The sequence below is a fragment of the Typha angustifolia genome, chromosome 4 (genome assembly GCF_048772165.1).
Source record: "Typha angustifolia cultivar Huaian chromosome 4, ASM4877216v1, whole genome shotgun sequence".
Classification (NCBI taxonomy): Eukaryota; Viridiplantae; Streptophyta; class Magnoliopsida; order Poales; family Typhaceae; genus Typha; species Typha angustifolia.
The window spans coordinates 8,147,808-8,219,896 of record NC_133242.1 but is presented as its reverse complement, the minus strand read 5'-3'; the positions used below and the strand labels follow the sequence as shown (position 1 = coordinate 8,219,896).

At 39.7% G+C, this 72,089-nt stretch overlaps 1 protein-coding gene across 2 annotated transcripts; it reads right to left on the bottom strand.

The window, feature by feature from the left end:
* Positions 1 to 22,265: 22,265 nt before the first annotated feature.
* On the bottom strand, positions 22,266 to 58,284 carry LOC140759417 (protein CHROMATIN REMODELING 4). Of its 2 annotated transcripts, XM_073095974.1 has the most exons (11): positions 57,774 to 58,284; positions 56,930 to 57,165; positions 55,832 to 55,933; positions 54,991 to 55,743; positions 51,754 to 51,861; positions 48,767 to 51,589; positions 38,047 to 38,204; positions 33,562 to 33,676; positions 25,368 to 25,435; positions 24,638 to 25,298; positions 22,266 to 24,521 (listed from the first exon to the last, which is right to left on the bottom strand). In XM_073095974.1, the coding sequence occupies exons 2-11, from the start codon at positions 57,146 to 57,148 to the stop codon at positions 22,485 to 22,487; spliced, it is 7,044 nt and encodes a 2,347-aa protein (XP_072952075.1). In that variant the 5' UTR covers positions 57,149 to 57,165; positions 57,774 to 58,284; the 3' UTR covers positions 22,266 to 22,484. The 2 variants fall into 2 exon arrangements, with proteins under 2 accessions (XP_072952075.1, XP_072952076.1); XM_073095975.1 differs by lacking the exon at positions 55,832 to 55,933 and having other exon boundaries at positions 54,991 to 55,788.
* Positions 58,285 to 72,089: the final 13,805 nt, after the last annotated feature.

Here is a 72,089-nt window from a genome sequence, read left to right as displayed (position 1 = left end):
ATGTCATGAACAAATCGGCTTCGTCATCTCCTCGACGACGATCGGTGCCTCAAGAAGTTTCAGCTGTGGGACTTCACCGAACTGATACCCCACAGGTCCAGGTGTGACATGTTAGTGTCAACGATCCTCTATTACTTATGCCTATACATCATCCCCCACCTCCGATATAAAATCCAAGACTGAGTGTAGTGGAACTCGAGAGGCATGGGGCACCGGTGCGCTTCGTCGATGAGGAGAATTGGCACTTTGAGGATGAGATTGATCCCTTCAAAGATGGTGATGGACATGCTTAAATATTTAGAGAAGGAGATCAACATGCACAAAAGTTCAAACTTGAACTAACGATCTTTCGCAAACCCAACAATGCCGCACGCTTGGACTTTCCAAAATTCTAAGATGGTGATCCAACGGATTGGGTGTTTCAATTTGAATAATACTTTGATTGTCAAGGGACAGCGGAGGACGCAAATGTCCAGACCAGTATGGGACATGGTGATTTTGTGTTGACTATCGGGCACTAAATACTATTACCGTCAAGGACCAGTATCCCATTTCGGTTATAGAGGAGCTGCTGGATGAGCTTGAAGGGGCGACAATATTTAGTAAGCTTGACTTGAGGGCCAGGTATCATCAAATTAGAGTTCACCCGGCGAATGTATACAAAACTGAATTTTGGACTTTGAACAAGCATTACGAGTTCCGGGTGATGCCTTTTGGTCTCACCAATGCTCAAGCTACTTTTTAAGGCCTCATGAATGATATATTTCGGCCTCTATTGAGAAGATATGTCTTGATATTTTTTTACGACATTTTGATGTATAGCAGGACTGAATTGGAGCATTGGTGACATTTGAAGAATGTGCTATATTTGTTGAAGCAAAACCAATTAAAGATCAAGAAGTCCAAGTGCCTATGGGGAGTACCACAAGTGGAGTATTTAGGCCACATTATCTCAGCGGAAGGTGTAGCGATAGATCCTCAAAAGGTTGCATGCATGACCACTTGGCCTATTCCTACTACCACCACAGGATTGCAAGGATTTTTGGGGCTGATTAGATATTATTGCCGCTTTATCGCTGGGTACGACAAGATTGTTGCCCCTCTCAGTTTTTTGTTGAAGAAGTACTCTTTTAGATGAACAGATGAAGCCACTACAACCTTTGAAAAACTGAAAACAGCAATATTGATGGCACCTGTTTTAGCGCTACCAGACTTCACTAAAGAGTTCATTATGGAATATGATGTGTCCGGTGTTGGCATAGGAATTGTACTAATGCAAGTAGGACGTCCTATAGCCTTTCTTAGTAAGGCTTTATCATAAAAATCTTAGCAATTATCGACTTATGATAGAGAGATGTTGGCAATTCTATATGTGGTGATAAAGTGGAGGCCTTATTTGATCAGTAGGTGATTCATTATCCGAATCGATCAAAAGAGCCTTCCATACTTTATGGGACAACGCATACACACTCCGGCACAGCAGAGATAGGTCACAAAATTGTTGGGGGTATGATTATGAAATCCAATACAAGAAGGGAATGGAAAACAGAGCGACGGATGCGCTATCGTGCCAACCCGATACTACTAAGCTGGCAGCTTATTCTTCTCCTACTTTTCCCTTCCTTGACAAACTGAGGTATGCATGTACATCTGGCCCAGATCTTTTGAGATTGTTGTAGGAGGTGTTGGATGATTCGGAGCGCCATCTAGAGTTGGAGAACCGAGGAGGTTTGCTGCTGGACCGCGGATGCAATCGGGTGCCCAAAAATGATGGATTGCGATAGAAATTGTTGGAGAACTTCCACCAAACTCTGGAGGCTAGCCATGAGGGTGTCTTGAGGATTTATAGGAGGATATCTCAGAGTTGCACATGGCCAGAATTGAGGCAAAATGTGAAGAGTTTTTCTGTGCTTGCGAAGTCTGTCAAAGGGCTAAGGCAACCACATTGAAACCGGCAAGATTGCTATAGCCTTTACCTATACCGGACTGTGTTTAGGAAGACATTTCTATAGATTTCATAGAGGGACTTCTATTGATACGTGGTTATTCTGTTATTTTTGTGGTGGTTGATAGATTGAGCAAGTATGCGCATTTTTCAGAATTATCACATCCATTTTCAGCTAAGTCAGTGGCTGAAATTTTTGTGAAAGATATTGCTCAGTTACATGGCATGCTACACACGATTGTCTCGGATCGTGATCGTGTATTTATGAGCCACTTTTCGATAGAGTTTTTCAGACTGCAGAGGACTCGAATGAACTTCAGTTCGGCCTACCATCCATAGACGGATGGCCAAACCAAAGTGGCCAATCGAGGTATTGAGCAGTACTTGAGGTGTTTTGTTAGAGAGATGCCGAGATGCCAAAACGATGGTTGGAGTTTTTACTGTGGGCGGAGTGGTCTTACAACACCGCCTACCATAGCAGTATTGGCATGACTCCATTTAAGGTGATGTATGGGCGCACGGCTCTGACATTACGTATTTTTGATCCAGTTGCATATGTAGATCGGACAGAGGTGGACTTAGCTTTGATGGATAGAGACACCACATTGAGGAGGTTGCATGCCCATCTTAAACTTGCTCAAAACCACATGAGTAAGTTTATGATCGCAGCCATAGGGAGCAAGAGTTCGACATCGAAAGTTGGGTGTTTGTGAGGGTGCAACCGTATTGACAGGTGACCTTGCGTCCGATGCGAAACCAAAAGTTGGCACATCGCTACTTCGGTCTGTTTCGAGAGCGATGATCCAATAGATTGGGTGTTTCAAGTTGAACAATATTTTAATTCTCAAGGTACAACGGAGGACTCAAAAGTCCAGATGGCAAGCTTTCACCTCCAAGGAACGGCATTGCATTGGTATAGATCGGTTATTCGTGGTGATGGGTTTACCAGATGGGCTGACTTTTGTAAGAGAATTACACACAGATTTAGGACAGCGGCATATAAAGATTTTGCTGCCAAATTAAGCAAGATGGTTCAGAGGACGACTGTATTGGAGTACCAAGCTGAGTTTGAAAGAGTTAGTAGTCGTTGTGGGCCACCTTGACCCGAACCGACATTGATGAGCATATTTATTTTAGGGCTGTGAGAGGAGATACAAGCGGATGTTCATGCTCTATGTCCTACCACTCTTGAGAAGGCCTTTGAGAAGGCCGTGAGGATGGAGCAAAAGCATAAGGCTCTCAAGATGGCAGCAAAAACAAGTTGGAGCAACCGAGCACCTTAAACGTCAACTGGAAATTCTACAGATTAAGAAATAGTAGCTACGAGCACTAGACCATGACCACCTTCGAGACCTTCTTCTGATGTTAGAGGAGGCACAAGACTCCCCGTTCGAACTCTTACACCTGTTCAGGTGGAGGAGCGAAGAGAGAAGGGCCTTTGCTTTTGAAGCGATGAACATTTCAACCCCGATCATCGGTGTTCTAAATTGATCGGGAGTGTGATGCTCATCGACGGTTTTGAGGAGGATGATGAGGTTGTTGATGATGGGGAGTGTCCCAAGGAGGTCCATAAGGAGGCCGTTGTGGAGGGTGCGAAGGAAGATATCCAAAATGAAATATCAATGCATGCATATTCAGGTACTTCCACGCCAAGGACATTACAGATAGACGAACTCGTTAGAAAGCATTGTGTGCACATCCTCATCGATTCAGGGAGTACACATAACTTTTTAGACGAGAGGCTAGTGAGAAGATTGGGTTTGGATGCCAAACTGACGACGGGATTTGACATTGCTATTGGAGACGGCACGAAGCTTAAAGCGGAGAGCTTGTGTCACCGGGTCGGTATACGGGTGCATGGACACAACATCATTGTGGACTTGTATCCATTGGCACTGCGAGGAGCGAACATTATCCTTAGCACTTAATGGTTACAAAGCTTGAGACCCGTTACTTTTGATTTCCGGAGAATGTGAATGAAATTTAAATAAGAAAACAATGATGTGCGACTTGATGGTGTTCGGTCTTCGCCGATTCCTATGATGCAGCCTATTATGGGGCTGCCTTGTGCATATGATTTGGCCTACCTTCTTCAATTAGGACCAGCAGGAGATGAGCCTCAGGAGTTGCCACCGAGGAAAGCGATGGATCATTGCATAGAGATTGTACCCGGGGCTACATCAGCGAACATGAGGCCATATCAATATCCACATGTGCAAATAGAAGTTATCTCCAAGATGGTGGCTGAGATGTTAGAGCTAGGCCTTATACAACCAAGTCATAGCCCATACTCATTCCTCGTGCTATTTGTGAGAAAGAAGGATGGAACATGGTGTTTTTGTGTCGACTATCAGGCACTAAATACTATTATTGTCAAGGACCGGTATCCCATTCCAGTTATAGAGGAGCTGCTGGATGAGTTAGCAAGGGCGACCATATTTAGCAAGCTTGACTTGAGGATCGGGTATCATCAAATTAGATTTCACCCAGCGGATGTGCACAAAATTGCATTTCGGACTCCGGACAGGCATTGCGAGTTCCGAGTGATGCCTTTTAGTCTCACCAATGCTTCAGCTACCTTTTAAGGTCACAAGAATGATATATTTCCACCTCTCTTGCGAAGGCATATCTTGATATTTTTTTATGACATTTTAGTGTATAGTAAGACTGAATTGGAACATTGGCGGCATTTGGAGGATGTGCTGAATTTGTTGAAGCAAAACCAATTGAAGATCAAGAAGTCCAAGTGCCTATAGAGAAACCACATGTAGAGTATTTAGGTTATATCATTTCAGCAGATGGTGTAGCAGTGGATCTCCAAAAGGTTGCATGCATGACCGCTTGGTCTATTCCTAATACTATCACCAGATTGAGAGGATTTTTGGGGCCGATCGGATATTATCGTCGATTCATCATCAAATATGGCAAAATCGCTACTCCTCTCACTTTTTTGTTGAAGGACTCTTTTAGATGGACAGATGAAGCCACTACAACCTTCGAAAAACTGAAAACAGCAATGACGACGGCACTCATTTTAGCGCTACCAGACTTCACCAAAGAGTTTATTATGAAATGTGATACATCAGGTGTTGGCATAGGAGCTGTACTAATACAAGGAGAACATCCCATTGCCTATCTTAGCAAGGCTTTATCACAAAAATCTCAGCAATTATCGACTTATGAGAGAGAGATGTTGGCAATTCAGTATGCGGTGACAAAGTGGAGGCCGTATTTGATCGGTAGGCGATTCATTATCCGAACAAATCAAAAGAGCATTCCATATTTTATGGGATAGCGCATACACACTCCGCCATAGCAGAGATGGATCACAAAATTGCTGGGATATGATTATGAAATCCAATACAAGAAGTCAGTCGAGTTCGAACACCGCGTTCGAACACAGTCGGGCGAGTTTGAACGCCTGCATAACGTTCGCACATACATAGAACGTCTTTTGTGCGTTCAAACGTGATTACGCGCGTTCAAACGCGATCGACGGGAATCCTCTAGAATTAGGGTTACTTATTATTTTAGGACTTGTTGGCTAGCCTCTATAAATATGTGGATGGCAGTCAAATTCATTATGTTATTGGATTATTGATTTCTTGCCTCATATCTTCTCTCTAGACTCTCTTCCTCTTCCCTCTTCACCATCCTTCCACCTCTACCATTGGCAAGGTTTCTCCTAACTTCTAATCTCCCTCGTCTGTCGAGTCACCCCTCTTCTTTGGGATCTTGACCACTTCTTCCCCTTCGTCTACATCCCTTAACCACATCCACTATCCACCTTCATTTCCATACCCATCCATAACCCTTACATCCACTCCACTCGTCATCGCCACCAGCATCCACGTTATTCCATATTTTTGTCCTAGTTGTAGTTCGAATATGCAAAGGGCGTAAATACAAAAATTGTAGATTTGGAAGTTACGAATCTAATCCACTTAGTTTCATAATTTTTTGACTACTAAAGAATATTTGAAGAATAGTTTATCATGGTTGCGTGGACTGATTCCGATAATACATCCAGATCTTGAAGGAGTCATTGCATAGCCTATCTTTGGTACGAGAACCCATCATCGTGATCCTGTATTTGTGAGTCAATTTTGGCAGAAATTCTTTGCACTCCAAGGGACTACTTTCTGTATGAGTTCAGCCTATCACTCTTAAACAGACGGCCAATCCGAGGTGCTGAACCATTGCTTAGAGTAGTACTTGAAGTGTTTTGTTGGCGAGCAACCACGGTAGTGGATATCTTATTTGTCATGGGCTGAGCAGTCATACAATATGGCTTTTCATTCGGCCATTAGCATGACCAATTCGAAGCCATCTATGGGCAACCACCTCCGACCTTGCTTACATACTTGCCATCAACTTGAGCCAACCAAACTAAGGTGGATACAGTTTGGTGAGATCATGATGAGGTGTTGAGGAGACTTAACATGCACTTAGCGGCGACCCATTCCCAATCAAAAGTTGGCTCCAAAGTTATCTCTTTCATAGGTTGATAGCAGCTATGAATGCTTAGAAAGAGCCTTGCTCATGTAGGCCACAAGCCTTCCTTCTTGCATTAAAATCGCCTCTACACTGACTCCGAATGCATCGCACTCAATGGTGAACGGTTTGGTAAAATCTGCTAAGGCAAGGACCGGGGTTGAGACCATTGTCTTCTTCAAGGCTTCAAATGCTTCCTTGGCTTTGTCCATCCATGAGAATGCCCCTTTTTATAGCAAGGCCATGAGGGGAGCTGCCACCTTGCCGTAGTTCGCTATAAATCGACGATAGTAGCCAGTTAAACCAAGGAGACCACGCAGTTCCTTGGTAGTCTTTGGCAACGGCCAATCCACCATGCTTTGGATCCTTTTAGGCTCTACTTCCGCTCCATCTTTTGATATGATGTGACCTAGGTAGTTGACTCTTTGCTGCCCCCATAAACACTTGGAGTCTTTTGCTTTTAGCTCATGCTGTCAAAGTAAGAACTGTCATAAGATGTCCCAAATGTTCCTCCCATGTGCGGTTGTATACTAATATATCATCAAAGAATATCAACACATATTGCTTTAGGTGAGGCCTAAAGATATCATTCATCAAGCTTTGGAAAGTGGCTAGGTTGTTGGTAAGACCGAAAGGCATGACCAAGAACTCATATTGTCCATCATGAGTTCTAAACGCCGTCTTGTGCACGTCGGATGGTTTGACTGTGATTTGATGGTATCCAGCCCTCAAATTCAACTTCGAAAAATAATATGCACTACCTAGTTCATCCAACAACTCTTCAATCACTGGAATAGGGTACCGATCCTTGACGGTGATAAAATTGAGAGCTCGATAGTCCACACAAAACCGCCATAACCCGTCCTTCTTCCGCACAAGTAAGACCGGTGAAGAATAAGAGCTTCTATTTGGCCTTATCACCTCGTTGGACAACATCTCCTGGACCATCTTTGATATAGCCTCTTTTTGGATGAATGGGTATCAGTATGGCCTCACATTGGCTAGACCCGCCTCTGGCAAGATCTCGATGCTATGGTCTTGTGCTCTAGTTGGTGGCAGTCCATGGGGTTGCTGGAACACATCTTCGAATTTCTGCAAAACAGCCTTTAAGTCAGCGGGTAAGGGTGTTGAATCCTCCATGTTTTGGGTCCCCCGATGAGTCGCAGGAGGAATCCGCGTCACCTGGGTTTTGGCAATCCTTCTAGGGATTGTAGTGCTCCAAAAGGTTCCTTGTTTGATGTTGCCGTTAATTGGATTGGGGTGCCTTCGTATCTAAACTCCATTGCCATGGTGGTGAAATTGAAGGTGACCGGTCCAAGATTTCGTAGCCATTGCACCCCAAGCACCATGTCGGCCCCTCGAAGAGCCAACGGGTAGAAGTCAATTCGGAAGGTGTGGCCTTGAATTTGCAACTATACCTTACAACATATTCCCTCAGTCCTTAACACTGTGCCGTCCCTAATCACATCAAAGCCATTAGAAGGCTCCGATTCTAAACCCAACCGCCTAACCATCCGTAGATCCACAAAGTTGTGGTGTTTCCTGAGTCAATAAGAATTAGCACCTTTTTCTTCTTAATCATACCTTCGACCCGAAGGGTTTTCAGAGTCGACTCGTCGGCAAGCGAATGAAGGGAGAGTTCAGCTTGAACTTCTAGCGAGTTGTCTTCCTCGATGTGATTCATTTCTTTGACTTGCTGCCCTTCAAGATCTTCAATAGGATCTTCCTCAATCATCTTTCCATGAGCATGATGGCTGTAGGCTGTTTGGTACATTTGTGGCCTGGTGTGAAGCGCTTGTCGCAATAGAAGCATAAGCCCTTTGAACACCAATCTTTGACCTCTGCTGGTGTGAGGCATCGCCTTGTCACCTTTGGCTGTCCCCGAGAGTCAGGGCTTGTACGTGGAGGGTTTGGCCAATTAAGGTTTGCTCGAGCCCACCTCGAACGAGTCACTCCCGAAACCGACGATTGGGGCGGTGAGTAGCCTTCAATTCCCTTATCTTTTCTTCCATCATTTGAGCAGCTGAGAAGGCCTCTAGTAAGGATGTAGGACGAGTAGCCTTGACTTCCGCTTGGATATCACGATGAAGCCCAGAGATGAAGGTACTTTAAGGGCCGAGTTCGACTACCCATGGACTCTATTTCTTATCCTTTCGAACTCCTCTTTATAGGCTTTTACCAAAGTATTTTGGGTTAGCTTTATCAAGGTGGCTTGGAAGTCTTCATAGTCCGATGGTCTAAAACACACACAAAGCACATCGACGAACTCCTCCCAAGTGGTGAAGGGACGAGCTCAATGTGTTTCTTGATACCACCTCACCGCTACATCTTCAAGGTGGAATGAGGCCAATAACACCTTTTGATGATTAGGTGTCCCTTGATATGTGAAGAATTATTCCACTCAATAAATCCAATCCAACAGGTCCCCACCACTGAACTTAGCAAAATCAATTTGAACGGTGTGGGGTTGTAGCATTTCGTCGCGCCCGTTCTCACATCCTCGATGAAGCGGCCCTTGATGTTGGGCCCTTGGCTAATGAGGGAGTTCCTCCCACTCATCCCAAGGCTCAACCTCTAGGTGTGGGGCCATAGGTTCCCTTGGGTGAAAGGGAGGTAAGTCGGCGCGGTGCCTATGCGGCTTGTCGCGTTGTCTCCAAGGTGCCTCCAGGATCGGTCCTCGTCGATTCCCCTCTTTAGGTAAGGGGGATTCTTCATGTCTTTGATGATGCTCAGGTGTATGCCTTGGAGGGGTACTCATTTCTATCTGCAAGGGTGGCTTTGATCTCCAACAAAGTTTGTGCCATAAGCGCTAGGGTTTGCGCGAGATCAGGTGGGCTTTCTGTCCGTCCTCAAGAACTCTAAGGGGATAGGGATCTTGACACAGCCACACGGTCAGTCTCCATGCCTTGATCACTGACTTGCTTAGCCGCCTTGGATCTTATGGTAGCCATAGTGGTCCGAGGAAGGTTGGCTCTGATACCAGTTGTTACGAACCGGCCTAATCCGATCCGCAACGACTGTGAAACTTAGATCCTAGCTTGATAGCCCTCCTATAGCCCTCCAATGGCTATATGGGCGGTGGAAGAAGAGAGGTGGGAGAGAGCGTCAATGGCTAGAATTAAAAGAGAAGGAGATTAGACTAAAGCCAATTCCAATCTAGATAAAAAAAAATCTCAATTAGGGTTTCCTCCACATATATATAGAGGCTCACCCTAAGGACTCCATAATTACTAGAAAAATCTCAATTAGGGTTTCCATTCTTTATCGATGCAAACGTGATGCAGGCGTTCGAACGCGCCGATTCCATTCTTTGTCAATACGAACATAATGTAGGCGTTCGAACCACCCCGTTCGAACGCGGTCCTTGCATTCGAACGCACCCTGGCAAAAATAGATTTTATTGATTCTACTTACTCAACTAGATAAATAGGCTCATTTCCATGAACCCAATGTCACGCGTGGAGTCAATATGGATCGAATCATATCAGTTTCCAAACCTTAGTGACCCTCGGGATTGATCCTTTTGTCTCAGTGACCCTCTAGATATAGGTTTTCAAGATCTGATGTAGATGCACATAATTGAGAACTATTCAACACGTTCTGTCTAGAGTAGAGAATGGATCTCCAATGGTCTCTAAAAGATGATCCCTAAATAGTGATTGACAACCTTTTCTAGGGTTAGATTAAGCTCCTTTGTACCTCTTAGAGATAAGATAGAATATTCATTCTACATCGATTCTCTTAGAAATAAAATAGATACCTTTTAAATATAAAATAAAAATATCTTAGAGATAAGATAAATATCTCTTAAAGATAAGATAAATATATTTTAGATTTTAAGGATAATGTAAACCTTTCTTAGAGATAAGATAAATACCACTTAGAGATAAAGTAAATATTTAGCAAAAATATCTCAGATTTCACAAAATAATAGATTTTACGAATATTTTTTGATCTCGTTCGAATGCAAGTTCACCCTATTTGAACGGTTTGATGTAAATTTGCAGAACTATCTTTATAACTTTGAACGCATGTCAGGGTGCATTTGAACAACAAAAAAATGCTTCTTTGTATCTTCAAATATTTTCTAAGATGTGTTTAAATGATAGAGTGGATAGTTGAATATAGAGTAATCGTTCTTGTGCTCTTGGGTATTTTTTCCATACTACTCCAATGTTATGACGTCATTTAAACACTTCGATAATGATTATAAAATCATTTTACACACTTTGACTTCAAAGTTAATCTTCCACTTAGATATTATTTACGAAATATTTCATAACTTATTGTAACTTGTGTATATGCTTATAAATAAAAATCTAGATACATTACATGAATAAAAATTATGTTTTAAAACACAATTCATTGTAAGTATAAATAAAACCTGATGGTTAACTTTCTTATTGATTGATTTGTATAGCTTCCACTTTTTCTTATTTTCACTAGGTTTTTGTTATGAACCGGCTTGATCCGATCTGCAATAGTTCTAGACTCGATGAAGTTTGTAACTTCCGAAGGGATCTACGAATAATCTAACTGATGGATCATCCTAAATTTTAGATATGTTGTTGCTCTTGGAGAGAGCTTCACAACAACGGTTAGATCTCAAGATAATGACTAAACAGTGGGCGAAGGTCAATTAGATCCTAGCTTGATAACCCTCCAATGGCTAGATAGATGCTAGGTCTACTCTTTGGTGTGAAGGGGGAGAAGTTGTTATAGAAGAGGGGGGTTAGAAGCTGGAAGAGGTTGACAAAAGACTTAGGTGGTAAAAGAAGGGAGGTGGGAGAGGGCGCCAATGACTAGAGACAAGCAGAGAAGGAGATAAAGGCCAAAGCCAATTCAATTATCTAAGATAAACTTCAATTAGGGTTTCCTCTACATATTTATAGAGGTTCACCTTAAGGACTCATTTATTGAGTTAAACAATTCTAGCAAACCTTAACAAACCCTAACAAACTCTAACAAAACCCATACTTTCACCGTGGTGCGTTCAAACACGCTCGATTGCATTTGAATGTAGAATTTCCGTTCTCTATCAATGCGAACGTATGCAGCTGTTCGAACAATCGCGTTCGAACAGCCCGATTTCATTCGCGTCCCTGTTCAAACACGGTCCCTACGTTTGAATACTCCTTGGCAAAAATGTTTTCATTGCTTCTAACAAACTCAACTAGATAAATAGGCTCAACCTAATGAACCCAATGCCGCGAGTGGAGCCAATATGGATCGAATCATATCACTCCACCATGCTTCTGCTCACCTTGCCCTCAAGGTGTCAACTCGGGATATCGGTCCATGAAGTCGGCTTCAGGCATCCAAGTTGCCTCGTCCACTATGCGTCCTTGCCACTTTACCAAAATCTCAGTCACCCACTCATCTTGGACTCGAGTGCGTCGGTGAGCTAGGACCAGAATTGGAATAGGAGTACTTGGTTCGGATTCGAACTTATCAGCTTCAGTCATTGTTGGCATGGGTGGAACAACTCCAATGGGCTCGGTAGGGGGAACTCGAGCCTTGAGGCTTGAGACGTGAAATACTAGGTGTATCTATGCCTCCACAGGTAAGTCTAGGCAGTATGCCACAGACCTAATCCTCTCGATCACTTGGTACGGTCCATATCGCCATCTTCCATGGGCCTTATCTCATCGAGCGGCGCTTCACGATCCGCATGGATCAAAGGAGTTTACCATACTTTCTTGGGCAGTGCATTCACACACTAGCCTAATAAAGATGGATGTCTAAGCTACTCGGATATAACTATGAGATCATGTACAAAAGGGGGACTGAAAACAACGCTGTCGACGCCTTATCTAGATGCCCGAACCCAGTCGAGTTAGTAGCCATTTCAACACTGGTTTTTCCCTTTTTCCAGCAACTGTGGGAGGCCTACAAGAATGATCTGGAAGCCAAGAAGATGATGGACGACCTTACTGCAGATCCTAATTGTAAACAAAGGGTGTTGATGAGGGATGGACTCTTGTTAAACAAAGGGAAGATCATTGTTCCAGCTGACCATCAATTGCGCTTGGAGTTGATGCGCCACTTCCATGGCTCTCCTATGGCTGGACATAAAAGGGTGTTACGCACCTACAAAAGGTGATGCAGTGTTGCATATGGGTTGGAATGAAGGATGTGCAGGTTTATGTCAAGGCTTGTGAAGTGTGCCAAAGGACAAAGACGGAGTCAACCAAACCTGCTGGATTGCTTCAACCACTTCCCATTCCGACTAAGGTTTGGGAGGATGTCGCCATGGATTTCATTGATGGCCTACCCAAGGCCAAGGGACATTCTGTTATATTGGTGGTGGTTGATCACCTCAGCAAGTATGCACATTTTTCAGCGTTAGCACATCCTTACACAGCGAAAATGGTGGTTGAGGTCTATGTGCACGACATGGCCAAGATGCATGGTATGGCAAAATCAATTGTTTCAGATCTTGATCCTATATTTGTGAGTCAATTTTAGCAGGAATTATTTGCACTCCAAGGGATTACCTTTCAGATGAGTTCAGCCTATCATCTTCAAACAGACGGGTAATTCGAAGTGCTTAATTGTTGCTTAGAGCAGTATTTAAGGTGTTTTGTGGGCGAGCAACCATGACGGTGGATATCTTATTTCCCATGGGCGGAATGGTCGTACAATATAGATTTTCATTCGGCCATTGGCATGACTCCGTTTGAGGCCGTTTATGGACAACCCCCTCCTACCTTGCAGATATACTTGCCATCAGCCCGAACGGAGCAAACCGAGTTAGATGCTATTTTGAGAGACCATGATGACGTGTTGACGAGACTCAAAATATACTTAGCGGCTGCCCAAAATAGAATGAAGCAACTTTACGACCAGAGGCACCAAGAAAGGTCCTTCTCGATTGGGGATTGGGTCTTCATCAAGCTCCAACCATATCAGCAAAGCTCGGTTAGACAAATCCCTAATCAGAAGTTAGCTCCAAAATTTTATGGACCATACTAGGTGATTGAGAGGATTAGACCAGTAGCTTATTGCCTTGACTTACCAGAGGAGGCACAGATACACCCAGTATTTTATGTTTTGAATCTCAAGGCTCGAGTTCCCCCTACCGAGCCCATCGGAGGTGTTCCACCCGAACCAACGATGACGGAGGCCGAAGAGTCTGAATTTGAACCAAGTACCCCTACTCCAATTCGGATCCTAGCTCGTCGACGCACTCGAGTTTAGGACGAGTGGATGACTGAGATTTTGGTGGAGTGGCAAGGACGCCTAGTGGAGAAGGCAACATGGTGCCAATTCCATTCTATGTCGATGCGAATTCCATTCTATGTCGATGCCAATTCGCATCGACATAGAATGGAATTGGCACGTTCAAACATGGCCGTTTTAACGCCTGCATCACGTTCGCATCGATAGAGAACGGAAATTATGGGTTAAGTTAGGGATTGTTAAGGTTGTTTAGGGTCTTTTTATCTTAATTATGGAGTCCTTAGGGTGAGCCTCTATATATACGTGGAGGAAATTCTAATTGAGATTTTTTTTATCTGGATTGAAATTGGCTTTAGCCTCATCTTCTTCTCTCTTAATTCTAGCCATTGGCGCTCTCTCCCACCTCCCTTCTTCCACCACCCAAGTCTTTGGTCAGCTTCTTCCAGCCTCTAACCTCCCTCTTCTACAACAGCTTCTCCCCCTTCATACCACAAACTAACCCTAGCATCCATATAGCCATTGGAGAGCTATTAAGCTAGGATCTAAGTTTTACAACCGTTGTAGATCGGATTAGGCCAGTTTGTAACAGAAACATATTATAGGAAGCAATGTATTGTGAGGTTTAGCAAGCAAAGTTGGTATAGATTAAGTCACGAAGATCGACGGGTGATTTATAAGCTTCTTGTTAATTACTACAGGTTTTAGTAATTAGTTTCGATCCGAGTTTGGATCCATAATTTTTTATCCAATTTGAGATTTTTCCACATAAAAAATTTTGTGTTTAACAGTTGTCTTTTTAATGCTTTATTTTTTGCATTTTATTATTAATAGTATGTGATAGATCCTATCTCACTAGGATGTTTATTAAGCTTTCATTTTTGTCAGTATCATAGCATACCAAGTTAGCACATTTTTTTTCTTTTCAGCTTTTTCTCTCTTAGGCTTTAAATATAATAGATATGATTACACCTTAATTATAAGAATCTTAATAATAAAAGATATCATGTAAGACTCGAAGATAGAATTTAATTTAAATTCGAATCTTTATCTCTATCAAAGATAGACTTCAATTTCAATTTTATTCTATATCTCTGTTATCAAATTTTACTTTAAATCAATCTTAAACTAATAAGAAATATATGTGAGTAATTAAAAAGCAATTAGATGATAAAATTTAATTAAACTTTCATCCGATTAATAGTAGAAAGACATAAATACCCTTAGTCTAATATAAATCTGTATTTGTCTAATAAATTACTAAAAGATAATATAATTGTCAAAATGTGATATGATTCGGACTTCACCGACGTCGTCTCGAGCATGGATTCACTTTAGGAGTGTTTTTGTTTCATGTTTTAGTGTTTAATTTCCATTAAAATAAGTTTTCTGTAAGTCGCGTTCGAACGCGGGTGGAGTGAGTTCGAACGCGGTTTGTGAACGGGGTTGTGAACGTGGGTGAAGAGAGTGCAATGTGCGTTCGAACGCACTGTGAACGCCTGCATCGCGGTCGCAAATACTGACAGGCGCGTTCGATCGCGCGTTTGAACGCCTGCATCGCGTTCACAAATCCAGAGGAGCGAACTCGGTGCGTTCAAACGCGGTCGGGCGAGTTCGAACGTGGTCGGTGAAAATTGTATTGTTAGGGTTAATTTGAGTTGTTGGTTAGCCTCTAAAATGATGTGGATGGCAACCAAAGTGATTATTGATTATTGAGAATTGAGTGTGTCTTGCCTCCTTCGTCTTCTTCGCTCCCGTTTTCTCAATACCCGGCGACGCCGCTTCTAACCTCCCTCGACCGGCCAATCACTCTAGTCCCTTAGGGGTGGCCCTCTCCTCCCCCTTCTTCCAATCTATCCAACACTTACCCTAACCCTTCCATCAACCGTAACCCTTCCACCACCACTTTTCACCGGTGCCACCCCATTAACGCCGATCCACTTTCAACCACCATTACCTAGGATCACATGCCTCCATCCACGGATCCAAAACATACCACCCTGACCTTCGTCCATTAATCGGATAATATCTTGAGATCCTCACAACCGATTCGCCTGAAACTAGATTTGTTGGAAAGCTCTATTTTGGGGCTACAACATATCAAAATTTCACATCGATCCGACGGCAGCATATTTCGGGATCTTATTTCAAAGTTCCATGCCAGATCTAGTCCAGATCAAGAAATTGGAAGAGATCGAACCTTAGCCTAAAGGGGAGATCGTATCAATCTGGTATCAGAGCTCCATAGCCAGAGGCGAGATCGTATCAAGCTAGTATCAAAGCCACCGTTCCTCGGACAAGCGCTTCCTATGACGACCACCAGATCCATGGCTGCACGATGAGATGATGAAGAAGAGATTCTCCCAACAGAGGAAGGGGAAATGGTTGCGGGGACTTCCACCCGTGGAACCGCCCGATCTAATCGGAATACGGAAGAACCTAGCATTCAAGCCATGTTGGGGTCTCTTTCCGAGCAAATGGCCATCAATAATCAAATGATGATGGAGATGATGCGAGAACTACGGGCGACAAGGGAAGCGATGGTGAACGGGAACGCACCCTCGACCCCACGACGCAAGTCCACCCCTGGCACCACCAGTTCAGCCTTTGCAACTACAAGAGCCGCTACTACCACCACCCTTTGGGCAGAGGCAAGCAAGGATGGTTACACTAGGTCCAGTTGCAGGTGAACCCATCTGACGAGCGAACCACTATGGAGACCACTTCGGAGATTAAGATCTGTGGGCGGGTCAATACGAACCGGAACCACCGCGAGTTAATCAAAACCGAAGGAGGGATCATCAAACCTTCATGGTGCATCCTCCCCCGGTTAGACAAGGACTTGGATATGATCCAGAATGAGACAACGACATCCATGGACAAGTCGTGCATCTCGAATTCTCCAAGTTCAAAGGTGGCGATCTGATTGATTGGTTGTATAGGGCGAAACAATTCTTTGCATACCAAGGTACGACAGAAGAATACAAGGTGACACTTGCGAGCTTCCACCTTGAGGATGCTGCGCTTCATTGGTTTCGAGCAGCTAATACCATTGAGGCTATCGAAACTTGGGCTGAATTTTGTGCTGACATCACGCGGTGATTTGGAGCGTCGGGATATGAAGACTTTGATGCTCTCCTCTCCAAGACAGTGCAAAAAACTACGGTTGGGGCATACCAAGAAGAATTTGAGAGGATTTGTAGCCGATGTCACCCACCATGGACGGATCAGTAACTTCGTAGGACCTTCATCTCCGGGCTGCGGGGTGACATACAAGCCGATATGAGGGCTTTAAGGCCTAGAACCTTAAAGGAGGCCTTCGAAGATGCGATGCTTATGGAAGACAAACATAGGGCCATGAAGTTACACCTGATACAGAGTTGGACGAGCCAAGGAAGCCGCAATCAATCTCAACCAACAGGAAACATCACCAGAGCACCAAGAGTTGCTGCTGTAGTGGTTCCTCCTCGAGCACCCTTGAAGCCATCCCAAGATGTGAAGTACGCACCTAGAGGTCCAAAACAAGCACTCACACCTGCCCAAGTGGAGGAACGAAGGGCCAAGGGCCTATGCTTCCGATGATGAGAAGTTTGTACCCGGGCATCGCTGTGCTAAATCGATGGGATCGGTGATGCTAATCGATGGATTGGTGGAAGCTGAGAGTGAGTTTGTAGTTGAAAATGAACGTGTGGCTGGACATCAAGGAGAAAAAGATGAGGAGCAAACCGTGGAGGACATAATAGCCGAAATCTCCCTCCACGCGTACTCGGGGACAGCTGCGCCTAAGACATTACGGGTGAATGGTGTAGTCAAGAAGACCACAGTGAGAATCTTGATTGACACCGGATCCACCCATAACTTCATTGATAAGAGGCTCCTTAAGAAAATTGAGCTAGAATCGGAACCCACGGAAGGGTTCGATGTGACGATCGGAGATGGCACCACATTGCGAGCAGATTTTATATGTGGAGGTGTGGAATTGAAGGTGCAAGGCCAAACTTTCACATTGGATATTTATCCGTTGGCCTTGCGAGGTGCCGACATTGTTTTGGGGACTCAATGGCTTCCAAGCTTGGGGCCCTTGACATTTGATTTTACAAGCCTCACATTGACATTTTGGAGAAATGACTAGAGAGTGCTGCTGGATGGAAGTAAACCGCTGCTTGGACTTCCAAACAAAAGGGACGCAAGGGAGCTCGCTTCTTTCTCGGCACCCACCTTTCCTTTCTTCTCAGATCTGCGAAGAGCCAGTGCAGAGGATAGTGAGCTGGTCCGACTCATGGAGGAGTTGAGAGAGAACCTCTCAAGCCACCCTAAGCACGAGGAGCGCGATAGGTTAGTACTAGAGCGCGGGCGAATTAAGGTACCCCGGAACGAAGAGCTACGGAGATTATTGATAGCACACTTCCATGATACTCCTATAGCGGGTCATGAAGGAGTATTACGTACCTACAAGCGGCTGGCCTAAAACTGTACATGGATAGCGATGAAGACGGACGTGAAGAAGCATGTGCATGAATGTTAAATCTGCCAACGAGTCAAATCGGAGGCACTTAAGCCCAACAGGCTGCTGCAACCACTGCCTATACCGGAGCGTATTTGGGAGGATATCTCCATGGACCTTCATCAAGGGGCTGCCGGAGGTTCGAGGACAATCGGCGGTGTTTATTGTGGTGGATAGATTGAGCAAATATGCTCATTTCATAGCATTGTCTCACCCATTTTCAGTGAAAAGGGTTGCTGAAATTTTTGTTCGGGAAGTGGCACGCTTGCATGGGATGCCTAGGACGATCGTGTTAGACCGGGATCGCAAATCAACCTTAGTTCAGCTTATCACCCCGAAACGGATGGCCAAACCGAGGTGGTGAATCACGGACTAGAGCAATACTTGCGATGCTTTGTGGCGGACCGACCAAAGAATTGGGTCAAATTCCTTCCATGGGCTGAGTGGTGATACAATATCGCTCATCACTCTAGCATCGGCATGACCCCCTTTGAGGCGGTTTATGGGTGCACTCCTCTTGTCTTGCGTGCCTACGATAGACTCGCGGCGGCGGATAGGACCGAGCTTCACTTGGAGCTTGCTGATCGAGATGAAACATTGAGGCGGCTCAAGACTCACCTAGCCACAGCCCAAAACCGCATGAAGCAAACTCATGACAAAGGCCGACGTAAGCGAGAATTTGAGGTGGATCAATTGGTGTTCGTTCGAGCTCAACCGTATCGACAATCCACATTGAGGACAGTTTTGAACCAAAAGTTGGGTTACAAGTACTATGGTCCGTACCAAGTACTACAACGAATTGGTCTAGTAGCTTACCGGTTGGACCTACCTGAAGGAAGGATACATTCGGTCTTCCATGTATCGGCATTAAAGGCCCAGATCAGGCCTAACCATGTTGGTGGGTTCGGCCTTACTCGAACCAATGGAGGAAGATGGCTCCAATGAACTGGTCCGAGTCTTAGGCTATAGGAGAAGACGCCATGGGTCCAGATTAGAGATTGAAGTGCTGATTGAGTGGCTGGGCAAACCTATTGACGAGTCTACATGGGAGCTAGAGTCAGATATCATGGATCGCTTCCCAAATTTCAAACCTTGAGGACAAGGTTGCAGAAGCGTGGTGGATTGATACGATTCGGACTTCACCGACGTCGTCTCGAGCATGGATTCACTTTAGGAGTGTTTTTGTTTCATGTTTTAGTGTTTAATTTCTATTAAAATAAGTTTTCTGTAAGTCGCGTTCGAACGTGGGTGGAGTGAGTTCGAACGCGGTTTGTGAACGGGGTTGTGAACGTGGGTGAAGAGAGTGCAATGTGTGTTCGAACGCGGTGCGTTCGAACGCACTGTGAATGCCTGCATCGCGTTCGCAAATACCGACAGGTGCATTCGATCGCGCGTTCGAATGCCTGCATCGCGTTCGGAAATCCAGAGGAGCGAACTCGATGCGTTCGAACGCGGTCGGGCGAGTTTGAATGCGATCGGCGAAAATTGTATTGTTAGGGTTAATTTGAGTTGTTGGCTAGTCTATAAAAGGATGTGGATGGCAACCAAAGTAATTATTGATTATTGAAAATTAAGTTTGCCTTGCCTCCTTCGTCTTCTTCGCTCCCGTTCTCTCAATCCCCGGCAATGCCACTTCTAACCTTTCTCGACCGGCCAATCACCCTAGTCCCTTAGGGGTGGCCCTCTCCTCCCCCTTCTTCTAATCTATCCAACACTTACCCTAACCCTTCCATCAACCGTAACCCTTCCACCACCACTTTTCACCGATGCCACCCCATTAACACCGATCCACCTTCAACCACCATTACCTAAGATTACATGCCTCCATCCACGATCCAAAACATACCACCCTGACCTTCATCCATTAATCGGATGATATCTTGAGATCCCCAAATCCGATTCACCTGAAACTAAATTTGTTGGAAAGCTCTTTTTTGGGGCTACAACATATTAAAATATCACGTCGATCCGACGACAGCATATTTTGGGATCTTATTTCAAAATTCCGTGCCAGATTTAGTCTAGATCAAGAAATTAGAAGAGATCGAACCTTAGCCTAAAGGGGAGATCGTATCAATCTGATATCAAAGCTCCATAGCCAGAGGCGAGATCGTATCAAAATGTTACTTAAAAGGTATACATATGAATATAAAATTTAAAAGGATATATAAGTAAATAAATTTCTCGAGAGTCTATAACTCATCAAAGAATTTTAAAGGAGTACACATACAAATATCAACTTTAAAAGAGTATATGCAAATAAGTTATTGTAGAAGGGTATAAATGTCAATATAAACTTTAGAAGGGTATATGCACAAAATAAGATATTTTTAAATGATATACATGCAAATGAATACTTACTTTTTAAACTGAAAATATAATTTAGAAATAAATAATCATTTATTGAATCAATTATAGCACTTAAGTTTTCAGTGTTCCTGTCATACCCTTAAGTTTTCAGTGTTCCTGTCATACCCTTAAACATATCAACTATTACATATCTATTGTAGAAAGAGAGATAGATACGTAGAGTAGGGAATAAGAGCTCTAATAATGAACATGTAAGGTTTGTAAAGGTTCGTACTATGCCGAATAGTCAGCCATCAGTCCCTCTTTCATTGGACCTCCTAAGCTAGCTTACGCTTTTCTCTCCCAACAAGACGGAAATACCCCCGGTTTTCCTCGTAGAGTCATCACAAATGACAGCTTTGGTAGACCAATCCTTCCTATCGAAATGATCAAAAAGGAAGGCGAGCTTGCTTCTTATTCCCGTGTTTGATCTCTGCCCCGATTCGGAACAATGCAATGTTAGGCCTAACGTCAATCCAACGTTTTCTCTATCTGAATAAGGGAATTCCTCATCCAACAATCAGTCATGGATCAATTTGCCGAGAGGAAGGGCTGAGCGGTATAAACAACCTATTCTTCTGCTGTAGAATCATCATCCTCTGCCAACATTCCCATGCAGCTGTGGGTTGCCCCCCCCCCCCCCCCCCCCCCCCCCCGCATATGATTGCTTCCGGTTCTGAGGAGGGATTGAGGATGAATCTGGTTAGGTGTCATGCCAACACTCCTGTGTGGTCATTTCTGCCACAAAGAGAGCACTTCTTTAGTGATCCCATCTTGTTGCTAGGCCATGAGTAAGGTTGGGGGACCGAAGGCAGTTTTCCGTGCACCAGACACATAGCTTACTGAATCAGTTGCGACACAGATGGGAATGCATGCTAAGAAAGACAGGGTCGAGTCTGATACTCTGTAACTTTAAGTATGCACATACAGAACTAGAACTATGGTAATAAATCAACATGCTCATTATCAGAGAAAACAAACCTATAAGAATAGATGATTAACGTCACAAATTTTCTTTCATTTTTACTGCAAGCAACATTGATATATGCCGCACCATGTGCATCACCTACAGATCATAGAAAGGCCGGAAAGATTATATTCTAATATAATGTAGTTGGACAGAAAATCTATTTCAAGTTAAGATCAGCAAAGAACTAAATAAGAGTCATAAGACCAACAGCTCCCACTTGAGAGAAATTGTAACTGAAAGCAACACTCAGGTATCCAGCAGTGCGTATTATAATTCAGCCACCATGATTTATATAATCAACTCTATGCTAGCTTAAGCACCAGAACTACATATAGCTTCAATGGACTGAAGAGAAGCAGAGAAAGTAAAAAGCCAAATAGCATGGGAAAATGAAGATAACAAGTTCATGAATGGTAACAGACAGCGTTTTCCTTCTACTGATATAGAAAGAGAAGACAAAAGAAGAAAAGGGGGAAAAAATACCAAATTCTTCAATAGCCTTGGCAGCTAGTTTGTCTAGTTGGAGTCTACTGCTAACGTAAGATGAACCTGTGACATAATTAGAAGGTTAAATTAGAAACAAAGAATACAAATAAGACAGGAGGTAGAGAAGAGTAATACTTCAATCACTTGTAATCCTTCTTGACTCTTAGAAGAGTCACTCTTCGAATCGTCATATATTTTGGAAGAACTGCAGAAGGTGCTTAAAAAGGCATATTAAAATAAAAGGATATAAATAGTAAAACCAAGAAAAGGATGGCATAAATATAAACCAGTGATAATTTATTTTCTATGGTTAAAGGGAAAGGAGTAACTAATAGATATACACAATACAGATGGCCTTTCTCACTATATATTGGAATTATAGAAATAAAGAATATTGGAAAAGAGTACCAAATTGGAGACTGTATTTCTCAATAGAAGCTCTAAGGAGAGATACTCATGGCACTTGCTCCTAGATAACACTCTCTATGAACTATGCATACAAAAGTGGAAGATTAGAAGGGGAAAATGCTACACAAAAGGAAAAACTAGAAGGCCTGTCATTCATGTCTGCTATGATGGTCATCTGAGACTGTTTCTTCTGATGAAATTTCCTCAACACCAAGATGGTTAGCTGGATTTGCATCCGACTGTGTTTTACTCAAATCTCCACTCTCTACCTGATCAACCTGCTCTTTTAAATGTTTGCAACAGCCCAAAATTGAATCTAAACTTTCGTTTTGCTTTCCATTAATGCCATTCATATCTCTGATCTGGTTCCCCTCATCTTGTTGAGAGCCTTCATGATCATTTGATGCAGGCAATTCTGCCGTTTTGCAGCTAGGGCCAGGCATATCAGTTACTGGTGATGAGCAAGGTCTAGAAGATAGAGAAGCTACAATAGATTGTTGAACTTGTGGTGATGGTGATGGTGATGGCAATGACCCTGATTCTTTCCCTTGTGTGACAAATGAAGGTGATGATGGAGAATTTAAGTTCAAATTCAAAGATAGGAAGCTATCAGTAAGGTCCACTTTAGGGAGACCAGGTGGGCATCCCATCACGGGTAGTTCTGGAGGAATGGTGCTTTCAGTAACATGACCAGAGGATTTTGTAGAATATTGTAAATCAGGGTTCACTGTTTGGAGCTTATGCAACTTCTTCCTCTTCTTCAGATTTTTCCTTGGATCCTTTGGCCTGTAAATGGGAGGACCTGGGATTGAGAATGGAGGTATTGTTGGCTTCTCTTCTCCATAAAGCAAGCGAACAGATTGAACAATTGCTGAAATAGTTGGGGGCAGATCAGGTTCTGGTGGCATAGACGGTAGAACGCTAACAGCTTCTCGAAGCCAATGAGGTAGCCTGTTTGATTTTGAACTACCAATGCTATTGTCATGGCTGATAGGAGAATTTGTAGAAAGCTTTCTAACCTTGTCATTTACCACAACGCAGGACTCACCAGGCTGTATATTATTATGCGAATCATGAAACAGATTCAGTGGTTTCTCGGGAACACTTGGATTGGGGAGGTTCTGACCAACACCTAAATCAATCACATTCTGCTGCACAGCAATGTTACTCAAGTAACTTATGCCTGGTGTTCTAAATTTTGCTCCCATAAAAGAAACATGTGGAAATAATGGTTCCAAATTGATATCGTGTTTATCCAGTCTATCAAATGGTACGGTAGAAAATTCACCTGATTTATGTTGGTCATGTTGCCATGCTGTGAGAGATGAGCAATTCCCATCAACTATATTGGCATTATTGTTAACTGTATTGATGTTATCTGCTTGCTCAATGCATGGAAATCCAGATGTAAAATCACCAAAACCTAACTGGATATCTGTTAGATGGGACCGAAACTTAGGTGACTCTGTTCTCAGTCTGGAAAATTTACTTCCTAGTAAGGCACGAGTCATCATTCCATCAGAAATTCCAGGAAATGATGAAGACTTTGAAGATCTAGGGACAGTGGAAACTGGTTCATCCAAAATTTTGTGCTGCTCCTCAGTCCATCTCAAGGATAGATCTTCAATAGTTCTATGATTTGAGAACTTCAACTTTGGATCTCGAAGCATAGCATCCCAGTTACCCCTTCCATGCCTACGAACACCAATCCAGAGAGCATCAAGTTCATCTTCTGACCAAGCATCTGTCTTCAATCTCTTCTTCAAGAACTTACTTGTTGCAGACTGAGTTCTCATCATTATGTTTTCAAGAACCTTCCTGTGATTTTCGGGCAATGATGGATGCGATGCTGGCATTTGCCCCAACCCCAGCATTGGATGAAGATCAACCAATAGCTGTTTCTGCTTCAAATTGTTGCCTGTTTGCTGAGCAACATTTGACAGTCGTGTAACATCTGGGATACCTTGACAAGGATCACTCAAAATTTCCTTATCTAATCCTAATGACAAGCTTGGAAAGAGATCAGCTGGTGGCTTCATAATGTTTGATGGAACTTGAAACTTTGTCAATGAATTGTCATCCAGCACTAAGTTAGGAAGACCCAACTTCTCTTGAAATGAGGCAAAGGAAGAAATAGAACATTCAAGAGGGTCAGGAAGGCTCCTTCCAGATGATGTGGGAGGAAGCTGCATATAAAGCATCAGTCTGTTACATGCTAAATGACAGAGGTTTCTATTGCAAACTTGAGAAAATAGAAAGTAAAAGGAAGAAAATCTTTAGAAAACAAAAACAATAGACATACTGAATGAAAGGGAAAATAGCTATTTGGAATGCTATTCTTTAGCCGAAGATTCATATGCTCCCCTGATATATCAGGCAATAGAGATTTATGCGCTATTGTCTTTCCTTCAATGTTTGGATTGTTTGAATGTGCAGCACTTGGAGCTGAAGGAAACGGAATTTCAGGCATCTCACTGCTTGTTCTTTTTTGTTCATCTACACTCAACACAGATCGAGAATTTCTATACGAGTTCAGTTGACTAGCATTAGGAGCACATAATCCCAGAACAGGTAAAAGATTGGAAGCAATCATTGAATTTGGAACATCCATGCTCTGATACTGATGCTTCGTTATATTCATATCAGGAGAGTTATTTACGGGGGGTCTAACAGAAAGATCCAGATGAGTGCCATGATATCTCTTGTAACCATTTTTAGAGAACTTTCCCAGTCTTGGAGTAGACTCACTCCAGCATTTAGCTTCAAGTGTCTGAGTTAATTTGTTATCCTCCTGATTGATAGAAGAAGCCTGTACTCTTGCTTCTTCCAAAAGTTTCTTAGCATCTGGACATTCCTCTTCTTTAATGGGGGGTGATATTGAGTGCACCAAATATTCAGGCTTCTCAGTGCAAGAAGTGTGCCTTTGGGCAATCCGCTCCTTTTGTCTTGCACGGAGCTTAGCACTGTTTCAGAACAAGTTTAGCAAGTCAAATAACCAAAATGGGAGAAAATTCACAAAAGAGCATACTTACAATTTTTCCTTCAATGCTCGGCCAGCAGGAGTATATTCCCTCTCTGGTTCCTCATCCTCGTCACCACTCTGACATAATCAATAATAGCAATACAGAAAGTTCATTTAAAGCATTAAATGCAGCTTATAAAAGCGTTAGAAAGTAATTTAAAATGAAACATAAAAATAATAAAACCCATAAACTTATAGCAGCACAAGTTGATTACACAAAAGAACATACTGCAATTACTGGATGAGGTGAAGTTACACTCTAATAAGGGTCTGGACCTAACATGACAGTAGCTTATAGTCAATCAGCTCTGCTACGTCGCTATGGACTTATGTCTCTTCAAACAGTAACAAACAATCTGGCTTGACACATTTAAGACAACTGATCCTGCTAATCACCCATATTAATGCACAGCGGGGAAGCACGGATACTCCATTTTGGTTGGTATCGTAAATTTAAATAATTAATTTTTATTTTCGGATACGAGGTGGATACGGCTGGCTACGTTGGGGATACGTTTCAGATACGTTTTTGGTTTAATTGGATAATCGGGAGAGTTTAATTTTATAAACCCGTTAAGAAACCCTTTAAGAAAATTTAACTTACCCACCCATTCGCACCCCCCAATTCGTTCCACCCCCCAATTTGTTCTCCCCTTTCCGTGCCCTCGCTCTCCTCCCCCCCGCCCCCCCCCCCCCCTCCTCTCTCTCTCTCTCTCTCCAATGTCGTTCCCCTTCCTCTCTCGACGACGCTGCTCCCTCTCTCTCTCGACCACAACGGCGCCACCGCTCTCTGTTCTCCCCTTCTCTCTCGACGAACCAGCTAACAACGCCGCCACTCTCCGATCTCCCCTTCTCTCTCGACAAGCCAACCGCCACCGCTCTCCCTTCTCCCCCCTCTCTCTCGATGAACCAGCCAACAAAGGTATATTCTGTTCATTTCTTCTCTCAACGAACTAGCTCTTTTTTCCTTCAATTTCTTCTCTGAATTTTCCATTTGATTTCTTCCACTTTCCCCTTCTTAAATTCTGTTTTAAGTTACTTTCCTCAGTTTTTTTTCTTTTTTTTTTCCTTTTCTTTCCTCAGTTTTTTTTTCTCCCTTCTCTGAATTTCTTTTCTTCGAAATTGTGCAGATTTCTTCTCTGATTTTTTTTTTCCTTTTCTTCTTTGCCTGATTTACAGTTTAATTAATTCTGTATGATCATTTAAGTATTGCATGTCTGAATTTTCAAAGATTTATTGCTTTAAACCTTCTCTAGGCTTAAGTATTACAATTCTGAATTTTCAGATTTATTGCTTTATTAGATTCCTAGATTAGCCGGTTATATTTAATTTGAATGACATGAATTCATCTTCTTAAATATTAGTATGGCAGTTAGAACTAATACTAATAGTTAGATTAGTACAGTGTTGGGAAGCACGGATACTCCATTTTGGGTGGATGTATTAAAATATTGATTGCAATATTATGTATATGTTGTCATTAGAATATAAATTTCTTTTTGTACATACACATGTATAGGTTGTCATTAGAATATTTTATTTTTATATAATTTTTTAATTGCCGTATCCTAGACATATCGTATCCTGTTTTTTGAGAATTTGCCGTATTCCCGTATCCGTATTGTATCCGTATCCCGTATCTCCGTGCTTCATAGATGCACAGTGTAACAAGAAAAGAAATTTGTGAGTATACAACGATATATGGTCACAACCACACAAATCAAACTGATATTTAAAACATATTTAAAAGAAAACGATTATATATTTGCCACTTAGAAGTTTAAAATATCATAATATATCCTCCAATCGACAAAGTATTATATTTGCCACTTTTCAAGTAAATTTACTAGAGCTTTGTAGGAGTTGCTTGGACATAAATCAAAATAAGGATCATCGTGTGTGGCTCATGGACATGCCTGATTATAATGCATTTAATACCCCTTCAATATAAACTAAGATTAAAGCTAGTTGATGCAACATAAAAGTATATGAAAGCTAATATTACACTTAGCTTTCCTAAATAGTTCTATGATACAATCTACCCCTCAAATTGTCTCGTCCTGATCCACAACCGGTTTTGGACATAAGATAGGGCAAAACTTTCGAGAGATATTCCAAACGATCTAGCCATTGGATCAACGTAAAATTTGGATATATTGTAGTCCTAAAAGAGAGCTTTTCAACCGAATTCAATATCGCACGATTTGAATAGCTAGATCAAGAGATATCATCAAATCACTGGACAAAGGTCGGAGGGACAGACCTATGGGTTAGAGATCCAAACTGGTTTAGATCCATGGATGCAGGCACAAACTCCTAGGTGAGAGTTAGAGGTGGTAGGCCGACGATGATTGGGTGGCACCGGTAAGGTCGGTAGTGGAGGAATGATGGGCTTGGTGGTGGTATAGAGGGATTAGGGTAGATAAGTAGTAGAGTGAAGGAGGGAGCAGGTGGGCCGTCAACTAAGGCAGTTGGCGTCAGCCAGATGAAAGGGAAGGAACCTAGGTCGGCCAACATGGGAGGAAAGAAGCTTACTTAACATATGTTATGATCTGACCACGGGATTCGAGTCAACTAGGTTGACTTGGGTCAAGTCTAGTTAGTTGTATTTACTTATTGTATTTAATTTTGAATTAAATCGAATAATCCGCTGAGACTCTATTGAGATTATTGAATGCTGAGAGAAAAATTAAATTAGCCATTTCCTTTATCATTATTTACTTTTTAATCTTAGCCGTCTGTTTCTTTAGGAGTAGATCTAATTAGAAAATTCTACTTCATCCCTCAAACCCTAGCCACTATCACCATCCACAAGCCATCCGACCTTAAAGCCGACCTCCACCACTTTACGACAGTAGGCACAACATTGGTATTTCCATTTATGCCTACTTTGACCTTCTTTTGTTTCATTTTTATCTTTTCACTCCCCCCCCCCCCCCCCCCCCCCCCAACTACCCCACACACACACATCGATCCATCGAGTTTAATGTCCACATAAAGTGATCCAATCTAACTCGGTTCATATCAATTCACCACGGTTCCAATCACCTTTGTCCTCAAGATGTCCATGATGGTTTCCAAACCTACTGCATAGATATGCTATGGATACACCAATAAATAATGTATTTTTAATCTGTTGTGAACCACTATAAACATATGGTAAAAAATGATTATCCCAGAAATGATAAGATAAAGGGAAGATGAATGATGATGATGGAAGCGTAAAGATGAGGGGTAGAGAAGTGAGGGTATTTTAGTAATTTGGTTAATGTCAGTTAGTCAAAATAACGTTAGAGTATTAAATAAAAATTATAAAGAAAAATAAGGAATCAAGTTATAAAATCATCAAAGATGAAATGTGAATCACAAAATAGGTAAAATATAGGGTATGATTATAAAATTCTCTAAGATAAAATGAAAGAAAGTTACAGATTTAATATCTACATGTCTAAAACTTTAGAATAATATTGTAATAGAAACTAGGAAAATTTGCATATAACACCTAGTTTTTAAATGAAATTGTGATTTACACCCTATATTTTCACTATTTGCAAATCAAACCTATAATTCAGCAAATGTGCAGAAAAACACCCTGTCATTAAATCAGTTAGTTAAATTTAACTAAATCTGGGTTAACTATACTAAAACATTATGAACATACCCTCAACCAAGTCATAGTAAGGGTATTGTAGTCATTTTAAAAATAATATTTTAGTTATTTTAGAAATAAAATTTACGTACCTAACAGAATATTCTCACGGTTTAGCTTTAAATCTAACGTAAAATGTTTTCTGCACATATTTATTAAATCATAAAGTTCAATTTATAAATAGTACAATATTACGTTATAAAGTAGAATGTTATATACAATTTCCCTAGAAACTAATATGAAACCCAAAATGTCAGTGAAATATTAAAACCTAATTCAGCTATTAATCTACAATTAATTTAGATCTATAAATGGCTTTCAAGTAATATGTTTAATTCATTATCAAATAAACAAAATCTTTCAATATCACAAATATTAGATAATCGTATATATATAAAGTATATGTTTTATCATCTTTTAGAAAAGAAAAAAGAAAAAAAATGATTGGATTATCAAGAAATGCATCAACCATATCAAAAAATGAAAAAAAAAAATTTATTCGGATACTCCTTCAGCCGTATCTGATACGTATTGGGCCATATTAGTATCAAATACCGGTATGGAGGGGCAAACAAAGTATTTGTGCTTCATAGGTGACATGCACCACTATTACATCACAAGTCTATGTCTGTCGCATGCATAGTTATTCAGTTGGACTGAATTGTTGATCTTTATGTTTCTAGTACAATATTGCAAGTAGCATCAAAATATTATGTGGCCATATACAATTTAAAACACTTTCTACATACATATTGACATGTTCAAGCAAGCTTTTCATTATGATAATATGAAGGTAGGAGAGCAGGTCAATTTCTCCTTGTAATGAGCTTCTCAATGAATTACAAGAAGGCCAACATAGAGCCCCCAATGTCACCTTATATTACTAGAGATGCATTAACTCATTCATATATGTTAGTTAAATAGATTGTATCTGTAAGTGGATAGTAATCTCCTTGATATTCACCGAAGTACCTAGAAATTTCTGTCTGGACTTATATATTCAAAATGGTGATGATTCATAACATAAAGATGTCCAATGCTTTGGACAAATGTGACAGATAAATTGGAGCAAACCTGCTACATATTCCAAATAAAAGTCACAAAGAAAATAAATGTGCATAGTGTAAACACATCTGTAAAAATCGATAGGACATATTTAAAGATGGAGTACCAGCAAATTTCATGCTGTTATGCATCATTGTCAATCTTCTAATATGATAATGCTGCAGAGTACAAAAAACTATATTTGTGGAAAATAGAGATTGAATCCCTTGATTGGTGGTCATTTAAAAATAAGGGATTGTGTAAATATCTTTTCCCGTAATCTTAGGAAACTGATTACAGAAAATAGGGATTCCCAAATATAGGGCTTCCTTTTCTTGTTAGCTGCTATTTTCTCCTTCTCTGTAAATTATTACATGTAGCCCAATAGAAGCACTTGTAAAACAGAAGTAATACAATATTTCCCTCATATTTTCCACATGGTATCAGAGCTGTAAGGCATGTTTTTTTTTTTTCTCTGGGATTAATTCTGTTTTCTCCCGGCCTTCATAGCCGTATTTCTTAAGACTTGCCTTCATTGCAATCTTCTTTCTTTGCAATCTACTTAGCCTATTCTCGTCATCAAACTTCTTTTCTGTGAGCCTTCATAGCCAAGTGTTTCAAAATGTCAAAACTAATCTCTTCAACCCCTCCATCCCGACAACACAGAGGAACAGGCTCAGTGCTCCATAGGTGAATTGCATAATATTCAACCAGCTTACCGGCCTAATGGACGGAACTACTTGAAGTGCTCTCAGTTGGTTAGAACTTTTCTGAAAGGAAATGGGAAATTGAGCCATCTATTAGGGACAGGACCAAAGAAGGGAGGTGGGATTTGATGCATTGGATGAGGAGGATTCTATGGTGATGTCATGGCGGTGGAATTCCATGACACCCGAGATCAGTGATACATGCATGTTCTTGCCATCTGCGAAGGCCATTTGGGATGCCCTCGACCAGACATATTTAAAAGTTCGAGATGAAGTGCAGGTTTATGAGATCAAGACAAAGACAGCTTCCACAAAACAGGGGAACAAGTCTGTGACTGACTATGCTAATTTCTTGCAAAATCAGTGGCAAGAATTAGATTATTATAGGGTAATTGATTTGAAATGCAGCAAGTGCGCTGTAATTATAGAAAACTTCATTGAAAAAGATACGGTTTATGATTTCCTTGCTGGATTAAACTCTGAATTTGATCAATTTAGAGTTCAAATTCTCTGCAAAGAAGAGGTCCCATCACTTAATGAAGTGATTTCGCTGATTCCGGCAGAGGAGAGTCGAAGAGGAATTATGCTTGAGTCACAACCAAGTGATGGTTCAGCACTTGCAGCCTCAGGAGATAACAAGAGGAGTCTTACCATGGAACAATCATCACATGTTGATCCTGGAAAGAGAGATTTCTCAAAAGGGTCAAGCCAAGACAATCTTTGCCTTTGGTGTACCTACTGTAAGCAATGACACACGTACTGTAAATCAGATGTGAGTACTATCTTTCCCAATTTTCATGTGATAATTCAAAATCAGTTTGGTACTAAAATAAAAAGGTTTAGGTCTGACAATGCAAGAGACTATTTCAATCAAGTCCTGCCTCCTTTCTTCCAAAAGGAGGGAATTATCCATGAGTCATCCTGTGTTGATACTCCCCAACAAAATGGAGTTGCTGAAAGGAAAAATGGTTCATCTCCTAAACACTACTCGAGCACTATTGTTTCACCAAAATGTACCAAAACACTATTGGGGGGAAACAGTTCTTTTGTCTGCCTACATCATAAATAGACTTCCTTCACGGGTTTTGGGGTCCAAGAGTCCAATGGAAGTTCTTTCTACATTCTACACCGACATTAGCACTACAATCAACCTTACTCCGAGGATATTTTGGTGCACTTCATTTGTTCATATCCATAGGAACAACCGGGGAAAATTAGACCCTAGAGCTATCAATTGTCTTTGTACGATACTCATCCACACAAAAGGCTTACAAGTGTTTTCATCCACCGACCAAGAAACTCTATATCTCAGCTGATCTCACTTTTGTAGAAGGGAACCCTTATTTCACCAAACCTTATCTTCAGGGAGAGTTATCTATTATGGAAGATAAGGATTTTTTCCTACTCGATCTTCCGTCATTTTCATCTCCTGTGTCTCATTCACAATCTCTCACTCCTATGTCAAACTCTCAAATCCAATCTGTACCTGAGTCCAACCAAAGTGAACATTGTGTCTCCTATTCTGACTCCTATGTAGGGTAATAGAACTTTTGATCATATACAGTTCGAGAAAGGGAAGATGTACTCGAAAAGGCAAGGTCCAGCTCCTGATACAATGCAAGTCCAAGTCTCCAATCCATCTTCTAAGAATGAGGCAACGATATCTGATCTTCCATTTATAGAACACCAGCTCCCTGAACTTGAAACAAATGACAAAGATTTGCCTATAGCCATTAGGAAAGGAACCCGAGAATGTACTAAACAATATTTATATCCACACACCCATTTTGTGTCTTTCAAAAAATTCTCACCAACCCGTAGGAGCTTCCTTACGAGTCTGAATGAAATTTCTATTCCAAACAACTTATGCAGGATTTCTAGTAGATAGGAGGTCGACTTCGGTTTACTATACATTCCTTGGAATAAATCTAGTAACATGGCAAAGCAAAAAAACAAAATGTTGTAGCACGATCTAGTGCAGAAGAAGAATTTAGAGCAATGGCACAAGGTGTATGTGAGATGGAGTGGACCAATGAGGCTCTACAGTGACTATAAATCTACAATCAGTATTGCACACAATCCAGTGCAGCATGACGGGACTAAGCACATTAAAATAGACAGGCATTTCATCAAGGAAAAGTAGAAAGCAAATTAATTTGCACACCTTATATTCCCATGGGAGGTCAAAAGATGTCCTTACAAAAGGACTCAACAATGTTACATTCCAAGATTTAATTTCCAAGCTGGGAATGAAGGATATCAATTCACCAGCTTGAGGGGGAGTGTGAAAAATAGAGATTGAATCCCTTGATTGGTGGTCGTTTAAAAATAAGGGATTGTGTAAATATCTTTCCCTTAAGCTTAGGAAATTGGTTACAAAAAATTAGGGATTCCCAAATATAGGGTTTCCTTTTCTTGTTAGCTGCTATTTTCTCCTTCTCTGTAAATTATTACTTATAGCCCGATAGAGGCTGTTGTAAAACATAAGTAACACAATTTTTCCCTCATATTTTCCACAATATTGGCTAAGCAATGTAATGCAGCACGGTAGCGCATTTATTTTAGATACTAGGTGTCAATGGGTGCTGTCCTGTGGACTATATATTCTCCCAGAACCATTCAAACATTAGCTTCCCATCCTTGCTCAAAAGTTGCAAGGAGGTAAACATTTTTTTCTTGATAATAGAACTAAGATCAGAAATTAAATTTTCATTATAAGCAATCAATCAGAAAAAAATTGAGTAAATACCAAGCAAGGCTTGATACAATCAATGAAAATTTTCACTTTTAGATGAGGTCATTACCTCACTTAAAGCTTCACTGGGTATTGATGCAAATGCTTCTTTATAAGATATTGCTTTCCTCAAGCGCTTCCCACGACCAAGAGCTGCCTCCTCCTCAACTTGATACTTCTCCCACCTGAACCCAACATCAAAGATTCAACATTTGTTACCCCATGTCCCGCAAAATTTCTACCATTCACAAATTGTGATAACAGGTTATGCATCCCAAGCAGAAATGTAAATCCTTTAAAGCTTCGCAAATAAAAATATGTTTATGTTCTTGCATAATTTCATTAAAAGGCCAAATAAATAAAGTATATGCTTTTGATGAGGCAAATTGCATGACAATAGAACTATACTATCCTTTATATTGCTACAATTTAATACAACTAGCCACAAATTTTATAGGACCAAGGTTAGTAGAAAGAGGAAAATATGTTTTACCTCTTGTGGCTAAGCCAAAATTCAAAGTGCCTCTTTGAATATTTATTTGTCACTTGACTCATTTATAGTTCTAATCTGTGTGTAACAGTTAGTTTTTCTGTCAAAAAATAACAGAAAAGATAACTTTTCATTAAAACATTCAACTTTTGACCAAATTTGCCCTTTATATTCTCTTTCTAGAAGATTTGCAATTTTTAAATTTAACGTGAAAAGGATTGAAATCAGAAAGGCATGACTCAAGGACTTTCACCAAAAAATCATTTTTTTACCATTTATTGTAAAAAGAAAAGGTATTTTGGTCTTTTATATTAAAAAGAATGTCTATTAAGCAGCTGCACTCTGAATTTTGGCCTAACTATTGGGGTTTCTTTTCCTTAGTAGATTCATCTTCAATGGCAACCAAGCCAATAACATCAATAGTTTCTCAAACTCCCAGTTATGACTTAATAATGCCTATATATTGTTTCATCTAAGGATTATCATGCCGACCGGCACTTGCCGTGATAGTAGTGGCACGGGTCACGTGGTGTACCACCATGTCAATGGCACACCCGCATTCAGATCGGCACATGTTGTGCCGGTCTAGCACCGTCGCGTGCCGGTCATTAAACCGATGTGGAGCTCTTTTTGTAAATTTTTTCGATTTTCATTAATCATCATCAAATCAATTTTAGTTATTTTCTAACAAACATGAAATGACATGGAGCCCATATTTTTAACTTTTTCTTATTTCCATCAATCATCATCAATTAATTATTAGTCTAGTTGGATTTTCACAACCGATTACTAGTTGAGTTAAATCATCTTCACGATCATTTGATCCCTTAAAAGGCTTAGATAAATTGATGATGATGATGAGACTAGAGATGATAATGATGATAATAGTGATATTAATTGTGATAGTGATAATGACGAGACTCGGTCTTGTGACGATGATAATAAAGATGAGACATTTATTCCTGCCACAACCTTCTCAAAGAAGTATTATTTTTACAAAGAAGAAAAACTTTACAGATGCCATCCAAAATAAAAACCATGGGACAGACCTAGACAACCATGAAGAATAATTTATTAGAGACAAAAGAAAGAAAAGGGATCACCTCAAGCTCAACATGATTACAGCTAGATGAGGAAGGACTTGAATATATAAGTAGCAAAACATTAGAAGTGCACCCACAGGATAATGAGTTCTTCATCATTATCATCATATGAATCACCCCAACTAAAATTATGACACCCTTATTATACTTCATATCCACAATCTGCATATACTTATAGTGTGCCTGTGCCAATACTGGTCTCAATCGTTCTCGTGAATGTTCACTATCCATATCATATTATAGAAGAATTGTAAAATTCCTATTTATATGAAGACTATAAAATGTTACAATAAGCAATACTATTAGTGAATGAGTTTTGAAGATTATAAGTAACATTTAATGCAACATTCTCGCGTTATTCTTGTGCTGGCAAATGAAGTCTTTGATCCTCCCATTCTACGTTTAACTAGATATTAGTTTTAATTCTTGAACTATTATCAATTAATATTATGTGTTGAATATTATTATATGTTTAATTATATTATGGAGTATTCAATCATTAATATTAGTTTTAATAAATTTATTTAATTATATTATGTGTTGAATAATATTTATACTAAATTGTTGTTTTATCTTTAATAAAATAAGTCATTTATAAAAATAATCTAAAAGATAAAACACTATAATGTGGGTTTCAATACATATATTTAAACCAAAAATTAAAAAATTGATATGCCGAAGACCCAAAAATATCTCCAAATATCCTAAAAATTGTAGTAGAAATATTATTAATGCGTGCCAATGGCACGTAAAGGTGGCGCGGTCTACACGCCCCGTGCAGACTGCACTACTTGGCCATCGTTGGTTTCATCAAGCAACTACTACGATGTAGGAGCATAAAGGCAAACTACAGTCTTTGGGTATCTTTATTGAGTTAAGTCTGCTTAGGATTAAGTTTATTTGGACTATTCCTAATATGTCTTTTATTTGACCTATTTTCATGTATTTTTGTAACTTTTGTACTTAGGGTCTGTTTTAGGCTCAATTTATGGCCTTTGGATCAATAAGTTAGTATTTGGTTAGGTTTTATTGGTAACTAAATAAGTAAAATCTCTTTTGACCTGATCAAAATAGGATTTAAAGATGGATTGAAGTTTCAACTGGTCGAGATTTCTAACCAAAATGGATTGGCCGATACAACTGATTTGGCTGATATCCAATCTGAATAGTACGAAATGGATCCGATTTAGCCGATACAACAAATATCTAACGTTATTTCAAGCGGCCGATTCCAATCCTGAAACTGATACTTATAACCTTGATTTTGAGTATGTTTATGGTTTCTTATTCAACTGTTTTCAAAAAAAAATAGGATAGAGGTCTCTTGTAAGTTGTAACAATTGCTATTGTTTTGTTTCAAAGAAATACGGAAAGGAGACCTTCTACTCCTTCCTTCATGTGAAGTGTCAGTGAGGCCATCTCTTTGGTGTGATTTCGATGAGACAGAATGGTCTTGTAGTTATCACTTATCTATAATCTAATCCTCTTATTGTTTTCTTCTCTTTTTCTAATTCTCCTTCACAGCCCTTGTTTCCTGCAAAACAGCCAATGTTATCTTGTTTTCAGCATCTAAATCTAGATTTCAAAGCTTATAAACCCTACTTCCTAATACTTGTCCTTAAACCCAGCATCTAGACCCTAAAGCTAATATTTCTTATCCATAAATCGTTCTAGAACTCTTTTAGATTCGTACCTGAACTCAAGCTCATCAACAGCCTCTAAAATAGCCATATTCAGTATCAAATTGTTGCTAGAGAACCCTTTTCTTTCCTATACCAGTTTGGGTTCAAAATTTCATGATGCTGAATCAAGCTACTTATAGATATGTTGAGCTATCTTTCATAAAACTAGTTTGCATGGGATTAAGCTTGGTTTCTACTTTCCATGCAGTAACTTCCTCTCTTCTTGGCCTGTACTTGCCTTATTCAAACAAGTATCGATAATACTTGAAAAAGAAATGCACTACTATACTTTTGAAGTTCAGAATCATGAGTATCATGACCATGCTAGCCAACTTTGTAAAATAATAAGGTAAAACAAGTTCACAATTTAATTCTTCCAATGAACATAATAAGAAAGTCTAATAGATAACTCCACAAGTATTAATTTGTTTTAATTCATATAATATTGACTATGCAAAATAAAGAAAGAAACTGGAACTCACTGGCTATAATTGTCTATAGACGACGAACCCTTGGTGTTTCTATGTTTGTCCTAATTCAAGTTTAATTTAGTATACAACTTTACTTTAATGCTTTCACATCTCCAAAGAGTGTGATAAGTTTGACTGTGATGTCAACTGAAAATTATACTGAAGCAAGGAAATATACATAAAGAAGATTAAAGAACAATCCCTGAGGTAAATCATAGATGATGGGTTTACATGCATATATAACAAATAGCACAATATCATAATAAGGAAAATTCAAAATCAGAACTACGACCAACCATCTAGAACTCCAACTTAAGAGGCATTTGGTTTCTCATCTAGATTGAAAACATTATAATCTTCCTATTAACCAAAAAATTTCAGTTATAACTAAGAGAAACTAAAAAAAAAAAAAAAAGAGTGCATTAACCTAGAAACTCTTCTGTAAGAAAATTTCTAATGTTATACATGTTACATTGTATAGAATTTACATTTGTCCGATGAGTTTTAATTGCTGCAAGGTTGGCTGATAGTGTACAATCTAAAAGAACTATCTATACCTCCAAAATTAACCAGATAAACATTTAATCCATAGTTCTGAGATATCTATATGTTAGAAACTAAGGCAACCTGAAGTTTCCTCAGGAGGACGATTTACAGTCCCACCAATAAAGGACAAGAGATCCCTATTAAATACACAAAAAGAAATATTAGATACTAACAAGCGTCACAAAAAAGTATCTCATGTAGGAGAGAACTGTGCATTGGTACTCGCACGGAAAGAGATTACATTAGGCACTACATAGTACACACCTGACTCGTAAAAGCCTATCCCAATCATTTTCCTCAGTCCCATTGTTTGCGTTCTCTTCCTTTGCTTCAGATGCTGGCTCACGACCCTCACTAGAAGTATAAGGGAGAACTTCAGCTACCCCTGCTTCCTCATTGAGCTCATCGTTCCAATCAGTTGACTGATTTACACCGAAAACAGAAACAAAATCATTATCAAAGTAATAATGCAGTCAATAGAGATATGTTGTCAATAAGTAAATAAATAAAAAACCATTTAGAAACATAAGAGACTTCAACCATCACAAAAATATGAATGGTTGTTAGAAACTAAAGAATTTACCTCCATATCTAGAAATATTTATCACAAAATTACAGCAATAGAAACTCATTTAACAAATATAATAACTAGTAGGAAATGGTTGACAAAAGGAGTCCCATTCATATATTCACATAAAAAGAGAAGAAATATAGTAGTGCTGCATTTAGAGGTCCAACAGTTTGAATCTAGCCAGTATAACCAAATCTTTCTTATCTTATTTATCTATTATATAATAGGTAAACAATGAGTTTGAGCAATGGAAACAATCCTCTGAATAATCTAGGTAAGGCTGCATATATCTTGCCTTCCTAGACCCCTCATTGGCAGGAGCTGACTGCATTAACACTTCTATAATAGGTAGAACATGGGAGCTCTCTTAGATATGTCTCCACCGCCTGAATTCCTCCAACCACGGCAAGCTTACAAATATAGAAGAGCCACTTGCGACTCCCATCAAAATTTTAGTCGAAACAAAAGTATCATACAAGGTTCCTAGAATCGAAATCGAAATCAGGATCAGCCATCTGGAAAAACAATACATATCGGCCATATCGGCCGCTTGCATCGGAACAGACTATATTTTAATTACATAAAATTTTAAATATTATTTAAAAATGTAGAAAATTTTCTAAAAATTTAGAAAAAATGAGAGGAAAATAAGAAAATAAATATTACTCACATATGAAGCCTTAAAACTTAAAAAAATTATTAACTTACTTAAAATTTAAATTTTTTATGAATATCGAGCTCTCCCCTCCCCCCTCTCAAAATTTAAAACTTACTCAAAAATTACTCACATAGACAAGGTTCCCATTTTCTTTACTTCTCCCCCCTCCCTCTCTCAGGCTCTCAGCGATTGGTGCTGCCACTTCATCGCAACAGCAACAATAGAGGTTGTCAGATCTACTTGGTGCAAGAAGAGAAAAAGAGGAAATGAGAGGAATTCAAAATTGAAAAAAATAATAATAATAAAAAGTCATCCGAGATAGCCGAAGGTTGAGGTCGTTGGGTCTTCGTTGGATAATGTTGCTGGAGGTCGAGATAACTGAAGATTTACTTGGTCGCTGGTGGAAGAAGTGAGAAAGAAGAAAAAAAAAGAGAGAAAAGAGAAAAAGAGAGGCAGATGGAGGGGTGGGGTTGGATCCCACCAGTTTCGGGTAGGATCAACCCATACAGCCAATCATGTTCGAATCGGATCGGGTATCGGCTAAATCAACCGATACCCCAGCCGAAACTAGCCATTTGACCAGGCTGATCCCAATTCATATCGGCCGATCCCACTCGAGATCAGCCGAAACTGGAAACTATGGTATCATAGAAGTCCAAAGAAATAAGCGATGCAATAGCAAAACCTAATGAAAATACAGTAATTTGGCAACATTTGAGCTAATCTATTTAATGGATAGGTTAGAATAAGGATAGTCTCTCCTGGCCTCATTCTTAGCCTCCTCAATATCTAGGAAAGATATTTATGAAACTTTGTAGATAAGGATAAGGGATGATACCCCTTAATCCTATCTTTTAGCTATATATTTAGGAAATTTAGTAGCTAAATTTTCCTTGGCCTATATGAAGGCTTTTATACTTAGTTGTAAAAGGGATCTAAAGTTCTAGTAAATAATAAGAAGTGAGACTTCACCGAGAAAGCTTGTCTTACCTAAGTGTTATTGAAAGCTCTTTCTCATTTCTTATTTCTATCCTGACTTTATTTTGATGCTTACTTCCTTCTTCAAAGAAGTTAGAGTACCACGCGGACTTGCCAAAACTCTGAAAAAGCTTAAATCCCTAACACACTAGTCTAATTATTTAAACTAACCATTTATACGCTATGGAGATATTTTGCTTATAAGATGTATTCAATTATCATATGTGCTTGTTATAATCCAAGTCTAAGTTTAGTTTGAATCCAAATTAGCCAGAGTCTAAGAAGCACAAATATTTCGTTTACCCCTTCGTACCAATACTCTAATACATATCGGACCCCGATATGGTCTTGATACAGCCCAATATGTGGAAAGGGCTGAAGAAGTAATAGAATTAAAAATTTTAATTTTAGTTTTTCGATATGGCTTCGATATGAGGTGATATTACTCCAATACGGCGGAATACAACTCTAGTGCAGCTCCATTATATTTCTTGATCATCCACTTCTTTTCTTTTTTCTTTTTTGGAGGGGAACAGATGAAATAAAACATATACTTTATATCTGTAAAAGATCATCCAATCCTTCATAATACTTTAAGCATTGTTTATTTTATAATAAATTAAACATATAAATTTAAAGCTATTTAAAAATCCAAATTATTTGTAGATGAATATTTGAATTAGATTTCAGTGTTTTACTAACATTTTGAGTTTCATATCAGTTTCTATTACAATATTATTCTAACATTTTAGGCATATAGATACTAATTCCCTAGTTTTCTTTCCTTTTATTTTATCATTTATGGGATGTTATAATTTTTTACCATATGTTATATGGTTGATAATAAATTAAAAAATATTATTTGCTTATTTATTTACCGGCATATCCATGACGTACATATATCCTAATTTTAAGAATTTGTTGTTCCTTATATCCATGTCTCCATATCTATGCTTTATAGGCCCAAGTCGTTGAATTGCAAGAATTTACGGTCTACACAGTTCTAATAAAATAATCAGCAAATATTCATATTATGTCTAAAAAATATGAAACCAGATAGATTGATTCGGTAATGTCGTGATCTACGTTTTTTGTATTCAAATTTGTTTAGATTCGGACTTTATCAGAGTGGAACTGTGATCTAATCTAAGATAGATACAAAAAACTAGTTTAAAAAGCTTATTAGTTTGTTTTTCTTATCATGTTTTAGTTATCTTATGACTCTTTATTTATTTCATATAAATAAGACCTTTGGTTTGTAACCTAGGCAAGCATTGAATTATTGAATAAACTGATATTTCTTTTATCTCACTTTCTCTCTCCCATCAAGACCATACTCCAACCCTAAATCTTCATACCACTTAGCTAAGCCCTTCCACGACACTATCTGGAGTGTCTAACCACCACCAATTGGTCTCCACCAATCCCTAGACGCACCACCTAAAGCCTCAAACACACCAACAAGCTGGATCAACCGAACTAGCACCTCAGCCCTACACCAGTGCACACCCCATAATTCTGGTGCACATCGCCTTTAGAAGACCAAGACTGCCAGGTCGAGCCAGCACATACCCACCAAGCTCGGTGCACACCAAATCTAGACAGCAGCTAGAGGAAGCCCTTTTGCTGACTTAGGTCAATTCGGGTGCAACCCTAGTTGGATTGTACCACTATTGGCATCAGAGCTTTTGAGATGGCATCATTATTAGTATAAGAGCCAACGTTCCTTACTATGCCCACCACCAACACCATGTCTACAAGAAGGAATATGCAAATCTAAATTCTTTGACACCATATATCACACCACCTGATCTCACATCCGTGCTAGTCATGATGAGATCTACCCTTGCCGAGTTGAAAATGGTCATCATGGAAAACACTCTCATTCTCCACGAGATAAGCAACAACCGATTCAAACCCACTGTCGGTTAGATCTTCGGCAATGGCTGTCGCTACCATACCAACGCGTAGCCCTACAGGTCACCTTCGTCGCCGTCTCCTCCACCGTTGCCTCGACATAATGACAAGCCTCTCTCACCCTTGAGAAAACAAACTCAAGCTCTGTTGTAGCCCACTCCAAAACAAAGAGCAAATGGCGCTCCTACAAATGGGTTACGTGCTCCAGCTGCCACGAATATACGCAACCCCGCACATGACCCATGGACTAAGCATGATGACCAATGGTAGCCATACCAAAGGGCAACGAAAGTATCCTACCATGGCCAAGATGAAGATGGATGTAGAGAGCCATGCGGAATGGCAATTCAAACTTTCAAAGCCGATTTGCACTACTGAACTTTCCTAAGTTTAGTGCGACAACTTGCTTGACTAGGTCTATCAAGCAAAATAGTTCTTCTCCTACTAGGACAAACCTTAAGGCTCTAAGGTCTTGCTGACCTCTTTTCACTTAGAGGATGTCATCTTACGAATGGTTCCAATCATCCTAAAGGAATGGACCATTTCGAATATGAGATGAGTTCGCAAGTGTGATTTGTTTACAACCCGATCTATCCGAATACAAGGACTTTAGGGCAACTCTCTCGAAACTTGTTCAGACTATTGCTGCCTAAGCATATCAAGAGGAGTTTGAAAGGGTTGCTAATAGAGTTTTAGGATGGTTGGACTCTAGTCTTCGAAGCAGCTTCATTACCAGATTCCTCTATAGCGTACAAGTTGAGGTAAAGGCTGCCGGAACATCTTCCACACAGCATGGATGATGAAAGAGAAGCTTAGGGCACTGAATATTGGTACGAAGGTACATTGGACCGAAACAGACACACGGGAGAGCACCAGGCCACCCATGGCCACTGCAAGCACACTGGCTCTAGCTTGACCAGCCTATATTATGAGTAGATATGACCTTGAGAACAGTCACCCAGACTAGATCAAAAACCTCCTTATGATGGCTCGAGTCTATCTTTAAATTCAGAGAACAAACTTATTCTTGACCATATGGAGATCTATTTACGTAAATCTGGTAGGGTTAACATCTACCAAGTGAAATATCACTTCTAGTTCCCCAGCTGATGTAATTATTATCTATAGTAAATGCACCCTAACAATCTTCCCTAATTTGAATATATATCCACTATTATGTGGTAAACGACAATACATTGTTACAAACCGACTAGGAGGGCAAGCTGAATTACAGTGGGCACCGGCAACAAGGGTGAGGTTGAGGATTTGACATCCAACCCGACCATTTATCTATTTGATTTTTGTAACTCATTTGTTATTTGGTCATTTGCTCCGTAGAATTTATGCTAAGTGAGGCAAACCCAAGCTTTTTAAGCTAGGTTGGTTGAGTGAAGTTAGGTAACCACCAACAATGCTTGTGGTGTCCACCTAATTGTAATCGGTTAGGCCTATTTTGACTTGATGCATTAGGATCTGGTTTGAGTCGGTTGGTCCTAAGCTAATTAAACTAGAACGATCAAGTCAATTAGGGAGCCATTATATAATATGTGGTGCACTCTAATCTGAATTATCTTGGATTATTGAATTATTCTCTCAAGATCGACCATCTCCTTCCTTGTTCGACTTAACTCCAAGCGTGGTTGCCATAACCACCACCTAGACCGGCTATCGCTGCCTACCTCCTCGTCTGACCAAACCCCTTGACCTCAAGGTATGACTCTACTTCTCTATCACCATCACTACCGACTACATCATTTCCACCACCACCACCACTATATTGCCACTCTTGGCGATCACCACCACACCCATTTTGACCACCCATTTCTACAATATATTCCGATATATTTGTCATCCATCCCAAATCTATCACAACCTCAAAACCACAAATCTATCTAACTATGGGTTCTCCAATTACCTCTTAATCTTGATGATCCTCGGTAACTCTAACTTTTTGCTCATGACTTGAAATCTAATTTCGTCTTCGGGTTTGAACTCGCAATAATCATGGGGTTTGGAAGGCATGCGTTTTAGTGGTATCAAAACAGGTTGAACATTGAACCACCTTGAAGCTCCATTAATGGTGAACACAAGATCTCAAAGGACTGGTGGGAAAATGGTGAACATGGAAGACCATCCAATCACCGTGAACTAAGAAAAAAGAGTGGGGGATACTCTGATCGACCCTACCCAATCGAATCCACCCACAATTCGTCAAGTTAGGTCAGAGGGTAGACATGTCTCCACGAACGAATACCCCTTTATATGTTAGAAGAGATGAGGGCGGATCAAGAAGCGGTGAGGGCATCGCAAAAGAGGATGCTGGCACCCTTAGAGAGGATGAAGACGCCCTTAGCTGATGCACTTACAACAAGGGTGACCTTCCCGACCCCTCTACCAACGGCCACACCCATGGGCCAACCATGAGGACGTCCTCAACCAAAGAACTAACCATTGCTGCCCACTCCACAAGGGTAGCCGGAGGTGTTGCTTACGCCACTGCCGGGTGAACCCGATGGCCTTTGCAGAAGACGGTAGGTGACATGACTCTGAAGATGATAAATTAAGCATGAAGACATGAGAGCCTACTACTAAATAGGCTGAGGGCGCCCTCATTTCAGACCTACACCGCGACATCCACCTGCGAAAGATTGAGCCATCCAACCTCGATCAACTCGACTAAACTTTTCGAAGTTCCAAAGAGGTGATCTCGTGGAGTGGCTTCATCGTGCGGAATAATTCTTCACTTTCCAAGGGATAACAAATAAGGTATTGCAAGCAAGTTTCACCTTGAAGGTTCCGCTATGATATTTACCAACGACGGGAAAGGTGTGCACCTAACCTTTGATTTTATGGATTAGGATCTAGTTTGAGTCGGTTGGTCCTAAGCTAATCAAGATAGGCCGATAAAGCCAATTAGGGTTTCATTATATAACATGTGGTGCACACCTAATCTAAATTATCTTGGATTATTGAATTAGTCTCTCAAGATCGACTTTCTCCTTCCTTGTTCGACTTGCTCCAAGCCGTGGTCACCCTAACCACCACCTAGGCTGACCACCGTTGCCTATCTCCTCATCTAGCCGCACCCTATTGACAGAACGGCCCTACTTCTTTATCATCTTCACTACCAACTACATCAATTTCTACCATCACCACCACCATACTGCCACCCTTGGCCGATCACCACCATGCCAATTTTGATCACTCCTTTCCATAATCTATTCTAATAGATTTGTCATACATCCCAAATCTATCACAACCCAAAACCACACGTTTGTCTAACCGTTGAATCTTTAATAACCTCTTAACCTTGACGATCAGCGATAACCCTAAATTTTTGCTCGTAATTCAGAATAATTCTGTCTTTGAATTTGTGAACTCGCAGCGATCATGGGGTTTGGAAGGCATGCCTATCATAATTCTATTGTCAAGTAGATACACCACGCTGCCAAATGTTATGTAGGATGCACATTCAAGGCCGTCTAAGCATCTAATTACATTCAAGGTCCTACAAGCATTTAAATGTTGTTTTATCAAAGGAAAAACCAGAAGTAGAAAAGGAATCTTCTAGGTTTTTATTTGAAAGTTGTTTTACAACTAACTATTAAGCTCGTGTAAATACTCTATAAAATTTTAGCATGGCAAGCCAACTCTTTTTTGAAATTCCCTGGTGCCTAGGCACCATATAGCAATGGGGAACTATAGGTAAGGAAAATAAGAATCTGGTTGAAAATTCCACTTCTTCGAAGCTCCACATATCACAGAAAGTTTTAGCTCGAGGTGAAATTCTAGTTTAGAATTTTGAGGTCAAGATAGATGCGCTCCTTATGAACTTTGACAAAACTATAATATTCAATGTTTTGAAAAGCGGTTGTGGCACCGGCTGCCCCGCCAACAACAAAGGTGACCAACCCATGGCGACCTGGCTACTAGGGCACGCATAGCGGATCGCCAAGTCGCATGGTGGGTCGAGCGGCCCGCTAAATGAAATTGCGGGTCAACCCGTAGTGGAGGTAAGTTTCGATTTTTCGAGTCGGATATTCACTATTCATTAACCACCTAAGTCATTAACCATTTTAAAAAAATTCCCAATTGTTCTATCCCTCACCCTCGATTTGAGCCCTAAAAATTCTTCCTCTCAATCGTCTCCTCTCGATCTTCGAGAGGCAGCGAGAAATCAACGGTGATGAGAAGTTAGCAGTGGCAAGAAGTCGATGGCAGCAAGCGAGGTACCCATCAAACCAAAGTTCGTCGGATCGGCCAATCCTAATCCAGATTTGCCGATCTAAATCAGGATAGGCTAGATTTGACCAAACCGAGTCAGATCTAACCCGGATACGACTCGAAACATCAATTATTAATATCCCCAAGCTCTTTCTTTTTCTCTCTTTACTCGTTTCTTCTCACTCACTCTTTCACTCCTTTCTCCTTTTATTCTCACTCTCACTTTCTAACGGAGAGATATAGCTCCAACGAACTCCGACGACGCAAATCTCACTCTTACAAACTCCAACGAACTATGGTTCAAGTATTCATTATTTGGAATGGTCACATGATCCATATGCTGATTATTATTTTTCTCAATATCTTCCTCAGTATCCTTAGACATAAGATCCACATATTAATTATTATCTTCCTCAGAGACAATAAAATCTATTTGATATAAATATATGATACAACCATTCTTTAGAGCATCAAACCCTTATTTTTAAATTTATGGTGATTATGATGACGACCATAGGGATTTACGAAAGCCAACTCGGTATTTATCAACTTTTGACTTTTGAGTAAGTTAATACTTTTATTTAATTTTTAAGGCACATATGTGAATAATTATTTTTTCTTTTCTAAATTTTTAGAAATTTTTCTACTGTTTTAATATTTAGAATTTTACGTAATTAAAAAAATTCAATCCTATTTGTCATCTTTTCTAAATTTTTAGATATTTTTCTACTTTTTTAATATTTAGAATTTTAAGTAATTAAAAAAATTCAATCCTATCCGGGTAACCGATACGGCCGACATGTATCGTTTCTCGAAAAACCGATCCTGATCCCAATTTTGATTTTTCAAACCTTGCCTCAAACCCTTCTCTTCTTCTCTTTCTTTTCTTTTCTTAATTTCTTCCCTTTTCACTCTCGATGGCTACCTCCCGGTTGACATCCAATGTGAAAGGTTGCTGTCGTAACAATAAGTTCCTCCTAGTTTTATCCTTCTCTTTCTCCCTTTTACTGTTGGCTTTCTTCACTACTACAATAATAGTAGGTTCCTTCTCTAATTACTAATTAGTAATTAACAGTGTTAAGTGTTAATTACTAATAGCAATAGGTAAATCACTGATAAATTTTCTGTATTAGTTTGTGAATCACAACAAGCATGCTTTGATCTATAAATCACCGATTTATATTAGTATTAAAAATTATAAATATACTACATATAATTTTTTTAAATATTTTTATATAAAAAATACTAGACCGCCTTGTCACCCACTTTGTCACCCACCTTCCGCCTTGGCGCTAAGCGGTGGGGTGACCACCCACCATCCATGGCCGCCTTTCAAAACATTGATAATACTTCAAGGCTTAAAGCAAAGTACTCAAGAGCTAAATGTAAGATTTGAAAAGGATGAGAACAATAGAAGAAAGAAAAAGAAAAAAAAAACAACCTTGGCCATCTTTAAGCATTATTGCATTAGATGATGACTCGATAAGTATGAGTTTTCCAAGTTCCAAAAAACTACAGCTAGCTCTCTAGCTATAAATCTATTGGTCTTTTTAGGACAAGTAAAAAAGGGGAGATCAATAAATTATCAATCAGTTGCTCAGTTGTAGATAAGCTACAACTATGCAGACAAATACTGAGTACTAAGTTTTTCCTAGTCAACTCATAACTGGATCAAATATAAATTTTAATCCAAATTTTTAACATGCAATAGAACTTTTTCAAAACTTCAAATAATTGACCATAAGACATTCCAAAGGGTGCTTTGATGACCCTCCTGAAGATGTTAAGACAATCTCAAGAGGTTTCCTATTGCATGAATATAGCACCATATCATGACGCCAGCATTTATATACTTGTAACTGCACATATTTTTAGATAATTAGACTAAACAAGAAACTCAATATGTTTATGTACGGAAAATTGATGGATTTAACAGAAGTATCATGCAGAAAAGGCGATGCAGTCATTTGCCTACTGTTATCTAGAGTTCACCTTTAAAACTTAAAAGTTCACAGTAAATCTAAGAATAGATTGTGTTATAAGAAGTGGATCCACATGGCAAGCAATGCAGATATTCTCTCATAACTGGTTGATTTGATCATTTCACAAAATTAAGAGGCCAACAAGTTAACCGTAAAGAGTTGCAAATTACAAGTCAATCAATAATTAATAGTCAATCCCCTTGAATATAACACTGGAACTTCAAAATTTTAGAATATAAAAGAATTACCATTATCTAACAACTTAAATTTTTAGAGTAATTAGTAAATTAACATAGCATCAAAACAGGAGGTTCTGAGTTTAATCTCACCAAACCTACCTTGTTTAAAAGATTTTCCACCTATTTAAGTCAAGTCTACTTTTTGGGCTTACTAAGAAATGTCTCAACCTCCAAAATTAGGGGTAGTATTAGAAAAAAAAATATTAAACTACCATTCGCTAATAGCTTAAGTTTTTGCGATAGTTAATGAGTTAACAAAAATCATAAGAAAATAACCAAGTGAGAATATAGATTATAACAGAAAAAAATTGGTTGTTATATAAGGAATATTAGAGAAAGAGGGTGAAAGAAATCACTGGAAGAAGTTGAAAACAGAACAAACTAGAAATGTGAGTATCTTTCATTTGTAACTCACCTTAACAGTACCAAGCATATCATTTTCTGTATCCCCGTCAGTGCTTTCAGAAACAGTTGATTGAAGGTCAGATCGATCAAGAAGCTTCATAATTGCCATTTCATCCCAGACAGCCTTTGTGCAAGCAGTTGTACATTTATCTTTATAAACATCTCCCAGACCACCAGCCCTCCTCCTATGTTTAGGCTGTTCACCATCAGCAATAACATCGTCTTTACTTCTAGAAGCTTCTTTTCGATCTTGCCCATTTACCCCATCAGAATCACCGAAAAGTTCTTCTGTTCCCCACCGAATGATATCCTCTACTTCCTTCTGAGATTCTGACTTATTCACAAATAGTTGATCAAGCATCAATTTCTTCTTAGCAAGTTGCAAGATGCGCTCCTCAACACTGGCCCGTACTACAAGCCTGTAGACCAGAAGCCTGTTTGATTGCCCAATTCTATGTGCTCTATTCATTGCTTGTATGTCAGCATGTGGATTGAAATCAGAGTCATAGATGATGACAGTATCAGCTGTAGCCAAATTTATTCCAAGGCCACATGAGCGTGTCGACAACAAGAAAACAAATCGACTTTTGTCCTGATTAAAACGAGCAATTGCTGTTTGACGGTCTGCCACAGACACTGAACCATCCACTCTTTCAAATGTTTTAGGGCCAAATTCTATAGTTATGTAATCTTCCAGAATATCGAGAAGCTTCGTCATCTGAGAAAATATAAGGACACGATGCCCATCCCGATGTAAAATCTTAAGCATAGAATGCAACACGGTTAGCTTTGCTGATGCCTTTATCCGCATCTCATGCAGGAACTCTAGTGTACCAGATTCAGGTTCAGTTCCTTGAATAAGATATGGATGGTTGCATACCTTCCGGAGCTGCATTACAATATTTAGCATTGACTGCTGCGCACCACCTTTTCCAATATTTCTTAGTATTTGATAGTTTTTTGTAAGCATGGCTCGGTAGTATTCAGCCTGGATGGATGTCAAGTCAACAGGAACCATGCGCTCAGTCTTAGGGGGAATATTTTGCATTGCATCCTTCTTTAGCCGTCGGAGCATATGTGGAGCTACAAGTTTCTTCAGCTCCTCCACTTTTTCTGCTGTAGTGAGGTCATTAAAATTCTCCTCAAATGCAGTGAGAGATGGAAATGAATCGGGCTGTAAAAAGTTAAGCAAGTTATACATTTCGCCTATGTTGTTCTGCAACGGAGTTCCAGTCAATAGCACCCTATGTTGAAATGAGAATGTATTCAGTAAACCAAAAAGTTTGCTTTCAGAGTTCTTCAGACGATGACCCTCATCAACTATCAGAACTTCCCAAGAGACCGTACGAAGGTGAGGGGCATCAGCAAGCACCATTTCATAAGTCGTCAACAAAACATTGAATTTGTAAGATGTGGTTTTCTTACCAGTCCCAATTGGATAACTGGCATGCCATTCATGTTGGCGAATAATAGATCTTGCTTTTGCACAACCATGATATTCCACAACATTCAGATGAGGAGACCAAGATGCAAATTCAGCCAGCCAGTTAGGCATTGTAGACAGAGGAACTAGGACCAGACATGGCAACTTAGCATTAAATTCACAATACAAAGATGAGATGAAAGCACAAGCAGATACCGTCTTGCCAAGTCCCATCTCATCAGCAAGAATCACATTTTTAGACTTGTGCCAGCATTTTCGCAGCCAGTTCAAAGCTTCCAGCTGATGAGGAAAAAGCGCACCTCCCTGAAGCTCTTTCGGTTGTTCCACCAAACAATGAAGTTCTCTACAATCACCTTCTGCCCTTGGAAGATCACTCCTGCCATCATTATCGAGAGTCCGAGATTCAAACCTTTTGAATTCAATGATTAAATGGGAAGACTTCTCGATGACAGGTTCATCTAATCTTTCCCAGGTGCATTCATCATATGGTAACCCATACCATTTAACTAATGCCTCTTCCTTACCATCTTTAGAAACACGGAGAGCAATAACACGTTGTGGTTGGCTCCACTTTTCTTCACAAATGTTTATCAAAGCAGTTCCGTACTTTGCTTTGTAATTCTCTAACTTCCTTTTTGCTAAAAGTTTCAGTTCTGATTCAGGTAGCCAGCAGTTATGAATATTAGATTTGCCCACCCATTTAACAAGAAACTCATTAACGACACTAGCTTGGTCCCTGGGTAATAGTTCTTCCACCACTTCTGTAGGTATTCTAGTTTCAGCTGTATCATCTGGTTGAGTTGCTATGCTTGCTATATGGATGCCTTCAGGATTGCATGGAATAGGAGAATAGGAATGCTCTGATGTGGATGATGTACCATTACTTTTAGGAGCAGAGAATTGTACCTTTTTGGTTTCTATAGAAATTTCTCTATCAGTTTCTTGTCCAGCTTCAATAGAATTTACAATATCCTTTAGCACTTCAGAACTTTTTTCTGTACCGCAAAGATCCTTCGAAGATTCTATCACTAATGTCATAACTTTGTCATTTTTCTGACCTTTTTCAGTTAGTTGTGATTTGTCAATACAGTCTTCATGTGATGCAACAATAGTATCCACATCTTTTTCCACATCACAAATATCTGTTTCCATTGGGCATCCCTCACCTTTTCTATCCTTGGCACCCAGAAAGTTTCTGCCCTCGTAACAGTCCTTTAGAAGTTTGCCATGGTTTCCTGAAAAATTAAATTCACAAGATGGTAGTCCATCTTCTAACCTGCCTGAATTGCTTTCTGACACAACTTGCTCTGATGCAGACTTATTTATTTGAGTGTAGGATGAAGAAACTGTGATGCTTGTTTGTACTCGACAGCCCAGAATTCGGTCAACCTTATCAAAGAGGAAACTGGGCTTATAAAAATAACTGTCAAGGAAATGGATGGGAAGTACCGTACAATTTATTTTTAGCCTCATTAACCACATCTAAAGTGTGGCAATGATACGTTATACTTCCAACTTCTAGAAAGAACAAAAGAAAATGATGCTGATTATACCTGTTGAAGTCCATCACATGAATTCTCATGTGTTTTAGCTTTGTTGTCTTCCACCTTTTCTTGTTCATCTAATCCTCGTGATGAGGGAGGCCCACATTCAGAAATCATCTAAAAATTAAGACGATAGTAGATTACAAGGTTATGTAAGACATTCGGCATAGAAGAGCTTCATCCTTAAACAACATGCATCATAGTAATTAGTAAATCAATCTTTGATTCTTCATAGTAATCAACAAGACATTATTTCAGAATGTTTCTTGTCGAAAGTTTCAAGCGAGATACAAGAAGTGGTGCAAATATAATCAGTTGCTAAAATATAATGAAAGTCCACGGTAATGAGTTTGAAACTGTAAGCTGACCTAATATCTTAAAGTATCTGACAAGCAATGGATACTCCAAATCTTGAACCAAGCAAATACTACACAATGACTACTCACTCAATGCCTATGTGAGGAATCTTCATGAAAGATTATTCTGGCTACTATTTAAATTATCTCGCTCATATCAATCACTAAAATAATTCAAAGATGCATTCATCATAAATAATTCCAACCCGAGAAGAGTGAGGCAACCTCAAAATTTCTTATTTATATTTGTTCAAATTTGTATATAAAATAGCAGAGGTATATGAAAACTATAATTGTTTTCTTTCTCACAAAAAAGCTGGATGAACACACACACACACCTCCTAAAGAGAGGCAAAGAGCAATGACATGATAATCATATAGTTATGATGTAGGAAAGTTGCATATCTGTAATAATTTATTATTATTAGGGCTTACTATTTTGTTTAGATTGAATCATCGATGGCTGTACCGGCGGCGTACCAGCACATAGCACGAGGGGTGTTATATAGCATCCTTCCTAATAGGATCGCTACTCGCCATCAAACTCATTATTGAGCTACCCGTTGCCGATCACTGTCACCTGAGCTCACGTCGGGTGCCCTAGCCCGGCGGAGGAGAGAGAGAGAGAGATGATGGTGAAGGTAAGCAGCGATTGGTAATTGGCGATGGCAACGGTGAAGACGAAGGTGAGTATCCCTTACTTTTTTTCTCTTTCTTTTACAGCACGGTCAGCAAGTGCCGTGGCACGGTCCGTGCCTGTGGCACGACCATCGTTGGATTCAATATAGATTTAATTTGAGTTTACTTATGGGCCTGGGGTTGTCCGCACCAACTTACTTGAGTATCTAGATTAACTATGTAAATGCGATATTATTGCAACGACAAGTTTATGGACAAATTCACAAGTCATTGAATTGTACAAACAAGATTCAAGTATATAGTCAAGTCGCATAGTTTATGAAAGACTAGATAGTGCGGAGAAATCAAGACGGAACAAGTTGTTTTAGGATTCAGTATGTAGGTTTCAAGACCTTATCCGGCTAGCCAAAATGCAACCAATTAAGGAAACTTAAACAGCATCCAGATGAAATTAACAGCATTTGAACAACATGCACACAATAGCAAAGTAAAGTTCATATTCTGAATTTGACTTGGAGTTTCCTTTGGAGGTTTTTCCTAGCATGAATGACAGATGTATCACACATTTAATTAAGTGAACCACATGCAGAGGTTGACATGTGGATCCAAGTGTACTGAAAAGAGAACTCAAGGCAATTGTACTCCCATCTTATAAGAGTCCTTTAGTTCCCTGACGAAGATAAATTCATATATTGTGTGAGGAGAGCTTCATTACATATCCATTGCTTGAATCATAGCTGCTGATAATTCATATGCATCGAAGGAGTTGCATAGTTCATCAAAATTTAATCATCATCGATACATTTGCTTTTGAGAATTTGTTTGTCAATCAGGTGTTTACCGAAGAGAGGTGATCTACCTCATATAATTCATATTCAAGAGGTTACTTAAACATATTACAACAATTGAGTATCAAAAGGGATTATAAATAAGTCTTAATTATATTGCTTGGTGAAATAGATTAATTGGCTTTGGGCAAATTCATGGTTTTTTTCCTCTATACAAGAGAAAGATTTCCCATGTTAGAAAAAAAAAATGTGTCATGCATTCAGCTTTTTATTTTCTATTCTTACTCAAATTTTCGCCCACCGACTTGTTTGATTTTCATAGCTAGAGTGGTATTTGGATTTTCTTTTCCTACTTAGTTTTGATTTTCTAAATACGATTCTTAATCAGTTTTTCTAACGCTAGTAGGATACGGTTTTCCTAAACCAATTCGCATTTGGTTTTTAATTGTCACTTTGACTTAAGAGTTTTATCTTTTTCATATCTCTAAACCTAGTCGAACTAGTAATCCTATCTCCTCTGAAATTTTCAAGTCATAGTGTAGGAAACATTCATAAGCCTATTGGGACATGGACATTTTTCTATTACTTATAGGAACTAGTCACTTAATGGATCCATATATGGACAACTAAAGGTCTTAACACCAGGCAACGGGAGTCCTAACTTCACTTGGACTTATACTAACCAAAACAGGACTCTAGCCTAACTAAATATGATTATTGAAGAATCCTGCTGCTGAGAATTAGGCCAAAATCTAATCCAAAATTTCCCTGAAATAAAAAAGTTAAAAGAAAAACTAAGGGACATTAGCTAAAACCACTTAGCTGGACTGTGGGATTGAATCCTAATTTGTAGCCATAATAGAATTCACAGTTTTAACTCAATCAAATATGATACGTTTGTCCAAGAAAATATCTGAGCTTGAGCTTATGAGAATGGAGAGGACACCTCACCTGGATACAAGTTAACAAGCTCACATAACAACCCTAGTCCATTTATCTTTGTTATGTCATGTTGATATGGCAAATATAGCATTTTTACTAGCAGCTAATACTGACATTCAGAACATTGTGATATCCCATCTCTTATGCTCATATCCAACATTGCAAAATAAACTTGACAACCAATTTTTACATATGAGATGCATCTACATGATAATCTATGACAATCCAAAGACCATTTTTTTAACATAAGATTTCCAATATAAGGTTGAATGTATAACCTATTTGTGGAGCTGATATATGGTACTTCCTTTCCAAAGATAATTAAAGCAAATCACAAACAATATAATTAAGAGAAAGCAACTCTTGTGAATAAATATTTCAAGGTCGGATAATACCGACAATGCTCACTTTCTAGGAAATCCACAAGTCTCACATGCAAAAGCATTCGTGCAAGACATGGATTTCATGCATATGATATAGACAAAAACTGGTGCATGTAAGGAAGTTAGATGAAAAGTTACCTCACGCTGTTTTCGATCAGTAGATCGAATTTTCTTAGATTCTTCCTTTGTGCTCACTGCAGAATTTCGTTGATCCGATGATTTTCCCTTTGAAGGTAACTCGCTATTACTGGGACAGGAAGATGCTTCCTTAAATGAATCACAATTAATAGCTTTCAACCTTTCAGTTCCAGATCTCTTCTTCTTTTCTAACCTTTTAATCTTTTTCTCCTTTTTACTGGATTTCTGCGTGGATGAAAATGATGGCAGTATAAGCTTCTTTGCTTTTACGCCATTATTATGTAGATCAGATTTGTCTTCCATTGACTTGTCTAAGAGGCCTGACTTCACGGTTTTGTCAAGTGAAGGGAACTCCTTAGAACCATTTCTCCAACGCAACGGTGACAGAGTTTTCTTTGCAACCTTTTTATCTCCTCTTTTTGAAACTGCATCCTTGGATTCACAGTCAAATGAGTGCCTTGACTTGGCACTATGAGAAGAATCATCAGGGGAACTGTCCAAGTCCTTTTCGTTGTATGAATCTCCATGAGAAAAAGGAGTTTTTCCTTTGTCATTGGATTTATTCTTTCCTACGATGGAGCTTCTACTAGAAAGTGAAGTCTTGTCATGACTGTATAGTTCCTGTGTCTTAGAATTTTCAAAAACCCTCTTTGTTCTTGCTCGTCTAGAACTCGCCTCTACATTCCCCAATATTTTCATATTATCTTTGTTCTCAGAGCATTTTGGGCATTGCCATTTTCCAGGCGGTGTGCGCTTTTTTGAAGAAGCAAAATGAGTTACGATAGATTTCAATACATCCTAATTTTCACCATAGAAAGAAACAAAGTTACTCTAAAAATACCTTAAGAGGTGGCTTAAGACACTCCAAATGATAAGTCCTTGGACAAGTATCACAGCATAGTAAATTGCCACCAAGATCACATTCTACACATTCAAAGTAATACTGCAGGGAAATACAAGTCAATATAACACAGAAAAAATATGATTTTGAAAGAGAGAATTTGAGGTAATTCAAGCAGAGTTATAGCATAGAAGAAAAGACTTTGATTGTCAGTACTACTGTCCAAGTTTTACATAAAATTTGGGGACTCGTAAAAGGGTATAAATAAAAGAGTATACTGGCAGCTACTGTGAAATAGAATATGTTATGCTAAAGATAAGTAAATATGCTGTAAAAACAAATAAAAATAGTGTATGTAATGTTTGACAGCCAACAAAGGTAGCATTCTAATAAATTTGTACTACAGTACATTTTGAATTTCCTGAAGAAAAGACTACAATAAACCCCTAAAACTTTGTTTCCCATATTTTTCCTCCATGATATTGACAAGATGGTTTCAGGGAGGGAGTAAAGAAGATTGACATATTTACTGTCATGAGCATTCATTATTCTAAAAAATTATAAATGCTGAGCATTCAGAGAATCTTCCTTGTGACCTTTATTGTTTTACTTCCTATATGTCTCATCTCGTCCACTATGAAGCTTCTACTACCATCATATAATCCATGCATCAAAACAACAATTTGTCTATCATACTAGCCAGAATTGTTAGCAGCATATTTTTTATGGTAGGCCAGCTGTATAATTGCTATAAAGTTGTAATATGTGAATAGTAATGATGTACGAGTAACAATAACATCAACCTGTCATAGGACTCCTCGGCCATAAGTAGGATCACTATCTTCAAGAGATTTATCTGTGCATACTTACTTTTGTTCACTTTTACACTAATGTCTATTAGCTTCTCAATCCATGCATCGATTTACAATGCAGCTTCCACAAATAGGCCAACTCCACTTGCAAGGAGCATGAGGCAAGAAAATACACAGGTTTTTCAGATATCCAGTTAATGAAGTAAACAACATTATCATCCAAAAAGAGTAAAGGAACAACACGCAACTATGTAAATCAGATATTCAAGAGAAGGAAATATCTTACACCATCATGGCCTTTTATCTTATTGGCAAATTGGGAAATATCTCTGAGACCTTTCAGCTTCCTTTTAACAGAATGACCACTTTGTGGAGAGTCCGAAAGTGGTGGCATGGCCTCTTTCCCATTAGACAGGTCCATTGAACATGATATCCGTTTCCTCTTGCGCTTCAACAGCCAATTCCCATCTACCACATTATCACACAAGGAGCTCTCTTCCCTCATATTTGGAGCCTTTAGCCCTGCCACATGCATCGTTATGGGCACAAAGAAACATGAAAAGAGTTCATCAATTTGAGCATCATAAAAAGAGCATATAAAGTTATATTCCACCTGCAAACTCTAAAACGAGAAGCTCCCACAGCTAAGAAGAATCTACTATCCAACAACTAACTTCAGATAATGTATCCACATTATCTGTACCACGAGATAAAGCAATGGGAGGAAAGAAACTCCATTGGATATACTAGCAACGCGTCTATAGAGCAATTCAGCTATAACCTAATCAAACTAATCGATGAAGAGAAACACCATGACAAGGAGAAAAGAGCATAAAAGGGGAAAAAAAGAAAGAAAGAAATCCCCAACTAACTAGCATGATCTTTTCTCTCACTCTTTCACAAATATGCATAAATTCAACCCATCATCATATTTGCCCCTTTCTTCTTTATTTGACAAGAATTAGGCCCTATTGTTCCTTTCCCGCCTTAAAAATGCGCCGAACAAAAGCCGGCAGAATCCAATCACATCAAACAATCAAAAATCGATAAAGTAGATGGAATAGGGCACATTATCCACAAAACTAGAAGCAAAAAATGGAGGTTTTCAAAATCTGAGAAGCTCATCTCACCTCTAATCCGCAGCTATAACCCTCAAATCTGCGGCATCTGAAGCCTGGAGAGGGGAAGGGGGATGGGGAGGAGGAAGTCGCGAAAGGGATTTCTTCTTCGTCGCCCGCCCCTCTTCCCTTTCTTCTTTTATCTCTCTACCTCACAACAGAAGACTTGTGTTGTACGGGAACTCGGTCGAAGGAAGGAAAAGGAGGAGAGTCATCTCAACTATCGAGGGCACTGGGGAATATCATTTTGCCCCCACCACACCTATGGGCGATGCACCCCCCGGAGGGCTTCCACCTCATGGCCCCACCAGACTGCCCGCCCATCAGGAGCTGACACGTCACGGGATGCTGACATGCGTTGGTCGTGGCGGGTAGGGTTACTTGGTGTGTGTGCGCGCGTGTGTGCGCGTTCGCCCTTCTCCTCCTTTTGGGGAGGGGTGTGGGGTTGCGAGAGCCGAGGCGGCAGCACTAGTCGCCGTCTCGGCGGATGGTCATGGCCGTGACGGCGATGTTGAACGCGTAATTTTGGGTTCTATATGTGATCAGCTGACCTCTCAGACGAAACGAAGAAGCTCATGATGTGCAAGAGTTTTATTTTTCCTTTTTTTAAATTTTCTTTTCTTTTTCACCTTTGTGGTGCTTTTTGTTCTTTTGTTCACTATATAAGCATAAGTAAAATAATAATATTAATGCTCGGAACAAACCAAGGTTGTCCCCTCAAAATTTGGAGGAGATCCTGTCATCTTAGAGTTTGTGAATATTAGTTAGGATAGTTAATGGTAATCTAGGATTGAATAGATTTTCCCTTTAAAGCTGTGTTTAAGGCAAGCATGAGTGTATTAATCTTGGTATATATCAAGCTTGAAGTAAAGCAATATTAAATGCATTACCTAATCCAAAACTATGGTTTTCATACACGTGCTCCGTAAATGATGCCACGGTCCTAAATTGATGATAATTCTTTTATGGTTTGGTTTTTCGCTTCCTTATTAAGTTAAATAAACTGCTGAAGAGCGGACGTGCATTAGCAGGAAGTGTGACATTCCTATGTTAATTGATGATACTTTCTAATTGCAAATTCTTCTTTAAATCTCTCGCTATGAGATTTTGTTGGTTGTTCATAGAGTCATATACACTTTGTTAACAATAAAAACAAAGGCCATAGCATCTCAATGCACGAAATTTCAATTCCTTCTTATTAATAATAGATTGGAGGTTATATGTTAAAAATTAAGTATGGACTAATTTAGACATAATATGTAACAACCTATCCCTAAATAAAATAAAATAAATTAAATTAATTAAACTTTTTTGCATGGCACAACGTGGCCGGCCATGCTGGGTGGCACGAGCTGAGGGTGCCACGCACCCGTAGCCACCGACCTCACCAACCAGGCCGCGCCAGCTAGCTCCGATAGGCCCACCGACGCCGCAGCCGCAACGTCGACGTGCCCACCGCCTCTCTCTCTCTCTTTAAATCTCTCTTTCTCTCTCTCACACACACCCGAGCTCGGGCTCGTTGGAGCCAAGCCGCCGACGAGAGGCCGGCCACTGACTGACCAACAGCAGTCGGTGCCCTCCCCACCGGCCCAAGTCCGCACTTCCCTCCCCTTCTCTTTCCCTTCTCTTCTTCTTCTTCCATCCTTTCCTTCTTTCTTTCTTTCTTTTCTTCTTCCTTTCTTCTTCTCCCTTCTCAGTGCCTCCTCCTCTTGCTGCAATAGTGCTAGGCCAAGCCCAACACTATAGCAAAAAGAATTATTATTATTTTTATGTTAATTATATAATTATTTTCCAATGTTAGATTGATTAGTTTATTTAGATAATTAATTATTTTGATAATTTATACTCACTAATATAATTTTACTAAGTATTTTTAGTATAATAATTTATTAATTATAATTATAAATATTGCCTATAAATTTATTTATAGTTTAGTTATTATTTATTAGTTTAATATATGTAGTCTTATTGATAATAATCTTATATTTATATTTATATTTATATTTTATATGACTATTTTAGTATATTATTATTGTCAAATAGTTTGTATAAAATGGAATATTAGACTTGTACATTATTTTTGTATAATAGGATGATGAGTATTTTGCTTATAATTTATGATTAGTTAAATAAGAGTAGGTATTACAAAATAATTATTAATAATATTATTTTATAATTATATTTTTATTAAATCATATATATAGTCGTATTTGGTTATTTACAAAAAGAAGATAAATTAATATATACTTATTACTCATTCTATAATTAGCAAACTAGGATTTTTATTAAATAAATATAAATTATGGTAATAGCATATTAATATTATCACAATTAAATTTATCATATGAATCTAATTTAATTTTAAACCTAATAAAATATCATATTTTACTCAAACAGATAAACAACTAACTTTATGTTACTTAAATATTTTCAGACTCCGAACCCCCTTATACGAGACCTCGAGGATCTCACTAGCGATGAGTGACGATTGATTAATGGACATGAGGGATACATGTGTTGAGTCTTATGATAAGATGTGAGTAGTCTTATCCCCTAGACGCCTCTCTCAAATTAGGATATATTATATATTATATACATGCATGTTTTAACCTCTAGCATGATTATATGACTTTATCTAGAGATAATTTCAGTTAAGCATATTTTATCATGCATTTGATTAGGCTGATCTGGGATAGGAGTATATTGGTGATATATAGAAATGATTGGAGATGATTATACTGTTATGATTATATACTGAAATGATCTCTAGCATAAGTGTGCATGTAATAAACTAGTAGGAGTATGCATGTGTTAGATATATAGTTGGAGTCTACATTACATCATTTTTCTCTTGGCTTCTTTACCACCTAAATTTCTGAGTTGCATGATCTATTGCAATATTGGATAGATGCATATGATCTATCATGTATAGAAATTTATGAAAATACTTGTGTATATGATGTGATAGCTGAAACGGTATCTAGCCCGGACTAGTACTAGACATACTCTTAGCATATGACAGAGTATAGTGATGGCTGATGGTTGTACTCTTAGTATATGACAGAGTACAACTATCATTGATATACCCTTAGCATATGACAGTGTATGATTATTTTGTTCTGAGATACCCTTAACGTATGATAGGATATGATTTATCTCTAGAGATATTCTTAGCGTATGATAGGGTATGCTCTAAGCTTGTGTCATGATGAGTATCGAGTTTGGGGCCAAGTACCCTAATCCCACATGGTGGATGATAGTCAGAGTTAAGACAGATGATTGTGATAGTGAGAGATATGTGGATTACATCTGGCTCTAACATATACGATTATCTAGTGGTTGGCATGCATCATGCATCATAATTGATATGACTAGTATCATTGGATCATGATTGTTATACATAATATGTTGTCATATTCGGTGATCTTATATTGTAAATTTCATCATCAGATATATTTTTAGTTGAGGATATAATATGCTCATTCATGAAAATTGATTTCATTTATTTATATGTCATTAAGGATACATATATATATATGCTCATATATTGCATCATACTTCTTTCTAATTATATTATTTAGTACATGACTTACTCTTTGTTTGGCATCACTGATTCAGAGTAAGGTCTATTCACTGAGCCTTTTGCTCATGACTCTCTTTTTATTTCTTTTCTAACCCTCTATAAATTATGATACGTGATAGCGATTTGAGATATCCTAAGGAGATATTTTAAAGCAAAAATAAGGTGAGCTATAGACGTGAGATAGTATAAAAAATAATTTAACTAAAAATTGAGTTATACTACTATTTGATATTTGTACTCCTTTGTATTAGACGGTGATTTGTATAATACAGGTCAGATTATAGTGTACTCTTGTATTAGTGATTCTAGTCATATCTTGATGGTTTATCGTGGCTTGTGTGTGCCCTACTAGATTATGTAGATGTCTAGTGTAGTTGTTGTGGACTTGAACATTCATACGTTAACAGGCTTATTTGATTGGTAGTATAATTTATTTAGTGTTGGATTATGTGAGCATGGATATATTTACAGGTATTATTTCATGATGTCATGCTTATATATGTACAGAAGTGTATCTGTGCATGACGGGCCTCGCCCGACCTGTCGCGTGTGTCGCATGTGCCCATGTAAGTACGTGGGCGTGCACGTGCCTATGCCAAGCAGGGGCTTTACATAATAAAATTATGAGATTTTGTTCGTTCGTATGAGCAGAAAAAATAGGATAAATCAAATGCTGGCATCACGAGCTACAAATCTAATGGCTTTAGTTTCATGTGAACCAGAGATTAGAGTGAAAAATTAAAAATAAAAGAGTGAGGAAAGGTCGAATTTGGATAAATTGGTAACTATTTGACGTTGCGGCAATCATAGCGGAGGGCCAAGGATGATAGTGAACAACCATAAAGTAGGGTGTGGCTCATAGTGGAGGATGGTGACCAAGGTTTGAAAGTTTTGAATGGATCTAGGGTTACGATCTACTCCTACAAAAATAAGACGATCTAATAGCTATGATAAAAAATAAAAGCGAAATAATAAAATAGCTTAACTCAATGATCATTCCACGATGATAAATTTACCCATGACCACTCCTATTTATGGGATTAAAGTCATAGCAGATTGGATTCACATGCAAATTATCCATTTTATTTGAAATTATAAATAATAAGCAAATCTAACTAACCTAACTTAACTCAATTGACTCGAGTAAGTTAACCTACATGGACAGATTATATCAATCCACGACACTTCCGAAACTTTATCTTCAAAGAGACTAGTATGCGAGTTTGATCTTTTGGCTAGCATCGTGCTTATAAGCCCATGGGTTTGCATATAGGTCCAGGTCAAATAAATGATGTGGGTCCACCTGGTTGTTTCACCAGTTGTTCTTGAGCTCATACTTGGGCCTCAAATTGTGTTCATGGGTTCCGAACTAATTCGCGCAACTAGTTCATGTGAGGGTGGTTGAGCTGGATCATGAAAACTTAACACACCTTGAGATATGCGCAAAAGTTTTGGATGTGTTATAAGAATCAGTCCACGCAACCGTGGAAAAATATTTATTAAATATTCTCCGGTAGTCCAAAAATTACGCAACTAATTGGATTAGATCTGTAAAAGAAAGTTTTGTCAGAGATAAGCCAACTAATAACTTGAAGTTTTAGATAAAAGCCACTTCCTAATCTACAACTTTTGTATTTACACCCTTCGCAGATTCGGACTGCAACTAGGACGAAAATATGAAATAACGTAGGTGATAGTGATGGTGCCGAGTGGAGTGGATGTTAGAGTTATGGATGGGTATGAAGGTGAATGTGGATGGTGGATGTGATTAAGGGAAGTAGACGAAGGGAACGAAGTGGTCAAGATCCCAAAGGTGGCTCGATAGACGAGGGAAGTTAAAAGTTAGGAGAAACCTTGCCAACGGTAGAGGTGGAAGGATGGTGAAGAGGGAGGAAGGAGACAGTCTAGAGAGAAGATAGGAGGCAAGAAATCAATAATCCAATAGCATAATGAATTTGGCTACCATCCACATATTTATAGAGGTTAGCCAACAAGTTCTAAGACAATAAGTAACCCTAATTCTAAATGATTCCCGCCGATCGCGTTTGAACGCGGCCGATTGTGTTTAATCGCACAAAAGATATTCTCTGTATGTGCGAACGCGATGCAAGTGTTTGAACATGGCATTCGAACTGGCCCGACAGCATTCGAACACACATTATGCATTCTCTGTATTTGTGAACCTGATATAGGCGTTCGCAAGGGCGTTCAAACGCGACCCCACCTACGTTTGAACGCGACCTATAGAAATTTTATTTTAATGAAAATAAACAACTAATGTAATAAGAAAAAATCCTAACTAAGTGTATCAGCCCACCACGCTTCCCCCACACTTCCCCCAGCTTGCCCTCAAGGTGTAAAGTCGGGGAAACACTCCAAAATATCAGTCTTGGATGGCTTGCCAAGCCACTCAACTAGAATCTCCATTTCTAATCTGGTACCATACCGTCGTCGGCATCTAGCAAGTACACAAATTAGTCCAACGATCTCATGATCTCCAATGCATTTTCTCAGCAATAAAACATGGAAGACAGGATGCACTCTCGACCCCTCTGGTAGCTCTGAACGATATGCAACTGGACCAATACGCTCCAACACCCAAATAGACCAAAGTAGCGATAAGCTAGCTTTTGGTTACGCATAGGACATAATATCACCTATCGATACGGTTGTACCCTCACAAACACCAAATTGCCAATGTCGAACTCCTGCTCTCTATGGCTACGATCAAAAACTTGCTTCATGCGATTTTGAGCAAGTTCAAGATGAGCACGCAACCTCCTCAATGTGGCATCTCTATCCATCAACGCTTAGTCCACCTTCGTCCGATCTGCAGATGCCATTGGATCATAATAGCGTAATGTCGGAGTCGTGCATCCATACACCGCCTCAAAATAGAGTCATGTCAATGCTACTGTGGTACGTAGTGTCGAAAGACCACTCCACCCACAATAAGAACTCCTACCATCGTCTCGGCATCTCTCAAACAAAGCACCTCAAATACTGCTCAATTCCTCGATTGACCACCTCGGTTTGGCCGTTCGTCTGTGGATGGTAGGCCGAACTGAAGTTCAGTAAAGTCCCCTGTAATCTAAAAAACTCAGTCCAAAAGTCGCTCATAAATACACGATCACGGTTTGAGACAATCATGGTGGCATGCCATGTAACTGAGCAACATCTCTAACAAAATTTTTAGCCACCGACTTGGCTAAAAATGGATGTGACAATGCTGAAAAGTACGCATACTTCCTCAATCTGTCAACCACCACAAAGATGACAAAATAACCACGTACCAATGGAAGACCCTCTATGAAATCCATAGAAATGTCCTCCCAAACACAGTCCGATATAGGTAAAGGCTGAAGTAATCCGGGCGGTTTTAACGTGGTTGCCTTAGCCCTTTGACAGATTTTGCAAGCACCGATAAAACTCCTCACGACCCGTCTCAATCCTAGCCACATGCAACTTTGAGATATCCTTCTATAAGTCCTTAAGATACCATCATGACCAGCCTTTGGAGTTTGGTGGAAGTGTTCCAATAATTTTTGCCACACCCTAATGCATTCGTGGTCTAGTAGCAAACTGCCTCGATTCTCCAACTCTTGATGGCGCTCCGGATCATCCATCACCTCCTATAACAATCTCAAAACATCTAGGTCAGATGTACATGCATACTTCATAAACTATGGAAGTCTCTTTTAATCGGTCCAAATAATGAATCGCCTACTGATCAAATAAGGCCTTTACTTTGTCACCGCATGCAAAATTGTCAACATCTCTCTCTCGTAAATCGATAATTACTGAGATTTTTGAGATAAAGCTTTGCTAAGAAAGGCAATGAGACATCCTATTTGCATTAATACAGCTCCTATGCCAACTCCCAACGTATCACATTCCATAATGAACTCTTTGGTAAAGTCCGATAGCGCTAAAACAGGCGCCATCATCATTGCCAATTTTAGTTTTTCAAAGGCTGTAGTGGCTTCATCTATCCATCTAAAAGAGTCATTCTTCAACAAAAAAGTGAGGAGCAGCGATCTTACCATACCCAGCGATGAAATGACGATAATATCTGATCAGCCCCAAAAATTATCGCAATCCTATGCTGCTAGTAGGTATAGGTCAAGCGGTCATGCATGCTACCTTTTGAGGATCTGCCGCTACACCTTTCGCTGAGATGATGTGGCCTAAATACTCCACTTGTGGTACTCCCCAAAGGCACTTGGACTTCTTGATTTTCAACTAGTTTTGCTTCAACAAATTCAGCACAAATATATCTTCGCAATAGAGGCCAAAATATATTATTCATGAAGCCAAAAGACATCACCTAGAACTCGTAATGCCTGTCCGGAGTCTGAAATACAATCTTATGCACATCCGCCGGGTGAACTCTAATTTGATGATACCTAGCCCTCAAGTCAAGCTTGCTGAATATAGTCGCCCTACAAACTCGTCTAGTAGCTCCTCTATAACCGGAATGGGATACCGGTCCTTGATAGTAGTAGCGTTTAGTGCTCAATATTCGACATAAAAATACCATGTCCTGTCCTTCTTTCGCACCAACAACACGGGCGATGAATATGAGCTATGACTTAGTCAAATGAGGCTTTGCTCCAGCATCTCGGCTCTTGGAGATAACTTCCTTTTGCATATGTGGATATCAATATGGTCTCACAATTATTAGTGCAGCCCCAGGCAATCTCTATGCGATAGTCCACCGTTCTCCTTGGTGGCAACTCATTTGGTTCCTCAAACAGTCCCACAAATTTGTCTAATAAATTAGACAACTCGATGTTAGTATTTGGACTCATTTAAGGCTCATCTCCTGCTGGTCCTAATTGAAGAAGATAAGCAAAATCACTCGCACATGGCAGCCCCACAATCAGCTGCATCGTTGGAATTGGCGGAGTATGAACGCCATCAAGCTGCACATCTTTGTTTCCTTCCTTAAATTTCATCCACATGCTCCGAAAATCAAAAGTGATGGCTCCCAAGCTTTGTAACCGTTGTGTGCCTCGGACAATGTCCGCTCCTCACAGTGCCAATGGATATAAGTCCACAATGATCTCGTATCCTTGCACTCGTATATCAACCCAGCGACACAAGCTCTTCACTTTAAGCTTTGTGCTGTTTCCAATAGCCACGTCAAATCCCGTGGCCGGTTCAGTATCCAAACCTAATCTCCTCTCTAACCACTAGTCTAGAAAGTTGTGTGTACTCCCGGAATCGATGAGGATGTGCACACAATGCTTTCTAATGAGTCCGTCTACTTGTAACGTCTTCAGCGTAGAAGTACATGAATATGCATGCATCGATATTTCAGCTTGGATATCTTCCTCCGCGCCCTCCTTAACGGCCTCCTCATGGACGTCCTCTGAACACTCTCCATCATCAACAATCTCATTATCCTCCTCGAGACCGTCAATGAGCATCACGCTCTCGATCGGTTTGGAACACCAATGATCGGGGGCGAAACGTTCATCGCATCGAAAGTAAAAGCCCTTCGTTCTTTGCTCCTCCACTTGGGCAGGCATGATAGTACGAACGGGGGTTTTGTGCCTCCTATAACATCGGAATAATGTCTCAAAGGTGGTCGTGATCTAATACTTATAGCCGCTGGTCTTTCAACCTGTAGAATTTCCTGTCGGCGTTCTAGGCGCAAACCGCCCATCTCGGTTGCTGCAACTTGTTTTTGTTACCATCTTGAGAGTGTTATATTTTTGCTCCATCCTCACAGCCTTTTAAAAGGCCTCCTCAAGAGTGGTAGGACAAAGAGCATGAACATCCGCTTGTATCTCATCCCGCAGCCCTGAAATGGATATGCTCATCAATGTCGACTCGGGCCAAGGTGACTCAAAACGACTACTAACTCTTTCAAATTCAATTTGATACTCCAGAACGGTTGTCTTCTGAACCATTTTGCTTAAAGTGGCAGCAAAATCTTCATATGCCGCTGTCCCAAATCTACATGCAATACTCTTACAAAAGTCAGCCCAACCGGTAAATCCTCCACCCCGAATAATCGATCTATACCAATGCAATGCCGTTCCTTGGAGGTGAAAGCTTACCATTTGGACCTTTGCGTCCTCCACTGTCCCTTGACAATCAAAGTATTGTTCAACTTAAAACACCCAATCCGTTGGATCACTGTCTTGGAATTTTGGAAAGTCCAAGCATGCAGTTCTCCCCCGAATAGCATTGTTGGGTTTGCGAAAGATCCTTGGTTCAAGTTTGAACCTTTGTGCATATTGATCTCCTTCTCTAAATCCTTGAGCACGTCCATCACCATCTCTGAAGGGATCAACCATATTCTCAAAGTGCCAACCGTCCTCATCGACGAAGCACATTGGTGCCGTTCGCCTCTCATGTTCCACCACCGCCGTTCTTGGGTTTTGTAACTATTAAGCTCTAATACCAATTGATGAACTCTGATACTAAATTGATAAGCTCTGATACCAATTTGATAGGATCTAGACCCAAAGATAGGCTATGCTAAGATTCCTTCAAGATCTGAATTTATTATTGGAATTAGTCCACGCAATAGTGGGAAAATATTTGTCAGATATTCTTCGGTAGTCATAAAATTACGAAACTAATTGGGTTGGATCCAAAGTTTCTTGATCTACAACTTTTGTATTTACATCCTTCGTAGATTCGAACTGTAGTAGGGACGAAAATATAGAATAACGTGGGTGATGGTGGTGGTGATAGGTGTAGTGGATGTTAGAGTTATGGATAAGTATGGAGATGAGGGTAGATTATGGAAGTGATTAAGGAAAGTAGACGAAGGAAACGAAGTGGTCGAGATCCCAAAGAAGAGGGGTGACTCGACATACTAGGGATATTAGAACCGATGAGAAACCTTGCCAATGGTAGATGTGGAAGGATGGTGAAGAGGGAGTAGGGAGAAGTCTAGAAAGAAGATAGGAGGTAAGAGATTAATAATCTAATAGCATAATAAAGTTGGCTGCCATCCATATATTTTTAGAGGCCAGCCAATAAGTCCTAAAATAATATGAAACCCTAATTCTAGAGGATTCCCATCGATCGCGTTCGAACACACTCAAAAAGCCTCTTCTCTGGATTTGCCAATGCGACAAAGGCGTTCGAACGCGGGCGTTCGAACTCGCCCAAGTACGTTTAAACACATAATATGCATTCTCTGTATTTATGAACCTGATGCAGACGTTCACAAGGTGTTCACAAGGGCGTTCGAACGTGACTTATACCTATGTTCGAATGTAACCTACAGGAATTTTATTTTAATGAAAATAAACTCCTAATGCAATAAGAAAAGATTCTAACTAAGTGTATCAGTAACGAAGGTGAGGAATGATGTATAGGCATAGGTAAAAGAGGATCATTGACACTAACATGTTGCACCGGGATCTATGAGGTATCAATTTAATGTTGTCCCACTGTTAGTCCTTCTTGAGGCACCAATCTTTGTTGAGGAGATGATGAAGCTGATTGATTCATGATATATTCTTTTAAAGCATTATGATCGTTCTGTATTACGTCAACTCTATGCAACAATATTTAGAATATGCCCCTAAGTTCATCCGCCAAACCCATATTCAAACCCATGGGCATTGGCTGACTCAGTTTTGCCATGGTTGCTCCAAAAGAATCGATCTCACGGTTATGGTTATCATGGATTGAGTCTTTCCTTATCGGTATGCTCTCCATTAGTCTCCTTGTCGATGTCATCTTCCTTGTTTCAACTATTAATGGAGGTCTAAGGTTCGCCTAGCTCTGCTACTAATGGTAGGGTCTACGGTACCAAATTGATAGGCTCTGATATCAATGATAGGGCTATGGAATGATTCCTTCATGATCTGAATTTATTGTAGAAAGCAATCTGCGCAACTGAGGGAAAATATTCACCAAATATTATCGCATTGTCAGAAAATTACAAAACTAAGTGGAATCGATTCGTAACTCCCTGATCTATGTTTTTAATATTTACACACTTTGCAGATTCGAACACAAACTATGACAAAAACTTGATATATTGTGGATGATGGTGGTGGTGACGGATAGAGTGGATGCTAGGGTTATGAATTATAATAGAGATGAGGGTAGATGGTTGATATTGTTTAAGAGATAAAGATGACGGGGAAGAAGTGATCGAGATCCTAAGAAAGTGTGAGGACTCGACAGACGAGAGAGATTAGAAGTTAAGAGAAACCTTGCCAACGGTAGAGGTGGTAGGTTGGTGAGAAGGGAGGAGGGACATTAGGGTAGAGAGAATAGAGAGAAGATAGGAGGCAATAAATTAATAATCCAATAGCATTATAATTTTGGCTGCCACCCACACCTTTATAGAGACTAGCCAACAAGCGAAAATATAATTATTAACCCTAATTCTAGAAGATTCCCACTGATCGCGTCCGAACGCGTTCGATCGCGTTCGAACGCACAAAAGGCGTTCTCTGTATATGCAAACGCGATGCAGGCATTCGAATGCGCCCGATCATGTTCGAACGCATATTTTGCATTCTCTATTTTATGAACTTGAGGTAGACGTTTGCAAGGGCGTTCGAACGCGACCTATAGAAATTTTATTTTAATGAAAATAAACAACTAATAGAATAAGAAAATACCCTAACTAAATATATCAGCCCACCACGCTTCCCCCACCTTGTCCTTACGGTGAAAAGTTAGGGAAACGCTCTAAAATATCAGTCTCTAACTCCCATATTGCCTCATTAGATGGCTTGCCAAGCCACTTGACTAGAATCTTCATCTCTAATCTGGTACCATATTATCGTCGGCGCCTAGTAAGTACCCAAACTGGCTCTATGATCTGTCTCCTCCAATAGCTCCGGTATAATTGATCCAATGACCTCATGATCTCTAATCCGTTCCCTCAGTAAGGAAACATGGAAGACAGGATGCACTCTTAACCCCTCCGACAGCTCCAAATGATATGCAACCGGACCCCTTAGGAATTTTATTTTAATGAAAATAAATAACTAATGGAATGAAAAGACCCTAACTAATGTATCACGGTATTATTGCCCGTACATGACTAGCGATGCTGCATATGACCGGTGGTTATCTGTAGCCATCAAACTAAGGACCCCAATCATAGGCCTTTTCTCAACATCATTACCATTATAGTAAATCATCGCACGGAGCAGAATTATTACTTGTAGCTGAATCATCGCGCATAACAAAATCATCACATACAACGGGAAAGAGCTCACAGCTCAATAGCCGCCCTGACCCTGCATCCCCGGGTACCGCTAGAGCTATAAACCTACCTTTCATATATTTTACTAATATCATATTAGGCTAGTTTCCAAACAAGGCAGTATAATTGTAACAACCTATCCTTTAAAAAAATCTATTATGGGCGCGACATGGACGGCCATAGTGTGGTCGGTCTCGTGTCAATGCAAATGGGTGCAGCATGAGGGTGCCACGCACCCCCTAGCACTGTCACAGCCAACTAGCTGCGACCAGTTAGCCTTTATGGGCCTAGCATCGCCGCAATCGCCGCCAACCCCCAATCGTCTCTCTCTCTTTTTATTTCTCTCCCCTCTCTCTCTCTCTCTTACAGCCTCTCTCTCACTCTCCTCTCTCTCAAAATCTTTCTCTCTCTCATTGTTATCACTGCTGAACCGCCGCTACTGCCGCCGTCGCCACGATAGCCAAGGTGAGCTTCTTTTCCTCTCTCTCTCTCCTCTCCTCTCCTCTCCTCTCCTCTCCTCCCTTCTCTTTGTTTCTTTCTTTCTCTCTCTCTTTCTCTCACTCTTGGGTTCACCGGAATTGAGCCGCCAGTGAGAGCCCCCTCTCCGCCAGCTCGGTCCCCTTCTCTCTTTCTCCTCTTCTTTTTCTCCCTTCTTCTTTCTTCTTCCTCGGCTTCTTCCCAGCACTGGTGCCATCCTTTTCCATTTTCTTCTTCTTCTCATTCGTTTTCTTCTTTCTCACCATCGGAGTCACGCCGTGGAATCAGCCTGCCGGAGTGTCGTCGGAGCCATCAGAGACCACCACGTGACTCCTTGGTAAGCCTTCTCCCACCCCTCAATCTTAATTTCAATTTAATAGGTTAAAATAGAAATACCTAATTTGTGAGATTTTGACTTTTTTATTATTATTATCTTAGGTAATAGTTAGCGTGGCGACTGAGCGAGACGCACCCGGACCCCACCTCTACTTAGGACCCACCTATTTACCTTTCCGCTCTTTTGGATTTTATGCTTTAGATTAAATATTAATTTTATTTCATTTAGAGACTCAAAAATATTAACATTGTTTTATGTTTATTGCAATTAGTTTAAATTTAAGAAAGTAGATCTTCTTCGTTTATTTATTCTTGCCATTGTACACTTAGGAAGTATTAGTAAGGCTTTGTGTATCTCAAGCATATTGAGATGAATGGTCGGTCATAATTCCTATCTCGGGTCGTGACAATGTTGGTAGCAGAGCCTAAATTTTAGTCATCCTAAATCACCCTTAGAGTTGTGTGGAGGTCCGGTGGCATAAGCTCAGGTTCGTTACAAAATTTTCATTATATTTAGTAAAATTATTCTTATCTCATTTATAAATTTTGAAGAGGCAATATGTATACACGTCGTCGTCAACGAGGAGCTGCTGCCCAGAGTTTATCTCCTTATAGGAGTAGGGTGCAAGAGTCGGTTCCTGCTCAAGCGCCAACTCTTGCACCAACTGCTATTCCTGGTTTGGGATCGGAAACTCCAAAGTCCTACTCCTACCCAAGGTCCTACTCCTATCCA

Bases quoted from the DNA above. Each gene is read 5' to 3' on its own strand.
- LOC140759417 (XM_073095974.1), bottom strand. From the start codon at position 57,148: ATGAGGGAAGAGAGCTCCTTGTGTGATAATGTGGTAGATGGGAATTGG. The intron at 38,205-48,766 runs GTGAGTTACAAA...GGTGTAAATCAG, and splicing joins ATATGCTTGGTACTGTTAAG to TCAACTGATTGGAACGATGA. The intron at 25,436-33,561 runs GTAATGACCTCA...TGATTATGTCAG, and splicing joins CCAGTGAAGCTTTAAGTGAG to AGTGGTGACGAGGATGAGGA.